Source organism: Phodopus roborovskii, unplaced genomic scaffold (genome assembly GCF_943737965.1).
Source record: "Phodopus roborovskii unplaced genomic scaffold, PHOROB, whole genome shotgun sequence".
In the NCBI taxonomy this organism is placed as follows: Eukaryota; Metazoa; Chordata; class Mammalia; order Rodentia; family Cricetidae; genus Phodopus; species Phodopus roborovskii.
Window position 1 is genome coordinate 1 of NW_026125680.1, and position 61,532 is coordinate 61,532.

The 61,532-nt window shown below is 39.6% G+C and overlaps 1 protein-coding gene across 1 annotated transcript; it reads left to right on the plus strand.

Moving 5' to 3' along the window:
• Positions 1-33: 33 nt before the first annotated feature.
• Cul4b (cullin 4B) lies at positions 34-23,626 on the plus strand (the record flags this gene model as incomplete). Its single annotated transcript, XM_051178447.1, has 17 exons — positions 34-105; positions 3,342-3,415; positions 4,145-4,307; positions 4,471-4,560; positions 4,868-4,950; positions 5,593-5,660; positions 6,889-7,007; positions 7,582-7,774; positions 8,865-8,969; positions 9,992-10,102; positions 10,885-10,970; positions 12,141-12,248; positions 13,218-13,331; positions 14,400-14,505; positions 15,986-16,158; positions 17,394-17,546; positions 21,855-23,626. Coding segments are annotated over 17 exons (1,914 nt in total), but the record flags the coding sequence as incomplete, so codon positions are not given.
• Between the last annotated feature and the right edge of the window lie 37,906 nt (positions 23,627-61,532).

The window sequence follows — 61,532 nt, forward strand, 5'->3', positions numbered from 1 at the left end:
GAAACATTTTAAAATATCCTTAACATCTGTCTCAGGGATTCTTTGGATAGTGTTCTTTTTCTTAAGAAGATTGATAAATGCTGGCAGAATCATTGTAGGCAAATGGTAAGTTGAAAATAGCAGTACACTTCAAACAAGTTAAAGTGCTAGAATGTTTGACAGCTTTGTTGGAGGAATTATAGTGTAGCTGAATGTTAAAGCACTAGCTTAGCCTGAATGATACTGTGGGTTACATCCTGAGCACTGTATAGTAATAATAACACAACTTTATAGTCAGATGTGGCAACACACAGTTGGAGTTCCAGCACTTGGGAGACTGAAACAGAAGCATTATATATTCTAAGCTAGCCTGGGCTACATAGCAATACCTTGTGGCAAAAGAAATAGGTGAATAAAATAAGAGCTTTGTAATATAGATGTATGAAAATGGTATAATGAAATAATGTAATCGATATACATATATGAAAGTGGTATTGAAACCCATTGCTTTGTATAATTAATACACAATAATTAAAGTAATAAACACTAATGTTAAAAGTATTGTAGTAGGGAGGCTCTCTCTATAATTGTTCTTTTTCTAAATTGGAAGCTAATTTTGGTTGAATTTTTCCTTTAAAACTGTAAGTTATAGGTAAACCAGCATTTCAGAATGATTTCCATACTAAGAGTCTTTGTTGTTGTTGAATGCAGTTTTTGTTTTGAAATTGGGTCGTATTCTGTATCTAGACTAGCTTGAGCTTACTATATAGTTCATGCCAGGCCCAGGTTATTCTAATTCCGCTGCCTCAACCTCTTGAGTGCTAGGTTTTATATAGTATCATCTATCGTACCCGACTTCCTTTTTTTCTGAGTTACTTACCCAAAATTATTTCTCATTAAAATTGCATCTTCCTCTATTAGTCTTGTTGGTAATATCCCCATATATTATTTGTTTGCATGTGAAAGTTGGTATTTTAGTTTATTTAGATGAAATATTTCTTCATCCTCCCTAGTCTGGTGTCAGTTTATTTTTTATATTAATGCAAATAGAAATCTGTAAATCCACTTTCCACACCCTGAATGCCATGGGTACAGTTTAAGATAGCTTTATCTCCCTACCACTGCTGATAAGGAAGAACTAAGTGTACTTTGGAGTCTATTGCAGTTTAATAAGGATCAGGATAAACAAATAGGCTGAATAGATGTTTATTCAGGGAGAAATAACTTAACAACCTAGACAGATGAACACCAGCAAGATCCACTGGATGCTCTCCTCTTCGTTCCCGCCACCAAGAGAGCTTTCCCTGGCTCCTCCTCAGACCTCCTTCCACAGATCGCTTCCGCCCATGGCTCCACCCCACAATGAGCATGGCCAGTGCTACAGGAGGAGACAAAGTGAATATCCCACTATAATTCCCCTTTTAGTCTAAAGAAAAGATTTAGGCTTGATACAAAACTATATACAAAACAGTGAATAACAAATGTGCTCTAATAAAAGGAAAATCGAGAACAAAACGACCTACATATCTAGTCCTAGGGTGAAGGCATATTGGAGTTTACAATAGAGGTGTCCTAAGCTGGAAAACGTAAGTCTAGTACCTAATATATCTAACTAGGAAGAGAGAATAATAGTTATGATAGTTTAATCTTCAACCTCATCAAAACCTGAGAAGGAAAATAGCGATACTAGGGTAGACAGGAAGTGCAGATGGGCAACTTCCAAAAGGTGCAGTGAGGACAAAAACAGCAAGTTACCTGGACAGTCACCCTAGGTCTCACAGCAATGTAGGTACACCCAGTTTGGCGAAGGCCAAGAGTACTTTACAGACCACAACAACAGCAGGGAGGTAGAAAGGCTGTCTTACCCTGACTTGGCAAGGTCCAGCAGTCTTCTATATTTGTCTCCTGAAGCACATAGGACTGCATGTCCAAATCAGTGGTCAAGGTGGGGGCAGTTCTTTGCCTAAGAGGCCATTAGCTGAGGCGAGAATGAACTCCAGCAGGAGCAACAACAATGTCCAACATATTATCGGGAAAGTACATGGTGCTGTCAGGAGCAACAGTGTCTCATGTCAATGGAGTACTAATATTAAAACATTTAAATATCATGTTCTGCATGTCTATGAAGTGATTGAAGATTAAACATCTATGTCTGACTAATCTCATAGGTAAAGGAAACATGAGTGAAGATAATCTGTAACACTCAGGAACTTAGCTAAAAAACTGATTGAAACTTCCCTGAGTAAAGCAGGAACAGATACCTAAAGAATATAACTATGTACATATACATACATATAAATCTCTAAAATAGAGGTAGAGTAGAAATGTCAAGACAAGAGGTAGAACTATAAAGGGCAGCATGATAAATATCCCAAATTGTATCAATATAAAAAATGTCTTGAATACAAGAAAAGTATACATACATAGAATATGGCAAGAATAAAGGTGCATAAATTGTATCATTATATGAAATGTCTTGAACATAAGTAAAAGTATACATACATAGAATATGGTAAGAATAATGTGCATAAAACATAAGTGGAAAGATTTCACACAATATAACAAAATATAAACTTAATTGTACATAGCTTACCACAAATAAGAATATATAACAATGTAAGCTGTAAAATAGTATTATCTCACTCTTACTCAATAATTAACAAGAAAATAGGCTAATCTACCTATATCCCATCTAAACCATACCTTTCCCAACCATACCCTATTCCTGTCTAAAAGATAAACCCGAGTGTAAGCATCACCTTCCATACCCGACCCTAAATAACTAAAATCAACCCAAAGAAGATAAGTATTATCCCCAAATTCCAAGGGTAGTGAAAGGGGGTGTCATTATCTTAAGGTTCCTTCCTGCTGAAATAGGATATGATAGCTCCATGGGATCCTGTAGGAAGAAAATTTTTAGCAACCAAATTTCTCAACAGAACTGGCTGGAGTTCCTCTATTTTTCTCTGAGATAGGATCTCACTGTGTAGCACAGGCTGGACTAGAACTCACTAAGTAGTCCATGCTAGCCTGAAACTCAAGATCCTCCTCTCTTACCCTCTTGAGTACTGGATTTGCAGGCATACTCCTTACCTACCTCCTATTTCCTTTTTCAGTTACCTCTTAAGTAGCAAAGACATCAGAGGACCATCTTATTTCCCAGTTTTCTAGAGATTACAAGAAGGATTAATAAAATAGGGCACTTTAAAGATAAATATATGGGACATATTCTCAGCTAGATGTATTGATTTGCATGTTGGATCCTAGTAGTCTGTTTAGTATAAAATCTTTCAAATTTTCATTAAGAGCTAATACTACAGTTTCAAAATTACAAAAATTGCTTGTTCTTTTTTTTTTGACAGATAATGATCAGGAGCATTTTTTTGTTTCTGGATAGAACTTATGTTCTTCAGAATTCAATGCTACCGTCCATTTGGTAAGGATACCAGAAAATTATTATGAAAATTTTTGTTATGTATCATAGTTGAAAGAGAACAAGATGTACTCAGAATTTCTCCTAAAAATTCACATTTGGATTCTAGCTTTTTTTGTGTTTGTGCCTGTTCTAATATAGTAGAAAGCTAACTTTACCACACAGTGTATGAAGACATTTCCATGTTAGGTACATATGTTAGGTACATGTTGTACAATTCCTTTGCCTGAAATTGGTGCTGATCATTAAGGTTTTGTTGTTGTTTCTTGTGACTATATACTGAAAAGTCTGTTAGTTGAGGAGAATAAAATAATGAATTGGTCTCTCTCTAAATGAATAGTATATATCTACAGTAATGATTGAAATTCACTGTAGTTCTGAAGGCAGCTAATAAATAACAGATAAATTTCTCAATGCCAGGATAGTGAAAATTATCTTATGTCTTTGAACTAATTTTATCTTTGATTTGACTAAGAAAAGATAGCCACCAGAGGAAATAAGACACTCAAACTAAGTTATGGAGAAAGCCAGGATTTCAGTTTTAGTTCTCTTTAAAGACAAAATGAGTTTCCTGTATACTTTAATAATGTTATTCAAAATTAAATGTTGATTTTATTCTTTTATAATAATTTCTTCAAATTCTGGGGCTCCAGTTAACATGTGATAAGTAAACTAAACCTCTTAAGATTAGATATTGCCAGTTTAGATGATACTTTTTGTTTTTAATTTTAGGGACATGGGATTAGAGTTATTTAGGGCTCATATTATAAGTGATCAAAAAGTCCAGACGAAAACAATTGATGGCATCCTTCTCTTGATTGAGAGAGAGCGAAATGGTGAAGCAATTGATAGAAGTTTACTTCGAAGCCTTTTAAGTATGCTGTCTGATTTGCAAGTAAGTTGTACTTAACATTCACTGTACTGCCTACAAATCTGATTACTGTTCTAGTTTGATATTTGAAATCCATAGAGTGCTGTTCTAATAGAGTTCAGACGGAAGACATTCAGTAAATATTTAATGAACAAACAAATGCTATTGTTTTTTCCCCTCCTCCTAGATTTACCAAGACTCTTTTGAACAACGATTTTTAGAAGAAACTAACCGGCTTTATGCAGCTGAAGGTCAAAAGTTAATGCAAGAAAGAGAGGTATTTAAAGAACATGATTGAGAAATCCACTATTTCTTATATATAGTAGACATTGCATTGTAGAACACAAACTTCCCTTTGTCTTTATATTCCCAACATTGTAATGCTCTTCTCTCACTTAGGTGCTCCTTTCTTTTCTTTCTTCTTAAAGGCCAAAGTTACGGATCATAAACTCTACCTCTAATTTTACGTATGATTCTACCCTGTCACATTTGACGGGGCTGCTCCCTGCATCTTTTGGACTTGACATTTTCTGAGTGATTTAAGGGGAGGAAAACAATAATATAAAAAAAAACTATCTTTGTAGGTTCCTGAGTATCTTCATCATGTTAATAAACGCCTAGAAGAAGAAGCAGACAGACTTATTACTTACTTAGATCAGACCACCCAGTAAGTATTATCACTTGTTTTCATAATGTGAACTTCAAGTTATTACTTTCCTAGTCAATTAGATTTAATCAAGGGTTTGGTTATTGGATGGGTGTGTTTAGTATATCATTTTAAAATAGTATTAGTGGCTGATCCTTAAATTTTTTTTTTTTTTTTGGTGTTTTTGATGCAGGATTTCAGTAAAACCCAGGCTGCTTTGGAACTCAGAGTCTTCCATGCCATCCTCCTAAGTTTTGGGATTATAGGCATGCACCACCATGCCCGGCTTTTAAAATGTTTAGACTGATTAAAACTCACTGAGTGGGTGTTAAGAAAGGAAGTTCTTATGTACTTTTAAAATCTTACTAACAAAGCTCGTTAAGCAGTGTAGATATAACTGTTTTACCTTCTTGCTAAAAAGCTAAGAAACTTGAAAAAAAGTGGACTCAAGACCTTGGAACACATTACTTTGAGCAACTTTTAAAATACACATTAGTTTTTCTTCCTCTAGATATAATGTAGAGTAAATCTTGAGTAGTATTAAATTGACACATGGGATAGAAATGGCAAAATTAATGTAAAGAGAAATATTTGACTTGTTTTCTATAGAAGCTTTACATTTCTCAAAGGGTTAAATTTCAATAATTCTGTTTTTCCTTATAGGAAGTCACTAATTGCTTCTGTTGAAAAACAACTTCTAGGTGAACACTTAACAGCAATTCTTCAGAAAGGTAATTGGAAATTTGTAAATAAAAGATTAGTATGGCTGGAGAGATGGTTCAGTGGATGAGGGCACTTGTTGCGCTTGCAGAGGAGTCGAACAATTCCCAGCACCCACATGACCCCTCATAGCCATTCAAAGTTCCAGTTTCAGGGGATCCAGTATTCTCTACTATTGTCTGTGGGTACTAGGCCTGCATACTGCACATATATATAGAAAAAACACTTGTACACATGAAAAGTAAAATATAAATGAAAAAAAAAAAAAACTAACTACATAATGTCACCATCAAGTCTGCTCAGGAAGTTCATAAGGTTTAAATGAATGTTGTCCCTAACATGTGCCACCCTAGTCTTTTGGGGTGGGGGTTCAAGACAGGGTTTCTCTGTGCAACAGCCTTGCCCTCAAACTCAATGAGATCCACCTGCCTCTGCTTCCCAAGTCTTAATCAGTGGTGGAAGAATGCTCTCAGAACTGTTTGTCTCAGCTGGCCATTTAAGATTAGTAAAAACAACTTATTGAGAGCTAAGCATCAGAAGGAAAGGGAGGTGTTTTGGGGATTGTTTTCTGTGTAGCAGTTTTAAGTTTTTAGTGCTTAAATTAAAATCATTTTATGAAAACAGCTTGACCAAAAATTTGTCAAAGAATTTTGAGACCCTTACAACAAAGTTTAATGAGGAAACCTAAAACTTGATAAGCATGTAGTTCCTTTTGGAAGATGGGCAAACCTTTCCTCTATTCATTGTCCTAAACTTTCTGTAGTTCTGTCATTGGCAGTTTGTTGACTGAAGTGAAACTCACAGGAGAGTTCTGCTAACTAACACCAGTCCAGAAATTGGACTGGATGGAATGGGTCAGCGGTAGATCAGTTTAATGTGTGAGTTGCCCTGAGTTCTGAGTTCATCCTCAGTATTACAAAGCAAAAGCAGGGGAATTTGGACATGTAAGAATATTTTATACTGGTCTGCGTGTTGGGGGACTCTGTGTGTGTGTGTGTGGGTGGGTGGGTGTGGGTGTGTGTGGGTGTTGTGTTGTTGTGTTGTTCTTAGCATGTAGAACCAAGAACTTCTAAAGCTTAATGTTCTTCTAGGATACACTGAATTTTACTCACATAAATTTTAGTTATACTTTAGACCAGTAGTCACAATAATAATTTCAACTTACATTTTATTAAAATAAATGGCAATTTTATTTGCTCTTTGATTTTTACATTTTAATCCCCAAATATTTCAAACCAGGTTTAAATAACCTCCTTGATGAAAACAGAATTCAAGATTTGTCTCTCCTGTATCAGCTCTTCAGTAGAGTTCGAGGTGGAGTTCAGGTTCTCTTGCAGCAATGGATTGAGTATATCAAGGTATTAACAGTTTACCCTTTGATGTTTTTCTTGATTGTTTTGTAATCTGCATACCAAGAATATCAGCATTTCTTATTAGATGCATTTTTTAAAGGAAGGAATTTAAAAAAATAAAAAAATGACATATCAGTCTGAGAACAGTAGCTGTGCAGCAGTCAGCAATAAAACTTGAGTGATGTTTGATGGGATTTCTAGCTCCAAGATTTAAGTCAGTGAATATGGGAAATTAAAGGATTGTTAGCACTCTGCAGCCATTTGGTTAAGATAAAGTCTAGGGTCTATTCTAAGTTTGAACCATAAATCCTTCCTTCCCTCCCTATCTTACCACATTCCTATTTTTTAAAGTACAGATCTGACTTCCCTAATAATAAGAAAAAGCTTCTAGAGTCTAATAATAACACCTCATTAGGATATCATACCCAATGGCTATTAAGTTTTGTATTTATGGATGATTATTTAAGTATTTTCTATCTCCCTTTGGAGACAGCTGCACTTTTTTTATGGTTGTTAAATACATGGACCAACTTAGAATATGATTTGTTGATTATTTTCATTATACCATTTTCATTTTTAGGCTTTTGGAAGTACTATTGTTATTAATCCTGAAAAAGACAAAACCATGGTTCAAGAACTGTTGGACTTCAAAGATAAAGTTGACCATATAATTGATACCTGCTTTCTGAAAAATGAAAAATTTATCAATGCTATGAAAGAAGCATTTGAAACATTCATCAATAAAAGACCAAATAAGCCAGCTGAACTGATAGGTATGTTTCACATTCATTCTTATTCTGGTTGTATAATTTTTTTTATTGATCAACTCTGAGTTAAAACCATATTATACCTATATCTTGTTTGTTTGATGTTGCTTAGCTAGTAATACCAAGTCTGAAAGAGTGTCTCTAAGGACATGTATGTAAGATGTAAATTCCTTCAAGCTAAACAGCTTCTTAAAGCCTTTGTGCCAAGCATGATATAAATTCTTTGTGAGCTAGAACATTGGACCCCATTTACTTTTAGTGGGTGAACTTGACTTTGTGATTTCTAAGCCTGTAAGTGATTTAGAAATAGGGTAGCGTACTATTTTCTAAAGGCCTCCAGTTACAGCTACAGGAAAAGCCCTGCATGAAATTTCCAATAACAAGGAATTAAAATGTCCAGGATGAAAATAAATCTAATGACGTAGACTCACTAAATATACAGGTGTGTTACAGTGTTCTCCACAGTTCCTTACACATGCACTAGTCCCCTAGGGAACTAGGTCCTCTGGCAGAAGGATGAAGTGAGGTTTGTTTGAAGTCAAATTTTGTTTGCATTTAAAACTTTTCATTAATTATGCCTTCTGCTCTGTTGTTTCTGGTTTATTCAAATAGAAAAGTAATGTTTAAGGTTGCTGACCATCTATGTAAAATAGAAACTTTAGAGTACACCCACGTTTTCTGGTAACTTTGTTTACCAACATACAGCCTCCACCATGAGCTTGTCTGTATTTGATTTTATGCCTCTCTTTCCTCTCTCTCAACTTTGAAGTACTAGGGTTTAAACCCAGAGCCCTGTACATGCTAGGCAAGTACTCTGCCACAGAGCTACACATGTAGCCCTTCTATACTCCATTTTGATATATCATTATACCAGGAAGTCTTGAGTCAGACTCAATGCTTGTAAGTTGCAATATTTATTAGTCGCATGACATAGACAAGTTAACTTGATCTCTCTTATAATGGAGACTTATAAAATGCATATACATATAGTAGAAATGCTGAAGAGTATTTAATAGTCCTGTTTGGGTATGTGTAGTGGTCAGTACCTTTTAGATACCCATGGTCACTGAACAACTATCTTTTTTCTTCATTTTAGCTAAGTATGTGGACTCAAAACTTCGTGCAGGCAACAAAGAAGCTACAGACGAAGAGCTTGAGAAAATGTTGGATAAAATAATGATTATATTTAGATTTATCTATGGTAAGTGTTGATTACTGCTTTCATGTTTTTCTTTTAAAACAAAGCACTCTGAGCCAGGCATAGTGGTAGAAACCCTGCAGTCTAGAATTAGGGAGGCTGAGGCAGCATTGCTGTGTAGATTACATAGTGAGTATCAGACCAACTAGGACAACATAGCAAGGCCTTGTCTCAAAACAAACAAGCAAAAAACAAAACAAATAAAGCACCTCTAGAGGAACTAGAAATGTTTATATAACATGGAGAGCCTGTTAGGGAACTAGAGGTTGCCTTTTATTCGTTGTATATTTTTATTTCCTTAAGAATAATTGAGGAAAAGGTTGGAGAGATGGCTCAATGGTTACAAGCACTGGCTGCTCTTCTAGAGGTCCTGAGTTCAATCCCCAGCAACCACATGGTGGCTCACAGTCATCTGTAATGAGATCTGGTGCCCTCTACTAGTGTTCGTGAAGACAGGTCACTCATACATAAAATAAAGATTTTAAAAAAGAATAGTTGGGGAAGCCAGGTGGTAGTGGTACAGCACTCAGAGACAGAGGCAGGCAGATCCCTGTGAGAGAAAGAGGCCAGCCTGGTCTACAGAGTGAGTTCTGGAACAGCCAGGGCTGTTATACAGAGAAACCTTGTTTCAAAAAGCCAAAGGGGAGAAAAAGGAATACTTGAGGAATGTAACTAAATTACGTTAAGCTTTGACCTTCACACTATTATGAACCTGGGATTTTGCTGCTTATTTTAATCTGTTGAGTTTTGGTGCTAACAATATCTGTGCACTAAAGTTGTTGCTTTGTTTGTTTGTTTTGTTTTCCCTGAAGAAAAGTTAATACAGTCTTAATTTTTTACAGTAAAGAACATTTAAAATGTCTGGCATAGACATAGACCTCTAGTGTTCTTGAGTTTAATAAACTTGGATAAAATGTATAAAGTAAAATAACTTGAGGTACTGTGATTAAGCTTTTTGAAGCCATTTTGTTACAACTTTACTTGGCATATCATGAGTTCTATTTTTGATTTTTTATTTAATACAGGCAAAGATGTTTTTGAGGCCTTCTATAAGAAAGATTTAGCCAAACGCCTATTAGTTGGCAAGAGTGCATCTGTAGATGCTGAAAAATCAATGCTGTCCAAACTGAAACATGGTATGTTTGCCATTTTCTTTCCTTTTTTTATTATTTCAATTTTGCTTCCTTTAATTGAGGGAAATGTTGGATTAACTGTACTATTTTCATCAATTGTTTTCTTTTGTCGATCATTTCATATGCACATGATGATTGATACAGGTGATGAAAACATAAATTGAGGGGATAGGGAGGATGGCTCAGTGGGTAAGAGAGCTCTTGCTGTACAAGCATGAGGACCAGGGTTTAAATCGCCAACATCCATGGGAAAAGGCTATGTGTATGTGTGTGACCACAGTGGTGCTAAGTGTTGGGTGGCGGTGGGAGACAGGCGAATCTCTGGGCTTCCTGGATGCTAGCTCTAGATTCAATGAGACGTCCTGTTTCAAAGGAATAAGGCAAAGTGTGGAAAAGTAGTGCAGCCAATGTCCTCTGGCTTCTATATCTATGCATGAATGGGTACCCGTATCTGTGCACACATGCCCTGAGCACCCCCCACACACCCATGCTTCTTGTTGGCTTTCCACAGCCATTGGCTTTTTTTTAAAGATAAAAGAATTATTTTGTTTATTTGTACAAAAAGTTCCCAAATATACCTGAAAGTGGATAAGGTTGCTATACAATTCAAGAGTTTGTCTCTAAATTAGTAGGGCACACACTGGGGGGGGGAAGATTTTTCTTCTCTTTCTTACCAATAGTTACAGTCATATTTTATGCTCAAGTAAGATTTGCCTTTTATTTTCTGATTTTTATACTGTTTGTACTACCTTAAAATGTTATAAATAACCAAACATCTTTAATAGAATGTGGAGCGGCATTCACCAGCAAGCTTGAAGGGATGTTTAAAGACATGGAGCTTTCTAAAGACATCATGATTCAGTTCAAACAGGTAAAAGTGAGTTAAACACTTACAAATTCCTTGAACTTATGGATATTTTAGTTATGCCTTTGTAGTAGTCCCTATTGAAGAAGATAAATAGAACATATATTTATTACAAATAACTTCATGGGCCCTTAAATGCTACAGTATAGGGAACAGATCATCAATGAAATTTAAGTACATTTGACCTACTTCAGGATTTAGTCTTAGTAAACACCTAGAATAAGACAGAATGTAAGTAAATGTATTAGCCTAAAGTTCATGTAACAAGAATTATAACTAGACAGTAAGATTAGGTTTTTTTGACATCTAATTGGTTGGAGGATTTGCATGTTAGAGTTTGTAATGGGGGAGAGGTGAAGTGATAAAAGATGGGGGTGGTATATTATATCACTGGGGGCATTTGGCGAGACTGGCTGGAGCTGTAATTTTGAAGACATGGATAGACAGTTGTTTTAAAATTTAAGAACATAACTAGATAGGTTTTTATAACTGTAGTCTTAGCTGCTTTGGATGCTAGACAACGGTAGCAACAAGTAGGCAATGGTGATGGCACATTATATTTTACGCTCTCCGGGTTTGAGTAATGACTTCTTGACCACTGTATTGAAGGTGGTAAATGGAACTGAAGGACTAGAGAAAGTTAGGAGTCAGTAGGATCATGGATCTTACATTAGTTCCAGGATAGGATTTATCTGCCTTGCCCTTTCCCCTTCTTCTTCCTTTCCCACTTCAGGTCACCACCTTCAAACAGGGAATGGAGCAGTTGAAAAACCTGAGACTTGGGCTGGCTGGTGGGGTGAGGAATGGGAGTTGCTGCAAGGTGTTCCAATCCATGTAGGGGTCTCCAAAGGTGGGGACTACAGGTAGCATTGGGGGAAAAGAATGGAGAAGAGATGCTATAACAGCCCAGGTATATGTGAGAAGTTGAGTTCATATTGCCTAGGATGTTTTTTTATAGGATTTTTGTATGCCTCTGTATCAGAATAACCACCTGTGTATTTTCTACTGCATTTTGTGTAACCTTCATTTCAAGTCTTGATAGTTAGTTGCCTTTATTTGCAGGATGGTTAGTATTCACATACATTTTTTAGAATAAGGAAATTCTTAATTGAGTCAGTATTATGGTGTGACATGTACACTTTTGTAATCCCAGTGTATGTGTTGATCTTTTTATAGTATATGCAGAACCAAAATGTTCCTGGCAATATTGAATTAACTGTGAATATCCTGACAATGGGTTACTGGCCAACATATGTGCCTATGGAAGTTCATTTGCCACCAGAGGTAAGATTAACTGTTTCAGACCTGAGGTATAGACATAGAAATCACACTTTTTTCAGCTCTTCATTTGAAAATAGATGGCTTTTAAAGGCTTATGTCAACAAACATACCAACAAAATATGAGTGTTTTATTCTTTTACTTTAAATTTCCAAGTACACTTGAGGACATTGTTGATGAAGGTAGATTTCTAAATTCAGTGCTATTTTCCCCAATTCTTCTTCTATTTCTTAGCTTATGGCCCTTTAATCTTCATAACTATCAAAAACTGTTACCCATATTTTACCTGAAGTCAGGATTGGTGAATATGATGGATCCATGATTGTCCCCTAATGCCTTGAAAACTGTCCTACTCAGGACCAAAGTCTGGAAGGTTTGAATAGAGAAAGATATTCAGCATCCTCTGTGGAAAGTATCACTGATGCCCCAGAGAGTAGATTTCCCCCAGTAAGGGAAGAATATGGTGAAGATGAGAAAGGGCAGAGCTCGAACTTTAGAAATGCTCACGTTTAGCAGATGGGAGAACAGCAGCCTACAAAAGAACATTGGACAGAAGCTGCAGTGAGAGAGAGGAGTCTGTAGAATGCAGAAGCCCAAGTCACCAGAGGTGAAGGAATGATTAAATAGGGCAGCAGAGCTCAAAGAGTATGTATAAAGATAGTCAAGCACTGTTACATTGGGTAGATTTTTACCTTACGTTAAAGTCATCGATACCTACTGGATACTCATGAAATTGAGGTTGCCCAGGGGTGAAGGCAACTGTCACCACAGTTTGACCTCTGAAGTTCAATCCCCAGGGCTTACAAAGTGGAAGGAGGGAACTGACTCCTGAAAGTTGTACTCTGACCTTCACAAGCATACTATGGCATACACACTCCGCCTCATACATATAATAAATAAGCAAAAAAAAAAAAAAGTGCTGAAGTTGGTATTGCGTGTGCAGCTTAAAGAAACACTTATTTTTTTTTTTTTAGATGGTAAAGCTCCAGGAAATTTTCAAGACATTTTACTTAGGCAAACACAGTGGCAGGAAACTCCAGTGGCAGTCTACCTTGGGACACTGTGTACTAAAAGCTGAATTTAAAGAGGTAAGTGGATATTTCCAAAACTTGACTTCTTAATGTCTACCTTCACCTTTGATACGGAGGCCATGTCCCTTGTTTTGAAGGTTCAAACTGTTGTTTTATAAGTGTGACCTTGAGAGGAGTGGGACCAGAGGAGGGATGGGGAACTGGGATTGGAATGTAAAAAAATAAATTAATAATAAAAAAATCAAAAGACCAAAAAACAAGGTGTGACCTTGACACCACAGGGCAACCGTATACTTTGTTATAGCTTTGTGTGTATTTTAAGATGGTCACCTTTTCAGCAATTGAGTTGGCCCTTCTCTAAAATTAAAACCAATATTCTTTCTCTGCCTGTGGATGCTGAGTTTACAGAGTCTTGTCAGAAGTCATGATACTGGAAGCTAGAGAACAGAGTGGGAGATTAAGGCAAACAATGCCTGTCTTTTTTTAATTTTTTTTTAAATAAATCCTATAGCTAGCTGTTCATTACTATTTTTTTTTGAGACAGGGTTTCTCTGTGTAGTTTTGGATCCTGTCCGGGAACTTGCTTTGCAGACCAAGTTTGCCTTGAACTCACAGATCTGCCTGCCTCTGCCTCTGCCTCTTGAATGCTGGGATCATTACTGATCTTAACAAAATCAAAATACATTTGAAACCAGGACATAGTGGCACAGGGCTGCAATCCTTTCGGAGTCCAAGGCATACTTGGCTATAAAGCAAGTAATTCTTACCTGGGCTGAATGAAACCCTGTCTAAACAAAATGCATTCAGGATTAATTTCTTGCTACTTATGTTGATTATTTATAATGATACCCAGGACTGAGTTATTTTCATTACTTTGTTCTGTTTTAATAAGGATTATTTAAAAACCTATTAAGAAGCTAACTAATCCTTCACCTTATTTTCTATGGAATCATACCTAAACCTCAAACTGCACATTTTATTGCCAACTGAAGGAGGGCTTTAAATAATCTTAATCTGTGCTTCTTAACTCACTAATTAAAAATGCTTTTCCTACAAGAAATGTTTTTGATTAACTTTTCAGTTGTTTTAAGAAATAGGCTAATGTTTGTTTTTTTTCTCTAACAGGGCAAAAAAGAACTTCAGGTCTCTCTTTTTCAAACCCTGGTGCTGCTAATGTTTAACGAAGGGGAGGAGTTCAGTTTAGAAGAGATCAAGCAAGCTACTGGGATAGGTTTGTATTGCATCTGTCAAGTAGCAAGTAAAAAAAAAAAAAAAGATTTATTCATTTAATTATGTGCGTGTTGTGAGCCTGTGTAAGTATATGTGGAGCACACATGTAAGAACCTGTTAAGGCCAGAAGGGGACATTGTATTCCCTGGAAGTTGAGTTAGGTGGTTGTGGGTCACCATGTAGGTGCTGGGAACTGACATCTACCTGGTCTTCTGAAAGACCAGAAAGTACTCCTCAGTGGTGAGATGTCTCTGCAACCCCCTTCTCTGTATTCTTTTGTTTGTTTTGTATTTCAAGGTAGGGTTTCATGTATAACAACAGCCTTGGCTGTGCTGGAACTCATTTTGTAGACCAGCATGGCCTTGAATTCACAGAGTGAATATCCGAGTGCTGCTTCTCCTCTATATCATCATCATCATCATTGTCATCATCATCATCATCATTATCATCATTATTATTATTATTATTATTATTATTATTATTATTATTATTATTATTGGTGTTTCGAGACAGGGTTTCTCTGTGTAGCCTTGGCTGTCCTGGAACTCGCTCTGTAGACCAGGCTGGCCTCAAACTCACAGATCTGCCTGCCTCTGCCTTCCAAGTGTTAGGGTTAAAAGCGTGAGTCTCCAACGCCCGGCACCTCTTCTGTAGTCTTAAAAATTTCAAAACCAGCAAATACCAGTATGTAGTGCTAACAAGAAGTGTGCTAAGAGAAGCAAGAGATTATTGTGGAAGTTAGGCCTTCAAATTTTGGTTGGAGAGAAGACATATGAATAAAGGAAATAATGTGAGAAAAGGCTTGGATAGTGTTTAAGTCAGAAGCATGTAAGGCTTGTAGCTTAGAATGGTGAGCTATAAAATTCAATGGGTAAGATGTATAAATATACTGATGAATATAGCTGAAATCTGTGCTACAGTGACTTCAAAGAAATAACCTATTTGAACAACTTAACCTGACATTAATAGGGCTAGCCACCTGGAACAGGTAAAGATTCTAGCCTAGAAACTGTAGATATAATTCTGACATAAAGTCCTAAGGGGCTTTTAGTGGAGTGATTCCAACAGCAATGGAATTACTAGAGCCATAGCGGAATGAAGGGGAAGAAAGACTTAAAAGATGAGTCTAGGGGTTTTCATTGGATTAGGTTAGTAGTATCATCGCTAGCAATGAAGCAGAGGGTTAATGGAGAATACAGCATACTGGAATGATAATGAAACAGCCAAAATGCTGCGTGCTTTTAGTGATTGACTTGAGTGAAGGGAAATGTTGCATCATAAATTTTAGTGGCTGTCTGCATGAGGTGACAATAAATGCTTTTAGAAAACTAGAAAAATATGTTATTGGATAGCACAAAGAGCAGGTGTTGATGGCTTTGGGAAAAAGTTTAATAGAGAATGTATAGAAATTAAATTGATTTTGAATGTAGTGTTCTACATGCTACTAACAAATAAATGACTAACCATTATTTCTTCTTCAGAGGATGGAGAATTAAGAAGAACACTGCAGTCACTTGCCTGTGGCAAAGCTAGAGTCCTGGCTAAAAATCCAAAGGGCAAAGATATTGAAGATGGTGACAAATTCATTTGTAATGACGATTTCAAACACAAACTATTCAGGATAAAGATCAATCAAATCCAAATGAAAGAAACGGTAAGCCTTTTGCTCTCTAGTCCTACTGTATTAGGTTTATATGTATTTATAATAGAAATTTACAGATTAAAAATTGTATTATGTTCTTGAATGTCTAATGTGGCTGTATCACATCAGGCCCAGGACCTATATGAAGAACAGGGCAGTGGATCAACTGGATCTGGAGTTAGATGGTTGAGAATGGTGCTGGGAATCTACCCAGGTCCTCTGAACTGCTGAACCATCCTTCTAGCCCTGAAATTGACAGCTTATTTTTTTCTAATGCTGTCATTACTATTAACATTTTCTGTGCTATGTCTAGCCCAATACATTTTGATATTTGATTTTATGTTTCTTTTTGTTGAGGAGTAAACATAATAGGGTTGACAGTCAACATAGTTATTTGGTTATTTTTTGTATTATCAGAGAGGTATCTGACCCTTGATGCCCAAGGTTGTCCTCTGACATCCCCAACCACACTTATGTAATGCATATACCTCACACATGTTTTAAAAATCAACAAAATGGCCTGGCAATGGTGGCACACACCTTTAGTCCCAGCACTCGGGAGGCAGAGGCAGGCGGATATCTGTGAGTTTGAGATGCATCCTGGTCTACAAGAGCTAGTTCAGGACAGCCTCCGAAGCCACAGAGAAACCCTGTCTCAAAAATAAAAAGCTAAATAGCTACATAATAAGTATTCTTGTACATGGTCATTAAAAATGTTCTAAAAAAGTTCTGTGTCTAAATCTTAATCTCTGATCTTTTCTTTAAGATGAATTTATGGAAGTAAATTTTTGGGTCAATGGGTATGAACATTTTAAATTTTAGGGAAGGCCAGAAGATGACCTCCAGTGTCATTCCTTAGGAGCTATCCTTGTTTCTTTTCATGCCTGGAACTCACCAACTAGACTAGACTGGCTAGGTATTGAATTCCAGGAATCTGTTTTTACATGAGTTCATGAAAATCTAAATTTAAAAATCAGATCCTCATGCTTTCAGGGCAGGCACTTGATCAACCGAGTTTATCTCCCCAGTCCTCAATGGTAGTATTTTTTTCTTAACCTATATAGACATTGATTTATTGTATTGGTTCAGAGCAGTATGATTAGAACAGAAAGGCCCTATATTTGTCAAGTTTTTTTTTTTCTCTTTCGTCTGTATTTATAAGGTCCCATTTAGGTAATACTGTTATGTCCCTAATGTACAGTTTGTGTTAATAATTAAGTTTGACTTCATTTGAAAACTCCTTTTAGGTTGAAGAACAAGCAAGCACTACAGAAAGAGTATTTCAAGATAGACAGTACCAAATTGATGCTGCGATTGTCCGAATTATGAAGATGAGGAAAACACTTAGCCACAATCTTCTTGTTTCAGAGGTGTACAATCAGCTAAAATTTCCAGTAAAGGTAGGTGTTTCTGTCTTTCCATACTGGACTTGTTATAAATGAAAAAAACTACATTTGATTTTTAGACATTAATCTTGCAAATATAGAAAAAAGCTTAAAGTCATTTGGAAGGACATGTATTTATTTCATATAGTCATAAATGTTATTCACAAAAGAGTATTGTTGGTATATTCATACAACTGTGATAAATTGGGGAAACAATTTACAAAAGCCCCTCCCTGTACCTGAAAGTTTAGTGAGTAAATGTGGCTTTGAAAAATTTGAAGTTAATTCACTATGTATCTTTTGAATCTTACATCTTTTCTGGAGATAACTTGGCATTTGACATATTTAGTTACCTTATAAATGCTTTATCAAATCTGTTACAGAGGCTGCTGGGTATATTTTAGTGATAAAATAGTTTTAGTGTCTTTTGGAAAATGTCTAATAATAGTTCTAGTAAACTGAAATTGGTCAGTGCATTGGCATGTCCCAATACAAATGTCCAGTAATAAAGGTATTTAGACAGTGAGGTGTTGTACTAGACTATTCTAAATTTTAAAAGATTTCTAAACTTTGGTAATAAACATTTGGTAGAAGTTGCATAGACTCCTGGCTGTTAGGATTCCTAGCAGCTTTGGATTTTGATAAGGCATTTAATCTTGCTGAGCTTGTTTTGAAATGAGTGCTCTATCTGTATGTACACCTTTACACCAGAAGAGGGCACCAGATCTCATTACAGATGTGGTTGTTGGGAATTGAACTCAGGACATCTGGAAGAGCAGCCAGTGCTCTTAACCCCTGAGACATCTCTCCAGCCCCCTCATACTGTTATTTTGAGGCTTAAATAAGATGGAAAGTACAAAACAGTATTAAGTTTAGTATATATGTAGGTATGTAGTAGCTATTACTTCTAATAAGGTAAGCTGCTTCTTCAAACCTCAAACTGCCTCCTCATTACCACACTTGCTCACCTGCTCACCAAATCATTTCATTTCCAGCAAGAACACTTACTAATGCTAGAAGGGAAGAGATCACTCACAATAACATTGATCATAACTGAACCAAAGCCATTTGATATTTAAATCTCAGGATTATTAGATGGAATTTTACTTCCTGATCTTTTTCTCCTTTGCTATTTTGTTTTGTTTTGGTTTTCAAGATATGGTTTCTTTGTGTAGCTTTGGAACCTGCCCTGGACTCTGTAGACAAGGCTGACCTCATGCTGGGACTAAAGGCATGCGCCACCACCACCTGGCTCTCCTTTGCTTTTTATTTTCTTCTGAGTTAGGGTCTTATATGTTCCAAAGTTTACTTTGAAATCAGCCCTTCATATCCATTGATACCATGTCTGTGACTTCAACAAACCAAAGGTTAAAATTATTCTTTAAGAAAGCATTACCTCTGGGCGTTGGTGGCTCACTCCTTTAATCCCAGCATTTGGGAGGTAGAGGCCAGCCTGATCTACAAAGCGAGTTCTAGGACAACCTCCAAAGCAATTCAGAGAAACCCTGTCTCAAAACAACAACAAAAAGAATGCATTAGCTAGGCCAGATGGTGGTGACACATGCTTTTAATCCCAGCACCCCGGAGGCAGAGGCAGGTGGATCTTGGTGAGTTTAAGACCAGCTGGTTCCAGGACAGCCAGGACTGTTATATAAAGGGACTCTATCTTTCAAAACCAAAACCAAAATAAACAAACAAAATGCATTAACTCACTGGGTATAGTGGTGAATGTTTTGATTCACAGCACTGGGAAGGCAAAGGTCAGTCTGGTCTAATAGGGAGTTCTAGTATAGCAAAGACTACAAAGAGAAACCCTGTCTCAGAAAAGAAAACCAAAAGCCAACAGATACAGTGCAGTGGCATGTACTCATAGCTACCAGCGGAGACAGCAATATTACTTGAACCTGGCAGTTTGGGATCAGCCTCAGTAATGCAATGAGATTCTCATCTTAACAAAAATTTGCATCTATATTAAATATTCATTTTTTTCCTTTTCAATATTTGAACTATAAATAGCAATATAAGAAAAGTCTATAACATTTACATGGAATCTGGGGTATTGTAAGTGATGTGAAGCTATTTATTTATATCAGGGTCTGACTGTGTAGCTCAGGCTGGCCTCAAAAGTCATGATCCTCTTACCTTTACTTCTCCAGTGCAGGGATTATAAGCATGTGTCAATATACCTGGCCGAGATGGTTTTGAATTGTACTGGAAGATAGCACTAAGTTATATGCAAATACTGAACATTGGCAGATTTGGGTGTGTTGGGCTTCTAGAACCAACTACCTGTTCATACCAAAGAATGCTCTCATTACTTTTGTGGGCCATATACAAAATATACTAGCTTTTTATAATTCAAGAAATGGGTGTAATTATCAATGCAAAGCTATAAATTTCTTTAAAATATTTATATTTAATTATGTGACTCTGTATGGGTGTTTACTTGTGTACAGAGCCGAACTTGGATCCTCTTCAAGAGCAGTACACACATATGCTCTGTGGCATCTCTCCAGCCTTAAAATTTTGTTGTTGTTTGTGACAGGATCTAATACATCCCAGGTTAATCTTGAGTTCCCTTTGTAGCTGAGTCTGGGAATATAGGCATGCTTCACCATGCCTAGCTCTAAATTGTCATAAATTTTGAACTTACTACAAGATTCAGAAATCCACATCACTTATGTACATAGTTAATATTCATAGTAAACCAGTAACATATAGGTGTGAGTTAATGTGATATTTTGTCAAATTTCATAGTGTGTGGATATGTGGTACTGGGGGGTATAATGTAGGACCCTTACATATGCACACTTTCCTCAACTCTTGCTGTAGACTGGGCTGGCCTCCAACTCACAGAGATCCACCCACCTCTGCCTCCAGAGTGGTGGGATTAAAGGTGTGTACCACCAACGCCCCCCCACATATACTAGGCAAGTGCTATACTACCAAGAAAAAAGCTAATCACCCCCATTCCCACTTGTTTTTGCCAACCTTCTTGAAGTCACAGTCTTCATTCCTCAGCTACCCCAAGTAGTAGCTGGGATTATCGGCCTGTGCTACTAGGTCTAGTATATTATATAGTTTATATAATAAATTCTCATACATTTAAAATGCATTAATTGTTTAGTTACTTAATTTCACGTGTTTTGCTATTTGCTGATACAGTGTCTTATTGTGCACCCCAATCAGGGTTTTGCCATGATACTCTGGCTGTCCAAGAACTCAATCTGTAGACCAGGCTGGTCTTAGGCTCACAGAGATCTGCCTACCTTTGCATCTTGAGTTGTAGGATTAAAATTGTGCACCACCACTCTTGGCTCAGCCATGTTTTAAACTGCAATTTATAAAAATAAAAACTAGAGAACTAGCTTTTGCTTTTATTTGTTAATAATGATATACTTGCCATTTCAAGGTATCTTCACTGAACTAAGTAACATTCTTTCTCTAAACTAGAATATGTTCTGTGTGAAATTATGGGTTAAATCTTTTGTATTTTTTTATAGATTATGGTTCTCAGAATACATTTTTAAAATAAAAGAGTAGGGTTGGAGAGATGATTCAGCAGTAATTGGTGGTGTACACCTTTAATCCCAGCACTTGGGAGGATCTCTGTGTGTTTGAGACCAGCCTGATCAAGTTCCAGGGCAGCCAGGTGTGTTACACAGAGAAACCCTGTCTCAATAAAGACAAAAACAGAAAAAAAAAAAAAACACTGACTGCACTTTCAGAGGACCAGGATTTGGTTCCTAATATCTGTGATGGCTAACACATCTTTATCTCCAGTTCCAGGGGATCTGACACCCTCTTCCATGGATGCTGCACACATGTGGTACACAGACAAACACACAAGCAGAACACCCATATACATAAAAATAAATCTCAGAAAAGTAGTAAAGATAAAGTAGAAAATATTATATATAGATACAATAGGGGTATGATAGTATTAATATGTATATATACATACATACTAGTGTGTACATCTTGGTTTGGGATTAAGACAGGATCTGGCTGACAAGTTCCAGACCACCCTCAAACTTGTCCTCCTACCTCATCTTCCTGAGCTAGGATTATAGGCAGACGCCACAACACCTGATTTGGTTCTCGCTCTCCCCTCATTTTTCTTTAAAGACAAGTGTTTCACTGTGTAGCTCTGGCTCCTCTGGAACTTTCTATGTAAGACAAGGCTGGCCTCAAAGTCAAAGAGATCTGCCTGCCTCTGTGCAGTGACTTCTGGCCTTATTCTCTTTTTTTGATGGGATGTTGCTAGATGGGCTTATGTTGATGATTATGAGCTTTAGTTTGAAAACATGTTTTCTCTTGCAGCCTGCCGATCTAAAGAAGAGAATAGAATCCCTAATTGACCGGGACTACATGGAAAGAGATAAAGAAAACCCAAATCAGTACAACTATATTGCATAGAATGTTGGCCTTGGAACATTTGTTGTCTTATGCCGTAGCCAATGGATAAAGTAACTTGTTGAATCTCATAATATTTGACTTCTTTTATACTTCCAATGACCAAATGAAGCAGTGTAATGGAAATAGTTGTGTGGACTTTTCTCAGTGGTTAACATGCCCATTTTAAAGAGTAATACTTAACCTTTAAGAAGAATGTTGTTGAACTCTTTGCATGTTATTTAGTATGATGTGCAGAAAACTCTTTAAGAAAGTACCCGATCTTCATGATTCCTTTTGGAACTGGGGAGGAGACCCCTATGGCCATTAAACAGGGGAGGGGAATTCTTATACATCATCAATGAAGCAAAAGGTTTATTTGCTTAAAAGTCATCTAAAGATACTTAAACTGCATGCAAACTTTATTTACTGTACAGAGTTCTGGATGTATTTATGAATAGAAAAACCACCCTAGACTTGGTTGTTCACCCATTTTGTGGTTTCCCTTGGAAAGAGAAATAAGTTGTCATTGCTGTTGGCATTCTGTTACACTGAAGGGACTGGTTAAGAAACCTTATTTGGAAACAGGTTTTTCAAGTAGGGTGACAGTTACTTCCATAATACCTTATATATTCACATCCTAAAGGTTTCCATTCATGAATATGGGATGTGTACATATGACTTAGCCCCAAATTTACTGTGCTGATTAACAGGTACTTATTAAAATAGATAAGATAGAAAAATCGCTGATCATTTTGTACTAGAAGGACATATTAAGAGGGAGAAATCAGTTCTTTTTATTAAAAATGAATACAGTATGAAAATTACAAGAGACAGAAACCAACCTGTTTTGTAAATTACAGGAGCAAAGATCACCAGCTACTTCTTGTTATGCTTCGGTCTTTACATGTTGTTTGGATTGTTTTGTCTTTAACTTGGGCCAATGGTCAATTGTTAGAGGCTTCCTAGGTTTTGCATTCCAGTTTTTTTCTACTGAAGGGTTTTTGTTTTGTTTTGTTTTTGAATTTTGGAAGCAGCTCTTACCTTTGTCGGTAAGCAAAGCTTTTGCTTTCATCCACCTCCTGACTTGGAGAACCTCTACATACAGTTCTCCGTTGTATTCTTTTTCTTTTTAATTGCTTGAATTTTAAGAGTTCTCATAGCCACTGGACACCTGCTTTTCAGGGAAATGTCCCCAAATTGTTCACACAGAATAACAAAAGTATTGTTCTTCAAATTCAAAATGTGAGTAAAAGACTTCTCTTCATCACAAGAGGGTTTTGCTTTGCTTCCTGGTTTCTTTTCCTGTGATAGGAATGGATTACCAGAGAGAAGCAGATAGTTGTTAGTGTTTGTAGAACTTCTTCAGTGCTTTGTCCACCAGCATATTTCCTTGTCGTTCTGGAGCCATTACGGGAACTGCTTAGACCTGAACATTCAGCTTAGGAGACTTGAGGCTTTTATGTCTACTATTGATGGTTTCTTGAATTCTCAAAGACCTGTGGCCAGCTATCTGTGTTTTTAAGTTGCCCCTTTTTCTCTAATGCACCAACTTGCACACTGTATGACTATATATAATATTTAGAATCAGTGTCCCAATTCTTTTTGAGCAGCTATTTCGTATATTTTTTTCCAGCTCCTTCCTGATTTCCTTACAGGAGTTCTTCTGACAAGGAAATAAATGTGGCTGTTATTATGTTTACCTGACCATCAACATCAGTGTTGTAATTCATCCCTGTTGGTCTCTGGGACATGGAGACTATTACACCACTCATAGTTACTCTTAAAACTTTTAGGTAGAGTTGTTCCTACTAGGAGGCTCTTGATACCATCTTCATTATCTTGAAAGCAGGTCCCTTTCCTGTGGTTCTTATTTCTTTGACAGTTTGATGCTGTTTCAGCTGAAAAACTAGGCAGACTGTTAAGGGAAGCTGTTTAAGGATCTGAAAAGTAATGGCAAACTACATTGGATAATTGAATTTCACTTGTTCTGTATCAGTTGAGTTTTTGTGCTTTTCCCCCCTGTGTATGTGGTGGTTCTATTTTTCTCCAATAAAACTTTTATTTAAAAAAAGTTTCTGGGAGAAAATCTTTCAAATCCAAATATTGTGAGAAAATTATAAAGCTAGAAAACGAAATCTTCCTAATGATTCCCCTAACTCACATTTGACAATTCACATTCAGTATTTTTATACTCTGTTGTTTTGTTGGTAGTTTTGAGATACTGTGGAAGAGGCTATAGTAAGATTTTCAGCATTCTCAAAGTAGAGAATTATTGTCACTTTAGAAAAATCAAGCACAAGTGTAAATAGTCTTTCAGTCAGACTGTAAAAGTTATCAGTTTCATCATGCAATATAGAAATAGTTTACATTGAAGTTGGAAGAAGAAAAAGCAAAGGTGCTTATTTTGTTACAGTGCTTGATAATCTGTTAATCGTTTCATTTCTGAACAACATACTGTCCCAGATGATACTATCTCAGTTCCTGCTGAGGCTGCTGAATGGTCTTAACCTTATATTTATCCATAGACTTGACATTTTTACTACATTTGTGTTTGTACAGGAGAGGGGATCAGTTTATTCCATGTAGTCCTGTATATCTAAAGGATGGGCAGGTTATTTTCTATCCTAGTATTTTTTCTCCTTTTGAGACATAGTCTTGCTGCATTTCCTAGGCTGGCCTTGAATTTATAACCTTCCTGTCTTGGGCTCTACGTGCTGGGATTTCAGCTGTGTACAACCATGTCTTCCACACATCATTAGTTGTACGATTTTTGTCTGTTTTAATGAGAACACTGTTTAATGTTGCACATGACAAAATGTTGCACATTTTATTCTCTCGTTCACATACAATTCACAAAACAGGCTGGGTGTGGGTGGCACATGTCTTTAATCCCAGAGCTCTGGAAGCAGAGGCAGGCAGATTTCTGTGAGTTGGAGGCCAGCCTGGTCTACAGCGCAAGTGCCAGGACAGGCTCCAAAACAATACAGAGAAACCCTGCCTCAAAGGGGAAAAAAAAAAAAACAAACAACAAAAAACAAAAAAAATTTCCCAAAACAGTTCATTAAGAAGGATCCAAGGTATGGGAGTTTGTGCAATTACACTTTATAAAACGTCCTTTTCTAAAGCTTCACTAAGGAATTTTTGCCAGTTGCCTGCAAAAACCTTGCTTTAGGTCAGGTGTAGGTGGCTCACATCATTCATCCCAGCATTTGGAAAGCAGAGGCAGGTGGATCTCTTTGTCAATTCCATGCCAGCCAGAGCTGTATAGTGAAACCCAGTCTGAAACAGGAAAAAAAAAACTCTATTTTGGAATATGTAGAACCAATATATGGTTCAAATCATATACTTTGTCCAATTTATTCTTTCTTCCTGCTATTAGTGTGTTTCTTCTTTCGAATGGACACTTATCTACTTAAAGTTAATATTTAGAAGTAGTGTCTAGCACAGTAAAAAATACCAATGTATTTTATAAAACATTTTTATTTGCTATAGAATATAAAAATGTATGCCATTAGACACGTTAGAACTTAATAGTTTTACAAAATACAAAACCATCTTTTCACCCTCTAATTCCTGTAATAGTATCTCTCCTAACTTTCTATTTTTAATTTTCTTATGTTTTTGGTTGCAAACCTAGCGCTTTATGTCTGAGCCATCTCTCCATCCCCTATTTTTGATTTTCTGTTGTGGTAAAATACACGTAAAATTTACCACACTAACCATTTTAGGATAATCCAATCAATGAGACATTTAGTGTGTTTGGTATTGTGCCGTTATCACCACTCCCATTAGTTTCAGAACATTTTCATCACCCCAGAAGGAAGCTCAGCACTCATTATTGAGCAGTTATTTTCCATTCCTCTCCATACTGTTTGTTGAAAGTAGTTGTTAAGTATCTGGGTTGTTTCCACTTTTAGAGCTTATGTGTGCACTTGTTTAATTCTTTGTTTCACAATCTTGAGAGTATACACAGACTGAAACTGTTGAGTTACATGGTGATTATGTTCTGAACTTAGTAAGAAATGTTTAAACTACACTGCTGCCAATAGCATCTGAGTTCCAGTTTCTCTGCAGCCTCACCAGTGTATGGTGTTTTCTCCTGTCTTATTATGGCCATCCTAGCTGATGTGACTTGGGTTCAAGACAGTTTGGGATTTTATTTCCTTAATACCTAATAATTTTGCATTATCTGTTTGCTGTTTGTAGCTTATTTTCTGTTAAATATCTCCACACTGGGCCATTTTCAAATATGGTGTCTCTTTTGTTACCAAATTATAAGACTTGTTCATGTATTCAGATACTAGATGATGATGATGATGAGGAGGAGGAGCTTGGTTTTTCAAGACAGGGTTTCTTGTTAGCCTGTCCTGGAACTCACTCTGCAGACCAAGCTGGCCTAGAACTCACAGAGAGCCACCTGCCTCTTCCTCCTGGGATTAAAGGTGAGTGCTACCACCACCTGGCTCAGATACTAGATTCTTATCAAATACACTAGTTTGCTAATATTTTATCCAGTTAAAAGTTGTCTTTCTTCTCTATCCTTTGCACAAAAGTATTTAATTTATTACGTGTGTGTGTGTGTGTGTGTGTGTGTGTGTGTGTGTGTGTGTGTGTGATGGCACATGATGGAAGTCAGGACACTTAAAAGGGTTCATTTTTGACAGGTGGTAGTGGTGCATGGCTGCACAACTTTAATCCCAGCACTCGGGAAGCAGGGACAGGTAAATCTCTATGAGTTCAAGACCAGCCTGGTTTACAGAGTGAGTTACAGAACAGTTAAGCTGTTACATAGTGAAACCCTGTCTCAGGAAAAAAGAAAAGAGTTTGTTCTTTCCTTCCACCTTGTAGATACTGGGGATTGAACTCAAATGGTTAGGTTTGGCTTTTAATGTTTCAGGTTTTGGTTTGGTTTGTTTGGCTTGGTTTTTGTTTGTTTAGGGTTGTTTTTTTTTACTTTTTTGAGTCTCACTATGTAACCCTGTTTGGCCTGCCTCTGCCTCACAATTGCTGGAATTAAAGGTATGCACCATTACACCCAGCTGAATGTTGAAGCATTATGGTAGTACTGCACTGTTTTGATTGCTGTAGCTCTGTAAAAGATTTAGTCAGGACGTGTGAGTTCCAGCTTTGCTTTTCCTGGGTTTTGTTTTGTTTTTTTGAGACAGGGTTTCTCTGTGGCTTTGGAAGCTGTCCTGGAACTTGCTCTGTAGACCAGGCTGGCCTCTAACTCACAGAGATCCACCTGCCTCTGCTGCCCGAATGCTGGCATGAGCCACCAAGGCTCAGCGATTTTCTTTTTTAAGGTGATTTTATCTACTTGGGTCACTTGCAATTCTGTGTGAACTCTAGCAGGATCGTTTCCATTTCTGGAAAGTCTTTTGGGGTTTTTGATAGGAATGTCTTGAAGAGTATTGTCATTTTAGTATTTTAAGTCTCCTAATGACTATAAGATGTATATTTTAAATCTTTTAAATTTTCAGTTAGTTGGTACTTCCCATGTAAAGTTTTGTGTTGCACCATAAACATACCTAAATATTTTACTCTAATACTATTATGAATGAAATTGTTTTCTGAACATACATCTGAACATATATGCAGTCTATCTAACCATCTAAAACTGATTTTTTTACATAATAGTTTTGTATCTTCCATTTTTGTTTGTTTACTTATAGCATCTTAATCATCTACAAAGAGTTTCTTTCTATTTTGGGTGTTTTTTGTTTCTCTTGCCTGGTGTGTAAACCTGGTCTGTAACTGGAGCTTCTAATACAACTTTGAATAGTGTCATGTAAAGTAGATAACTTTGTGGGAACTGTATAAATACTTACAAGAATAGGAAGTTTAATTTCAAACTCCAAACTTCTAGTTTTGGGTTTTGATTTTTTATAAATAATTTATTCATATTTATGTGTGTCAGTGTTGGCTGGCTTGTATGCATGCCCCACATGTAAATTCATGTTATCTGCAGAGACTAGAGGAGGACATGGAATCTCCTGGAATTGTAGTTACAGTTGTGAGCCACAATGTGGGTACTGGGAATTGAATTCAAGGTCCTCTTCAAGAGCAGCCAGTGTTTTCAGCCACCAAGTGATCTCTCCAACACCTGGAGTTTGATTTTTAATCATTAAACTATGTGAAGTTTTATTGTATAGCTTTCTTAATGGTTTAGATAATTGTGGTATTTTCTTTCATTGTGGTAATCTGCACTACATTGGGCTCCTTTTCATATGTGCAACAATTCTAGTCTTAGTAAAATGCCTCCTAAGGCATGTAATCATTTTTTGATCTTGTGGAACTGCTTATTAGTGTTGGAAATTTTTACATAAGTGTTCATAAGAAGTATTTGCCTATGGTATTCCTTTTAAGTCTTTTATGATATTTGGTGTTGGGATGTACATGCCAAGGTACTTAATGGACCTTAGATAACAACCTGCAGGAGTCCCTTGTCTTCATCCAATATGTGGGTCCCAGGATTTGAACTCCACCAGTTTGTACCGTTGTCTGCTGAGCCATCTTCCCAGCCCTGTAGTGTGCTTACTGCATCTTTGAACCAGGTTATACTGGCTTCGTAATAGGAACTACTATTTATTTTTCTAATATTTGGAAGGTAGAAAAGATGAAAACCCTCCTTTAAATATTAATAGAGTTCATTGAGAAGCAGTGTGATTCAGGCCTTTTGTTTTTTGATTAAAGCTTTTGGTTATTGCTTCAATTTCTTTTTTTTTTCTTCCTTTTCTTTCTTGGTGTAGGGTGGGGGAGAGTCATTTCTTTGGAGCGAGCCTGGAACTCACTCTGTAGCCCATAGTAATCTCAAACTCAAGGCTGTTCAGCCTCCACCTTCCTCCTGAGTGATGAGGCTACATAAGTGAGTCACTTATGGCTTTGCTTCAACTGCTTGCCAATCTGTCCCTACTAAAGAGCTTTTAAACACTTTTTTTATTCACTGTGTGTATATGTATACACATGTGTGTGCATGCAACATTGTGCATGTGGATGCCAGAGGACAATTTGTAGATTGTTGGTTCTCCGCCATGTGGATTCTGGGTATCATACTCGGGTCATCAGGTTTGGAGGCTAGAGCTTTTGCATTTTCTATTGTATTAATTTTTCCTTTATTATCTCTCTTATATCTTTGTCTTTGGGTTTAATTTGGTCCTTCTATTTTGTTCTTTTGGGGGTGTGTATGTGTATCATGTACATGTTCTTGTATGTGCCAGTGGCATAAGTTTGTGTGTGCTCATGTGCAGAATAGCAGTCCGTGTTGGTTATCCTCCTTCATTGGACTTCGTTTTTGAGACAGGGTGTCCCTGCACCTGGAGCTCACCAGTTCAGCAGTACTGGCTGGCCGTCAAGCTTCAGAGCTCCTCCTGGCTCTACCTGACCAGGACCGGGATTATGTGCATTCGCTGCTACAGCTAGCTTTTTACATGAGTTCCAGGGACTCAGACTCATGTCTTCACACTTGGGTAGTAAGCAATTTACTGACTGGATCATCTGTGTCACCCCCATTGTTTTGGTTCTTATATGAAACTAGCTTATTGATTTGAAATCTTATGTAGTTTAGGCATTTACAGTTAACGTCTCTCAACACGTTCACTGCATACCATCAGTTTGCTGTGTTGGCTTTTGTTTTCATTTATGTTAACATAATTTTTAGATTGGCTTATTGGTTGTTGAAAAAATAAGTTGTTTAATTGCCACATGGTGTGAATTTTCTAGTTCTCCAGTTAACTGATTTCTAATTTCAAATTCTTAAATTACAATTTTTTTTTTTTCCGAGAGAAGGCGTCTCTATGTAACCTTTGGTTGACCTGGAACTCATTATGTATACCATGCTAGCCTCCAAACCTCTCAGAGATTTGCCTGCCTCTGCCTCCCAATTCCTGTGATTGAAGGCATGTATACCACCTTGCATTACATTTTTATTAACTTATTTTCGATGTTATGTGTATATGTGTGAGCATGCACATGTCATGGCCCATGCGTGCAGGTCAGAGGACAACTTGCAAGAGTCAGTTCTCTCCACCAAATGGATCCTAAGGATCCAATTTAAGTTGTCAGTCTTAGTGACAGGCATTCACCTGAGCCCTCAATTCCTGCTTGCCTTGATTTCTAATTTCACCTTCTTGTGACAGAAGAAGTACTGTGTTTCATTTCATTCTTTGTAAACTTGAAACTTGTGTGGTCTAACACATGATGTAGCCTAGAGAATGTTCTGTGGAGACATGAGAGCATGTGTGCTGCTTGGGTGCAGTATTGTGTTGTATCTGATAAGGCAGATAGGTTTGAATCATTCACACGCGCTGTCTCCCTATTCATCTTCTATCTGCAGGGCATTGGGGTCTTTGGAAATCTCTAGCTGCACTTGCACGCCGTTCCTCCCTTCAGTTCTACCAGGTCTCGCTCCTAGCATTTTGGGATAGGTGAATATGTTTATAATTATTCCATCCATTTGATGGATTGACCGCTCAGCTCATAATGTCATTCCTTATGTAATATGTAGAGTTTTCACTCACACATATTGTATCTGTTACTAGAGATAACCTTAGCCCTCATTGAGTTACAGTTTATATGTTGTCTCTGCACTTTTCATGATGTTTGTGTCGGTAGTCAGTCTAGAGTTAGATAAGAGGACTTCCGCCATCTTTCCACTTTCTATAATGTCTTTTTTGTTAACTAATACCTTTAGTAGTGCCTTTCATGTATTTTGTTTGAGTGCTGAAGAAAGCTGAATTTCTACATTGTACATTTGGGTTGAGGATTGAATGTATAGTTAAATCTTAAACATTTAGAGGAAACAATATATAACTTCTTATATAAGCAGGTAAGAAAGTGGCTTATTCTGAACAAAATATAAATGACCATGGCCAAGGGATATGAATTTGCTATTCCCAGAGACTTCTTCCACTGTGGAAGAGGTTGTATGACCTTTTATATTCACTGAACAAAAGAAATGTTATAAATCCATCTACTTCCTGAGTCCACTGGTGAGTGCATCTAGTAGGTGGACTACAACTAGGCAGGAAATTCCCATTTTAATAGGTTTCAGATGCTACAGTATACTAGATTTTAGGGTTGAGAGAATGTGAGGTCACTCTGCTCAATGACACATTCCAAGAGTTTTGCATAGTAGTCACCAGGGTGTAAATTAGATGTGGAGGTTGGTAGTAAATGGCTATAGGCCCACAGGGCCAGGGAGACACCTCAGTATAAAGTGCTTGCCTTGCAGATGTGAGAATCCAGATTTGCTCCCTAATACCCCTTTTAGAAAGCTAGGTAGTGTGTTGCACTCCCAGCACTGGGAAGGTAAAATGGCGACCAGCTAGCCCAATCAAGTCCAGTGAGAGACTGTCTCATTAAGGTTCATAAGGTTCATGACTCCTGAGGAAAGACGCCCAAGGTGACCTGTCTTGCATATGCATATGTACATACATGCAATGCATTGTGTGTGCACCCACAAATAAAAGGGAACTGAAGGCAGTTCCAGATGTTATCTCTCAGTCTGCAGTGTTACACCTCTCCGTGGTCCTAGTGTTGTCTTCAGGTCTTCAGAATAAACAGTTTCTTCAGAGAACTTACATCCGTAAACCCAGGTAGAAGGAAAGTGTGGGATCTGTATCACTTTTGATGCTGACAACCCTGCAGCAAACTCAACACAGCCATTTACCAAGGCATGTCTGGTACACTTCCATTCGTTTCTTTGGCTAAATAAACCAAACCAATGGTATTCTTACTTAATGAGGATTGCCAATCATGTGAACTTGGAAAGAGTTTGGATTATTCTTTGAGGAAATAGTGTGTTTTGCTTTGAGACTATTGAGTAGGAATCGTTTACAAATTAATGTTGACAGTGCCAGTCAGAGGTAGAAAATACATACATACAACACACGGAGATCCAGATCTGACAGGTTTCATCTAAAGCTTCCAGGCAAGTGTCAGGTGCTCTAATACAAGCCACAGAAGTTTGGAAAAGAATAGCTGAATCTTCAATTGCTTCTAGAACATAGAAACTCATACGGTAAATGCTTTTTTAACCTATATTTGTGAGAAAGGAATTACTTGCTCAGCTTTCAAAAACAATTGTTTTGCCCTTTTGATTATTATCCCGTCCAAGGAGCTTGGGGTCCTGTCTGTGGACTACTAGTGGTAAGTCTTTGGAAAGATCTGGACTAAATTTCTTAGGAGGGACAAAGGAACTTGAACAGCTTTGTCTCCACACACTGTCAGGTGCATCGCGCATGCTGTCCATTTCTGATTTGTGTTTTCCTTGCAGCTTCAGTTGGTTTCAGGGCTGCCCAAGTCCTTTGTGTGCAAAGGAGCCTAAAGTTAAAGTGAAGTTTAGTGGGAAGTTGTAGTGGGGAGGAAAATATTTTGGGGTGAGTAGACAAAGGATGGAGGCGGTGGTGGAGCTTTGGAGGGGGAGTATATGGAAGGAGATCCAGATGAACAGAATTGAAGATTGAAAGTTGCAAAAAGAGGAGGAGCAGAATCAGGGTAAAGGAAAAGCTCTCCTGGGAGTTAATTTGGAGAGAGCTCAAATTTCCTGAAGGAGTTGATGTTTCACATCACATTATAGAAATGTGCCTACAAAATTGTGGCAATGTTGGCAGAAAAGACAGTGTATAGTGGTTCAAGAAGAGGTTGGGGGTTGGGGGGTGAGAAGAGTTTGCTGGTACTTAGGTAGCATGTATGAGCCCCTGAGTTTGATCCCCAGTATAGTGGGAGGCTTCAGTTAATTAACTTCTCTCTCAAACAGCATGAAGTTGCCAGGCAAGGTAGCTCACACCTGTAATCAGGAGTAAATGCCAACCCAAACTGAGTGAAACACTACCCTGTCTCAGCAACAACAAAAGAATTTCTAGCAGTAGTGAGCTTAAAAACTAGATACACCTGTCAACGGACTCAAACCAACATTTCAGAACGCAAGAGGAATCTCCACAGACGATACAAAAATATAGTTCTGCCAAACTTCTTGAGCTACTTCCAAAGAAGGAAAGAAACATCGAGACTATTGTTGATAGGATGCTTGCTGAAAATGGCTATGACTCATATTTCTTGCTGGCCTTTCAGTATTTACACAAACCTGCTAACCTGTGTGTCCTGACACAAAGCAAACTCTGAGGACACAAAATGGGGGGGGGGGGAGAACAGTGATCTCTTGTGTGTATGTGTGTGTGTGTGTTTGTGTTTTGAGGAGGGGGAGATTAATGGTTTCTCACAAACCAAGGAATGCTTTTCACCTGCTAATCTAAAGTTGGTACAGAAGAAGCAATATGTCCAGTTCAGTAGTCTTATCCTATCCATGCTTGAAAGGAGTGTTGGATTGAGGAAAGAAATAGACAAGAGAACTGGCTGGTGGTGGCACACAACTTTAGTCCCAACACTTGGGAGGCAGAGGCAGGTGGATCTCTGTGAGTTCGAGACCAGTCTGGTCTACAAGAGCTAGTTCCAGGACAGCATCCAAAGCCACAGAAAAACCCTGTCTTGAAAAACCAAAATAGACAAGAGATGTTAGGAGGGCTTCCAGTGAATACTGATTAGCCCCAAGTTTATTGGTCAAAGTTCTTAAATACCCCAATCAAAAGGAGGGAAGGCAAAAGGCTTTCTTACCAAGATACAAAGAACAGATGTAATTGCCTCTTTAACACTCAAAACACCAAGTAACCACACCCTAAACCAAATACCCTCTTGTTAAGACATCCATCAAGTACATCTTAGGCCAGATATCCTGTTGTCTAGACAAAATATAAAATGGCCACACCCTAGGCCAGGCATACTATGGTTAAAACCTTGAAGGAACAATGATAGGTCTGAAGTATCTGACCTTAAGTCAAGATGGAACAAAACCACATCTATGGGCCTCCACAGCAATGTTTTTGCTGCATTAAAAAGAACATGGTCTCACTGTGACTCTGGCTGGCCTGGACTTCACTATATAGATCAGGCTAGCCTCAAACTCACAGTGATTCACTTGTCTCTGTCTCGTGAGTGCTGGTAGCTCCTTTGGCCATCCATCCATCCATTCATCCATCCATCTATCATCTCTTCATTCATTTCATTCATTTTTTTTTTGGAGGCTTTGGAGCCAGTCAGTCCTGGAAGTTGCTCTGAAGTCCAGGCTGGCCTCGAACTCAAAGATCCACCTGCCTCTGCCTCCAGAGTGCTGGGACCAAATACATGTGCCACCACCACTTGGCTCATTCTCTCTTACATTACATCCCTTCCCTGCAATTTCCCCTCCATTCACTCTGGTTTCCCTTCAGAAAAGAGCAGGCCTCCCAGGGATATCAACCAAACATGGCATAACAAGTTATAATGGGACCTGGCACAGTCACATCAAGTCTAGACAACCCAGTAGGAGGAAAAGGGTCTAAGAGCAATAAAAGAGTCAGAGACAGCCCTGCCCCCTGTTAGGAGCCTCACAAGAACACCGAGAATAGCACTAGAACACATTCACAGAGGACCTAGGTTAGACTCATACACGCTCCCTGATTGTTGCTTCAGTCTCTGAACCCCTTCAACCCACCCACAGCACCTTCCACCTACAAATTTTCCTGTCTGCAAGATGTACTGAGGAAAGAGTGGAGTGGCACAGAACTTCTGGGAGTGGGCAACCAATGGCTGGTCCACCTTGAGGCCACTAGAGGGAGCCCACAGCTGACACTGCCTGGATGGCCAGAAACCAGAGCCTGGATAGCCCAGAGACCCAGGATAGAACTAAACATGGATGGCCCCACCCCCAAAGTGAGATTATTCCTGATGATAATCTGGTTTTGCCTTTTTAACCAAGCATAGTAAGCAGACCTAAGTGGGCAGTGTTTAATATTAACTTTGACTCCCTGACACCTGCCAGTATTTCCAGGACCCTGACAATCTCCAGAGTGAATGAATACCCCAGAGATGCCATTGTCATCACCCAAAAGTATAGAGGAATAAAAAGTGTTCCCTCTACTCTTCAAAGATTAGGACTTGCTATGCAGTCCTGGTTAGTCTGAAACTCACTATGTATACCAGGCTAGACAGAAATTGTGATCTTCCTCTGCCTGGGAATACAGGAATGCACCCTTATGCCTTGTTTACCCTTTATAGTTCATATTTGAATGGATTCTTGTAACAAACAGCTGATTTGCAAGGGAAAAACCTAAGTAATAGTATGTTTGCCTGTTGCATACCAGGCAGGTACCTAGGGAAAATGAGGAAATTTCTCCTCCTTTCTTGTTCACTTGCTTTGTTTCTAGAACACTAGATTGATTTATGTTCCTGTATATCTCCTAGTTACCTTTTTTTTTTTTTAAACAAGACTTAATTCACTTTATTTTTCTTGTATAAAAACCCCATTTGGTGTGGGTTTTCTCAAGATGGTCTGTAAATTCCTCCTTCTAGAGGTTGGGGGTCAAGTAGTTGTAGGTCTTGAAGATGGCATCAAAGGTCAGGGTTCTCTAGAGGAACATAACTGATAGAATGAATACATTCATTCTCTATATAAATATAGGAGATTTATTAATATGGATTAGATTACAGGCTGTGGTCTACCTAGTCCAACAATGGCTGTGTTAGTACACAGTCTTTTCAAAGTTTTTTTCACAAAATATATTTGTTAAAACTGTCTCAGAATGTCGTCCAGGCTAGCCTCCTGTGGTCACACCTGCATCTACCTTACAAGTGCTAGAATTATAGATGTGCACCACCAAGCCTAGCAGTCAGAAACTATATACATTATGTGCCTGTTAATAAAGAGAGACAGGCTCTCTGGAGCTTAGATTGGTCTTAATCTTGCGGCAGTCTTGCCTCAACCTCTTGACTAATAGGATTGCAGTTATGAGCCACCATAGAGTGAGTGAGTGAGTGTGTGTGTGTGTGTGTGTGTGTGTGTGTGTGTGTAATGGTGTTTTGCCTGCATGTACATCTGTATACCAAGTGCATGTCTGGTACTCATAGAGGCCAGAAGAGGGTTTTAAATTCCCAGGAACTGGAGTTATAGACACTTGTTAGTCATCATGTGGTGCTAGGAATCAAACTCAGGTCCTCTGGAAGAGCAATCAGTGCTTTTAACTGCTGAGCCAACTCTCCTACCACAAGAAGTTTCAAGTTTTCTTTTCTTCCTTTCTTTTTTTCCTGAGACAGGGTTTCTCTGTGTAGCCCTGGTTGGCCCTGGCCTTGAACTCACAGAAATCTGCCTGCCTCTACCTCTTGAGTGCTGGGATTAAAGGTATGCACCACTACCTGGCCACTTTCCTGTTTCTTAAACAATCAAAAACATAACAAAGCATTCTTAAGTTGGAAGTAATATAACTATCAAAGTGAGGTGATTTCAGGCATCCACCCTTTTTATTGATTAAACCCCTTCCTGTGTGTGTGTGTGTGTGTGTGTGTGTGTGTGTGTGTGTGTTTTCTTGTCCATTGTTATATATCAGAATTCTTGTTTTTAGACCAGGCATGAATAGCATGATAGCATACACCTGTAATCCCTACACTTGGGAGGTGGACAGGAATATGAGTTCATCCTCAGCTACAGTGCATGAGGCCAGTTTGGGCTCCATGAAACCCTGCCTCACAAAACAAAAGACTGGGACTGGTTTTGTAAACTCATGTAAAATAGGGTCAAGGGCTATGTGATGGAGGGATTCATTGAGTTTGTTGCTGTATTAAGGATACGGATCTTCAGCAGGGCATTGGGGAGCACTCCTTTAGTACTAGTACTCAGCAGGCAGAGGTAGGTATATCTCTGAGTTCGAGGACAGCCTGGTCTACATGAGCTAGTTCCAGGACAGGCTCCAAAGTTACATAGAGAAACCCTGTCTCAAAAAAAAAAAGACAGATCTTCAAAAATTATTTGTTCTGCCTCTCATATTCAGGGTATCACAGTAGCAGTCTTCAGAGATGCTGAACATTAGCATCATAAATAATTGCAGAGACTTTGGCACATGCTTTTTAATTCCAGCATCAGGGAGACAGAGGCAGGCAGAACTTGAGAACACAGAACAGTAGGTTTTTGTTTATTTGGTTGGTTGGTTGGTTTTGGTTTTTCAATACAGGGTTTATCTGTGTTACAGCCCTGACTGTCCTGTAACTCACTCTGCAGAGCAGGCTGGCCTCAAACTCACAGAGATCCACCTGCCTCTGCCTCCCATGCTGGGATTAAAGGTGTGCACCTCCACTGCCCATCCAGAACAGAGTTTGAAGCCAGCCTGGTGTACATAGAGAGCTCCAGGCTAGCCAAAGCTACATAGTGACACACTGTCTGAAGAGGGCAAAAGAAAAAATTGAGAAGAAACATATCTCAAAGTGGGTTGAGAGTATACCCCAGAGCTAGAACACAAGGTTGGGACAGGGAGAGATGGAGAAAGGATAGGACTGTTTTCCCAGTCACATTGCCAGGACCTGGGAGGACAGTGGGGGCAAGCCTGGGCTAGTCTTTGCTCCACTCCAACTCGCAGCTTAGAAGGCACAAATGAGAAGATGGGCAGTGTGGTACAGTGATGGCGAGCTATGGACATGTGAAGGAAGTCCACCCCACCCAGGCTTGGAGAGCAGAGACTTCCTGGAGGAAAGCCAGTCAAGCATGAACGGTCCTGGGCAAGGAAAACAGGCTGTTCACAGACCTGGAGAGGTGGGTGGGAACGGGGTGGGGTTGCTTTGTGAAGCTTGGGAAGAAGTAAACACTACTTCAGGGTGCCGGGGAGGGGGGTCTCCTCGCCTGTCTCCTACATGAAACTAGTAGGGACTCGAGCAAATCATGTGATTTTTAAGCCTTAGTTTACTAGTCAGATGAGGACAGTACTCTTAGAATGCCAATGTGATAGGTTTGTGTTAGATAGGGGACATAAAATACATAATGTGTGTGCTCAGAAACCAATAATTTCTACACTATTTCTCTTATATGAAGCTGACATTTTGACTGTTACAGACTTGGTCTCACATGTGATATGTATAAAATTATAATGTACCATTGTTTACATGTTATGTATAACCATGTGCCGATACTGATACCGTTGTGCTGACCTTTTAACTCATACATTTAAGACTTTTTTTTTTTAATCTTAATTTGTTGGCCAAGAAAGAGACATTTTATATATTGTTATAATCTCTTTTGGCAGCCTTTATTTTCACAATTTGTTATCCTTGTCTTTAATATATTAAACAGTACAATGCCACCACAGAGACATTTTCCACTCTTCTCCTGTCTCTTTGAAACTTGAAAATTCTTGTGCCTTTCTGCTCAGAATCTAAATTGTTACCACTTAGGGAATTGCACCCTCTGGTGGTTATTTCAAGTCATTACAGGCAAGACACCATGCTTCTGCTTTCTGTGGATCCTTTCTAAAGCTTTTAATATTAATATTATTATTATTATTATTATTATTATTATTATTATTATTATTATTTAATGTGTGGGTGTTCTGGCTACATGTACGCATGTTCCTGGTGCCTGTGGATGCCAGAAGACTGTATCGGATTCCTGGACCTGTGTTTATGGGTGGTTATGGTTTGCCATTTGGGTGCTAAACCTAAAGCTTAGCTGCTCTCTCTCTCTCTTTCTCTCCCTCCCTCCCTCTCTCCCTCCCTTCCTTCCTTTCTTTCAATTTTTCCAAACAGGGTTTCTCCGTGGCTTTGTTAGCTGTCCTGGAACTTGCTCTGTAATCAGGCTGGCTTCAAACTCACAGAGATCTGCCTACCTCTGCCTCCAGAGTGCCGGGATTAAAGGCATGCATCATCATATGGCTCAGCTGAAGAAAAGGTAGAAGATGTCAGGTGGTGGTTTTAAAAAATTATTTATTTGTCTTTATTTTATATGCATTGCTTTTATCTTTGGCTTTAAAACCAGCAACTCCAAAATTGAGATTGAGTCAAGTGTGGTGGTGCATGTCAGTAATCCCATCACTCAGGAGGCTGAGGCAGGAGGATTGGCAGCTGTGAGGACAAACTGAGCAGCATAGTGAGAGCCATTCTCAATGAGCTGAGTAAGTGAGACCTAAGCGGTAGAGCGCTTGCTTTGTGCATGCACAGTTCTGCATTTGATCTTCAGCAGCACACACAGTGAAATTGTTTACATTTTCCTTTGCCTTATATCTGCAAAACTTATTATTTAATGCATACATTCTACTATTTTAATTGACAATTAGTTACGTATTTATGGAGTACAACATAAAATTTCAAATCACGTATACAGCACACTTCAATGATCTGATGGAGTAATTGGAGTAACTTCTCTTCAGACTCCCACCCTGGCCCAGGCTAGCATAACCTCAGCGCGTCTCCATGACACCTACTTTAGCCTCTATATTAATGGGAGCATGCAATAGTTGTCTTTCTAGGCTTGACCTATTTAATTTGCTATAATGTCCTTTAGTACCATCCACGTTGCTGCAAATGGTAGTATTTTCTTGCTGGGTTCTATTCCATTATGCAGATGCACCACATTTTCTTTATCTGTTCATTAGTCTGTGGACTCCTGTCAATTGTATATGTGCTCTACTGAACACAGGAGTCATGGCTCACCATGCCTGGCTTTAATTTTTTTTCTGTTGGTGCTGAGGATTGAACCTAGGGCCCTATGCATAGAAGGCAAATACCACCAAAGCACATCTCCAGATCCCCACAGAATTTTATTTCAGAATGACAAGAAGTGATCAGGTACCCTAGAAGTCAAGTTCTAAAAAAAGTGAAGCTGCTACCAATTATGTTCTTAAATATTAAACTGTAAATATTGGATTTGAAATATTCTCTTTTTAAAACATTTGTTCTTCAAGATAAGATTTCTCTGTGTAACAGCCCTGGCTCTCCTGGGACTCACTAAGTAGACCAGGCTAGCCTCAAATCTGGAGATCCACCTGCCTCTGCCTCTCAAGTGGGATCCCAAATATTCTTGAAGGGACTTTCTATTTAAAGCATCAAACAAAATATAACAACAAGAATCACGTGTCCAAGCTGGATGTAGCAGCACATGCTACATCAGGAGAAAGGAGAAGGCAGATCTTTGTGAGTTCAAGGCCAGCCTGGTCTACACAGTCAGTTACGGGACAGCCATTGCTACACAGAGAATCCCTCTCTTTAAAACCCAACACTCCCCCCAAAAAAATCCACAAAGAATGTATTTTCTTTTTTGGGAAGGGTGGTAGCTCTGGCTGGTCTGGAATACCTCATGTTCTCATGTTGTGTACCCCTAAAACAAAATTATTTTCATTGCTATTTCATAACTGTAATTTTGCTACTGTTATCATGCAGGATATTGATATGGGACTCTGACAGGTTGAGAACCACTAGGATCTAAGCCAAGGAACCCCTAACCAGTACAACAAGCAGTAGGCTGCTGGATGGTGCCAAACACTTCCACCCTTCCTGAAGGCTTGAAGTGGTTAGCTGTTCTTAGCTGCTGTCACATTGCCTCGAATCAGTGATTTGTCTTCTTTCTTGATGAGGAAATCAATTACGTTCAATCCACAAAGGTTAGGAAAAAGAAATAGGTTATCTGACGCTGGAGATATGGTTCAGATATGGTCCTTGCAAAGGACCCAAATTCAGTTTCTAGCAGCCACATGGTGACTCATAACCATCCATAACTCCTCCAAAGCCACCAGTCACATACCTGGTGCAACCACATACTTGCAGGCAAAACACTCAATCAGCCAGACATGGTGGTGGGCTCCTGTAACCCCAGCACTTGGGAGGCAGAGACAGGCAGATCTCTGAGTTCCAGACCAGCTTAGACTACAAAGTGAGTTTCAAGATAGTCAGGGCTACACAGAGAAACCCTGTCTCAAAACAAGCAAAAACAACACCCCCCAAAAAAACCCTCAAACACAAAAAGTAAACAAGTCATTTAAAAAAAGAGAAATGAGGAGCCAGGAAGTTGGCTCAGTGGTTAAGAACATTTGTTGCTCTTGCAGAGGAGCCAGGTTGGGCTCCCAGCACCCACATGGTGGCTCACAGTGCTTCTAACTGTTGAAGGGCATCTGGCAACTTCTTCTGACAAACTTACACTCCTGAAGACAGCTGGTACACACACACACACACACACACACACACACACACACACACACACTCAGTCAAACACATATACATAAAATAAATCAATATTTTTTTTTAAATAAGAGATGAGTTATCTGTGTTTTCTCTCAGATTTCACTGCGGGGGAATTCTGTCAAAACTGGATGTTTAAACTATAGCGCTCTGAGCACATTACTATTATAACTGCTGTGGCTGCAGTTTTCAATCAAATAGTACTGTGTATGGGTAATTGAACTCAGGGCCTCATACGTATGATACAAGAGCTCTATCTAACACTGACCTATATCCTCAGCCTTTAAAAAAGGTTTAAGTTGCTGGGAGTTGGTGGCACAGCCTTTGATCCAAGCACTTGGGAGGCAGGGACAGGTGGATCTCTATTATGAGTTCAAGGCCATTCTGGTCTACAGAAAAGAAAATAAAGTTCCAGGACAGCCAGGGCTAAACAGAGAAACTCTGCCTTGAAAAACCAAAATATAAAATAGAATAAAAAATTTTAGAAGTGTAAAAATTATGTTACCCAGAGCTTTGCTAAGTGTCTTTAGGGCTGGGATTTGTAATACCCCTCCTTCAGCCTCCCAACCATCTGTGACTCCAGAAACGTGCCACCATGCCCAGCAAAGCAAGATGATTTTGATGCAACCTTTTTGGGGGACAAAACCCAGGTTTGTGCATGACAGTCAATTGCTTTATCCCTGAGCTATAGCCCCATTCCCAATGCAACTATTAAAAGTAATATTTAGTCCAAAACAAAAACCATGTAGGGTAAAATGCTAGAGTGGATGAGATGTGGGGCACCAAGTGTAAACTGAGACTGTTCAAGGTGAAGTGGCTGTGCCTCTCTAGACTATTGTCAATTATTCCACACAGTCCTCTCCAGTTTCCTAGAGTAACATGACGATGGTAATTTAACTACTGATTAACTACTGATCCAACGAATTCGACTAGCTTCCTTAAAATATTCTTGCTTCTGGGAGATTTTTGCCCCAACCTTGCTGTTCCTCCCCCTCTCCCTTCAGTGCTCCACCCAGAGCCTGCTTCTAGCATCAATCTCCACTCTTCTTATAAGATTGCATCTTGTTTTATGGGTTTAAGATCCATTTTTATTGGTGTTGGACAGATGGCTCATAAGTTAAATGCACTAGCTGCTCTTGCAGAAGACTTGAGACTTGATTCCCAGCATCCAAGCGGTGACTCAAATCTGACTGTAGCCATCAATCTCATTATCAGTGAAGGGCATTTAAGTTAGCCTCTCCACTGTTGCTCAGATTGTTAGTTGGGGTCATCCTTGTAGGCCTCTGGACATTTCTCTAGAGTCAGACACTGAGCCCAACTCATGGAATCCAGTTGCAAAGAAGGAGGAGTGATAAGAAAATGGGGACAAGACCAGGCTACAGAAACCCACAGAGACAGCTGACCTGTTCAATGAGGAGTTCATGGACCTCCAGACTGGTAGCTGGGAAACAAGTATTGGACTGGCTCAGACCCCCTGAACATGGGCTTCAGTTAGAAGGCCTGGGCAGTCTAAGGGACCTCTGACAGTGGAACCAGGATGTATTCCTGGTGCACAAAAGGACTTTGGGAGCACATTCCCCATGGAGGGATACTCCCTTAACCTAGAGACAGGAGGGAGGACCTAGTCCCTACTTCAAATGACTTGACAGATTTAGATGATCCCTCCTGGATCCCTCCCTGTGCAGTGGGGAGGGGATAGAACAGGAGGGGGTTGGGGGGCACGGGAGGGAGGGAGAGACGGAGAGAGAGGGAACTGGGACTGATAAGTAAAATAAGAAAAAATAATAAATAAATTTTTAAAAAACCCTGACTGTAACTCTAGTCCTGGGGATCTGATGCCCTCTTCTGGCCTTCCAGGGCACTATATACAAATGGTATACTTATATGCTGGCAAAACATTCATATACATGAAAAAGTTTTGTTTTTTGAAACAGGGTCGTTCTGTAGTCTTAGATGTCCTGGTACTCACTATATATGTTAAGAACGTTCACTAATATTATGCATATTGTATTTTTATTTATGTATATATATGTGTGCATGTGTGTATTGTGTGTGTGCGCACACATGCGCGCATGTATTTTTTATTAATTTATTTTATTTTATATAACAAAGTCCAATTAAATGAAAACAAACATTTATACACAATATTTGGGAATTTGGGCGTTGTTCTTTCCAAACTACTTCCTGCTGGTAAGGGGCGCTGTCATGGGGGATTCGAAGAAGATTCAGAAATCCTGGCTGTAGTCTGTAAGGCTGCTTTGTCCAGCTGTTTTGAATGTAGGATCACCTTGTACTCTGTTTCAGGCGGTCTGGCGTGATCAAACCACATTAGTCTGGAAGGAATCCACATCTTTTCATTTTCTGTGGAAACAAAAATAGAAATCCTTTTCCCCAGTAACTTGTCCTTGAACTTAAATTTTGGAGTCAAAGCATTTTTTTTTAATTTATTATTTTACATGTCGATCCCAGTTCCCTCTCCCTCTCTCCCTTCATCCCTCCCTCCCTCCTCCCTCCCTTTTACCCTCTCTGCCCTCTCACATGCACTCTAACCACACTCCCCTCCCATCCCCCCACCCCAATTCCATATGTAGGGGAATGCCATCCAGTTGGGGTCATGTAGATCTGATAGGTCCTGTGAAGTAGGGACTAGGGCTTCTCTCCTGTCTCTAGATTAAGGGCGCGCATGCATTTTTAAAGATTTATTTATTTATTATGTGTACAGTGTTCTGCCTGCTGTTGTCCTTGCAGGCCAGAAGATGGTACCAGTTCTCATCACAGGTGCTTGTGAGCCACCATGTATGTGGTTTCTGGGAAATGAACTCAGGACCTCTGGAAGAGCAGTCAGTGCTCTTAACTGTGAAGCCATCTCTCCAGCTCAACTATTTAGATTTTAATAAGAATGGCAAGCATGGTGGAACACACCTTTAAAATATTCAGGAGTCAGAGGCAGGTGATTCTCTGTGAGTTTAAGGGCAGCCTGGGCTCCATAGAGAGTTCCAGGACAGCCAGGGCTATATAGAGAGACCTAGTCTCAAAAAATATTTAATAAGAAACACATGATATAAAGGCAAGGCATGATGGCTCATGTCTATAATCCCAGCACTCAGAAGGGAGAAACAGGAGTTTTACAAAATTAAGACCAGATTGGTAAACTGCCTGAGTTACTTTTCTAAGTACCATGGCCAAAGATCATGATCAAGACAAGTCACAGAGGAAAGACTTTAATGGGCCTCACAGTTTCAGAGGGTGAGTCCATGAGCATCATGAGGCAGGGAGCATGGCACTAGAAGATTAGCGATAAGTTTACATCTCACAAACATGAGGCCGAGAGCTAACTGGGAACAGTGGGAGCCACACTTCATAATTCTTCCCAACTGGAGGCTAAGCACTTGAATACATAAGCCTATATATAGGGGCCATTCTCATTTAAACCACCACATCTACATAGCAATTTCTAGATCAGCCAGAGCTACCTAGATCAAACCCCCTTAAAAAATGTATGATATAAGAGTGCATTTGTTTCTCTATTAACATATTAAGTACCAAGATCTAAAGGAGAATTTAGAAGGTAATAAGCCAATGGTTGATAATGTAGATCAATGGTAGAGTGCTTGCCTAGCATGCATAAGGCTCTATAGGTTCAATTCCCAGCACAGAAAAAAGTATATATGTAAACAGGCATAAATGTTGATCAAGTTGAAAATTTTATAAAGGACACTAAGAGAGGGTAATACTGGGGGATGAAGAAGGAAGGAGGGTGAGCAAAAGAATACATGGGACATGCAAAAACAAAAGAGCAGGTTGGTGGACGTAGGGGGAAGAACACTGGTAGTAAGGGGGTAGGAGATGAGGTGTAGAAGAACCACATAGAGACACTTTATTGGAAAGTATCATGATGATATCTAGTAATCTTTATGACGATTTAAAAAATTAAAACATAAGAAAGTAATAGGCACGGGTGAGAGACATGGCTCAGAGATTTAGCGCACACTACTGCTTTTCCAGAGGTCCTGAGTTCAATTCCCAGCAACCACATGGTGGCTCACAATCATATGTAATGAGATCTGGTGCCCTCTTGTGGTGGCAGGCATACATGCAGACAGAACACTGTATACAGAATAAATAATTTTAAAAAAAATTATAGGCCTAAAGTATTGGCCAACACAAACAATATTTCAGGAGATCCACAATAATAGTAAGGCGATATAAAAACTGCAAAACAAAATTGAGTATGGCAGTGCCTGCCTTTAATCCCAACACTAGGGATGCTGAGGCAGGTGGATATATGGGAATTCAAGCACAGCCTGGTCTACATATCAAGCTCTAAGTCAGCCAAGGCTAGACAGTGTCTCAAAAGCAAGGCAACAAAATAATTTGGTAAAACATACCTATGGTTTTCACTTGTGACCACGTTACAGTTGTTCAACAAGTCTGCTGAGGTTAGTATCTATATTCATGTCTATATTTGTGTCTATACTCCTATATATGCAGGTCCCGAATTTTGGTTGATATTAGTTTAGATCAGTTCAGTTGTTCTCAACCTATGGGTTCTCAACATTGTGGGGGGGGGGCGTAAAAAGACCCTTTCACAGGGTTTGAATATTAGATATCCTGCATATCAGATATTTACATGAATCATAACAGTAGCTGGATTACAGTTATGAAGTAGCAACAAAAATAATTTTATGGTTAGGGATTATGTCAACTTGAGGAACTGCATGAAAGGGTCCCAGCACTAGGAAGGTTGAGAAGCACTGTTTTATTGTGCTATTTTTGCTATCATGATGTATGCATCTCCTGAATTCTATCTGAACCCTGAGAAAGGCCACATTATTTCTGTTACTCAAGGTTCCACTCAGTTTGCCCTTTCTTCATTGTGTCTCCTCAACACTCAATGGATGACTCATTGTAAGTGATGGTGACCCTTGCCCATGTCATTATTGCATGTGTCATTGGTTCCTTTTGTACTGAGATGCCATTTCTGTCACCCAACTCTTACAAGGGAGAGTGTTGACTGGAGCATTTCTTTCTCCAGTTTGCAACACTGAGGGTGCTACATCTTCTCCAGTGGAGGGTGATCTGTCCTTTGCTAATCCATCCTCTGTTGGGTTCTCAAGTGGACCTTGCAGAAGAAGCAGTGGTGATGTTCAGCGAGCATGCTCAAACCCCAGAGATGCTGGTGAGTATATGGAAGGGCATGGTGATTAACAAGCATTTTCAAACAAGCACCACCCAGGCATTGAGAGAGACAGTGTGTGAAGCCCCGCCTTTGTCAGCTCACTGGAGACACCTAGAAAGCAACACTCACCTACAGCATCCTGTAGGCTTTGTCCAGGCATTGTCGAGCTTGTGTTAAGCTGGCATTGAGCTTTTTCTTTTGCATCATCTGCCTTCCCACCCCTTCCTCTCGCAGTAACTAATCTCTAAATGCACACGTTTCACACCTCCATTTCCACCTCACTGTTTTTGCAAAGCCCAACTTGTGACAAGCCACATCCTGACCTTTTAGGGCTATCTTAGTTACTTTTCTAGTGCTGTGCCAAAACACCATGGCCATGGTAACTTATAAAAGAAAGTATTTAACTTGGGGCTCACAGTTCTAGGTTTGGTCCATGACTATGACGGTGGGCATGACAACAGGCAGACAGACACACAGGCCTCCTCCAACAAGGCCACACTTACTAATCCTTCACAAACTGTTCAACCAACTGGGAACCAAATATTCAAATATATGAGCCTATGGGGGCCATTCTCATTGAAACCACTACAAGGAACTAGACTTATATACTTCCCTATAATTCAATGACAGGGAGTCAGGTCTCCCACACCAACCTGTACTTGGTAGTGATGTTTCCCCCATGAGGCTCCAAAACAAGGAAGTCTACATTTGTTGAGCTGGGGAACATGAAGCAGGGAAAGCTTCATGGAGTGGGCTGGAGGGACCACTCAGAAGAGGGATGAGAACTAATACCAATTCAGCTTTATGTCTCAGGCTCTCTGCTAGGCACTTTACCTTCTTCATTTCATTTCTACTCTCTGTTCATAATGATACTATGACACAGATGGTTCTGCCACCAACAATAATGACAAAATAAAATAAAGTACCACTGATTTCATAGTACTATGTATCAGGTAGTGTTCGGATCTATCACTATTATCTTATTTGATCCTTAAAAGTCCTCAAAGGCCAGGTGGTGGTGGTGTATGCCTTTGGGAGGCAGAGGCCTCTCTGTGAGTTCAAGGCCAGCCTGGTCTTCAAGAGCTACATCCAGGACAGGCTCCAAAGCTACACAGAGAAACCCTGTCTCTAAAAACAAAACAAGCCGGGTAGTGGTGGTGCATGCCTTTAGTCCCAACACTTGGGAGGAAGATCTCTGAGAGTTCGAGACCAGCCTTGTCTACAAGAGCTGTTTCCTGGTCAGCCTCCAAAGCCACAAAGAAACCGTCTAAACCAAAAAACAAAGCAAAAAGAAACCAAAAATCAAACAAACAAACAGAAATCTATAAGGAAGCAGAGGCTTGGAGAGAATAAATGACTAATCTCGGCACTCAAGGTTGGCAACAGTTAAGTGGCATAGTTTGAATTCAGATCTCCGAAAGTCTGGGGACTTGGCCAGGGATTCTCATTTCTACGCTGTTACTGCCTACTTACCTGTAATAGGTTTTTGTTTTGTTTTGAGACAGGGTCTTAGGTAGTAGTCTAGTCTTGCCTTGAACTTGTTATTCAGCTGAGGGTGACTTTGAATTTCTGCCTCTACCTTCTGAGTGCTGAGATAGGTATGGACCTCCGTGCCAGGACTATGCAGTGCTGGATTGACTAGGGCTTCGTGCATGCTAGGCAAGTATTATCCCAACTGAGTTAACCTCATGTTGTCCAAAATAAAGATTTATTCATTTATTATGTATACAGTGTTCTATCTGTATTTGTCCCTGCAGGCCAGAAGAGGGAACCAGATCTCGTTGCAGATGGTTATGAGTTGCCATGTGGTTGCTGGGAATTGAACTCAGGACCTCTGGAAGAGCAGTCAGTGGTTTTAACCTCTGAGCTACCTCACCAACCCTCCATATAGCATCTTAACACACGATAACAACCTTGTGAAGGTATTATACTTGTAAAATCAAATAAAACAAAAAAAAATCAAGATAGTTTTCGAAGACAATGGTGGAAATAGGAAATACCAGCTAGGCAGACTATCAGTTCTCTCTGACTGCATTGTTCGTGTTGGGGTGGCTGGAAGCTAATGATCTACATGAATACTTCCCTAACGGTTTCACATGTTAAGTTGACATAGGTGGATGGCTATTAAGAGAACTCAAGACAATTTGGCACCGAGTTTGCAAAATTTCATCTCTCCACAATCACAATCTTATAATCCCTCAACCTTGTAACTGTTTAACACAGATGTACACACTATACACTGCAGTTTTCATAACAGTAGTGGATATAACATTAATGGAATATTTTAACTGTGCAAATAAAACCATGTTCCTATATTTATAGAAACTCAAGGTTTTAAAGTAAGCAAATTACTCAACGAAAAGAGAAATAGACATGATTTTTTAAAAAAGGGAGACATTATATCACATCTTGTTAGTTACTTAGAAGCTAGGATGATGGTGATTATCGAATTCTTGAAGTGTGATTTTTGAAGTTAGCTTTGTTGACATGTAAATTACACAGATTTCAAGTGTACAGTTTGTAAGTTTTGAAAGAAGCTAGGGGCAAAAAATGATGCTGATGTCTTTGTGGATCCACCCAAGCCTAACCAGAACCTGAGCTGGGCTTCTGGGCATGTTCACGCTTGCATACCGGATGCTGGCTGAGTAGGTACGCAGAAGAAAGACTTCAAAAGCATATTCTGCCAGTAAAGCCTGAAGCACCAACTTAGGACCTGAGGACAGCCCTTTTCTCGAAAAGGCCATAATTAACTGGTAGGGCTTCAATGCTGCTCTTGGCGCCCACGCCAAGAATAAAGCAACATCCCACTGTAAAAACAAACTGCATTTAAAGCCCAGGCCTGCAGGGGGAGAAAGCTCCTGGAAGACTGCCTAGAAGGCAGCAGAGCCCTGGGAGTCATTCACTCAAAGTACAATAGTCCTTTTTGCTGAACAAAGTTGCTTTGACCGTGGGTAGCACACACAGCCTCCCACAGCTGCGGCAAGGATCTGGACCACGGGAGACACAAAAAGCTAACGCCTCCTCTCGAGCTTCTGCACCCCGCCGCTTACAAACGCATCCCAAGTGCTCTAAGGCGCGCCACCTTCAGTCTAAGTTTCGCCCACGGGATAAAGCAAAGAACATTCTGAACCCTACACTTCCCAGTGCTTAACAGTGGCTAGAGGGGGTGGAGACGGCGAGACGCTGTGTTCATCTAAGTTTCGTTTTTTAATCAACTATTCACGTGATTGTCCGACTCCTGACTCAGCTATTTCTCTGAACCGCCGCCTTTAATTCTTTGGTTTGTCATCACCGCCTTCCCCTTTTTCTTTTACGGTCCTATCTACCACTTTTGAACATTTGAAAAGGAACGTTCTCATTCGACACAAACTACACATGGCTTGGAAGTTTAAAGAAGTAAAAGTCAAGACATGAAAGCTGGGAGTGGGTCTGCATGTTTAAGATCCCGAGTTGGAGGCCAGCCTAGGATGCACAGTGAGACCCTGTCTGAAAAAAAAGGAATCAGAACTATTTTAAAACCAAGCCAGTTAATTCTTTTAGCCCAACTTACTTCAAGCCTACAAAAAAAAAATGTTTTTAAATAACCATGTGGCTGATTTTCCAGGGAAGTAACAACTACACATTTTCTTACTTTTCTGTCTTAATTCTGGATTATTATAGATTGCTTTTGCTTTTTTCTCTTTTTGTTAATGAATAAAAATATCTTTTATTAATGGGTTACAATTGTTTATAATGTATACTATTTTGATATGTGGTTACTTGAATATTTATTTTTTATTATTTTAATTACATGTATAAGTGACTGTACAGGTGCCTGAGGGGGTCAGATCCCCCTGGAGTTGGAGTTACAGGTGGTTGTGGTGAGGGATACGGGTGCTGGGAAGCTAATGTGCGTCTTCTCAAGCCTCAATGGCTATTTTTTGAAATGGCAAAAATCAAGCTAATGAACACATGCATGATCTTTTTTTTGGGGAATTTTTGAGACAGGGTTTCTCTGTAGCTTTTGTATGCTGTCCTGAAACTCACTCAGTAGACCAGGCTGGCCTCAAACTCACAGAAAATCCACCTGCCCCTGCCTCCTGAGAGCTGGGATTAAAGGCATGCACCACAAATGCCAGGCTTTCATTTTATTTTCTGTGATAAGAACACAAAAATCTACTTTTAGCGATTGGGAGTCATAAAATATAATTATGAAATATTGTCACTATGATGTACAATATGTACAGACCTATTCTTAACCCAATTGAAGAATTACATAAAATTTGATAAGAACTAAAGCTTGATGTAGTTGTGGACACCTGTGATGCCTGGCGAGACAGCAGTATTAAGCACCCAGAGTTCAAAGCCAGTTTGTGTTTTAGAGCCAGATTGCAACAGCCCTAACCACAGACATTTTAAGAGATTTGATAAACAATTATCTTGAGGCTTTTTTTCTCCTTCTCCTTACACTTCTGTACAAATAGATTTCTTACAAATCAAACTTTGACTGTCACTTTTAAAAGTTCATTCTTAAATTATGTACATATGAATAGATATTTGTATATGAATGGAAGTGTCCATGGAGGCCAGAAAAAGGTGTCTGATGCCCTGAATCTGGAGTCATAGGCAGGTTTATTTGTTTGTAGGCAGATTTATTTGTTTGTTTTGAGGAAGATTTTTTTTTTTCTGTGTAGCCCTTGCTGTCCTGGAACTCACTATATAAATCAGGCTGCTCTCAAACTCAGAGATCCTCCTGCTTCTGCCTCTTGAGAGCTGGGATTAAAGGTATGCACCACTGTACCCATTTTACAGGCAGTTATGAGACATCTGACATGGATGTTGAGAACAGAATTTGGATCGTCTGCAAGAGCAGCAAGTGTTCTTAACTGCTCAGTCATCTCTCCAGCCCCTAAAAATTTGTTTTCATGGTTACACACTCATAATTTTTTTTAAAAAAAGGACAATTGAACAACTCAAAATACAAACTTTTAAGAAATAATTATCAGGGCTGGAGAGATGGCTCAACAGTTAAGGACACTGACTGCTCTTCCAGTTGACCTGTGTTCAATTCCCAGCACCCACATGGCAGTTCACAACTGTCTGTAACTCCAGTTTTGGGAGATCTGACACCCTTATATACACATACTTGACAGGCAAAACCACAATGAACATAAAATTTAAAAATGTATAAAATAAATAATTGTCACTAAACAATTTTGTTTCTAAAAATTTCTCTTTATCACAATGCCTGCATTTTCCATTTTAACTGAAAACTTACAATTTTTTTTTTTTTTTTTAGTGGTACTGAGAGGACTGAATCCAAGGTCTTTCTCACATGGTGTGCAAGTGTTCCACAATTGAAGTACAGCCTGTCCTCCAGCATGTAACTTAATAGCCAGTTCATAAACCAATTTATGAGTAGAATATGGATCACATAAGCCCAGTTTTTCCATTTTGGGGCCCGCATCGCATGTGCGTGCGTGCGTGCGTGCGCGCGCGTGTGTGTGTGTGTGTGTGTGTGTGTGTGTGTGTGTGTTTCATTTAAGCAAGCTGAGTAAAATAGCCCTGTAGTGGATTCTTTCTGTGATGTGAGGCGTCCTTTGAAATGCTAATAGCCACTCCCAAACCAGTCTTAGTTTACAAGTTCTCATTTATTGGAGTCAGTTTGCATCAACACCTGAGCCTTTTGAAGACTGAGACTTCTTTGAGCTTTTTCTTCAAAAGTAGGTTAAAACAAACAAACAAACAAACAAAAAAACAAACAAAAACCAATAAATAAATAAATAAAACACAACCAGCCTGGGCTACATAGTGAGTCCCCGCCCAGCCAGAGCTAAATAGAGAAACCCTATCTCAAAATCCAAATAACCCATAAAATTATTTTTGTAAATAATTTCTTTTATGTTTGTCCACAGGGTTTCAACAATGGATGTATATGCTTGTCTCCATAAGTACCCAGATTGTGTGTGAGAATAATTTACGCCTTTTGAATTGAATAGCAAAGATGAACTTGGAAAGAATAGGTGTCCATTAGAACAGCAATAAGGGTGGGGGGCATAAAGAGGAAGGGCTGGGCACCACAGAAGTTAAGTAAAAATTAAAGAGACGGTATACTTGCCTCCAAGTATAGCTCAGGTTAGCCCAAATGTAATAATATAAATATATATATATATAGTATTTGAACAGGCAGATTTTTAAACCACACATTGTCTTGTTTCTTCTATAGACCTTCCCCGGGATCTAGTCTAATACAGGCAGAGAAGAAAAATTGATTCATTCAAAAATATTTTCTGAGGATCATTTATTTAGCATGCATTATTCTTGGTTCTTTACATTAATAGTGGCAAAAACAAAAGACATAAATCCCTTCACTGCTATGAAAAATAGGATAGGAATGGGGAAATTGTGTGTGTGTGTGTGTGTGTGTGTGTGTGTGTGTGTGTGTGTGTGTGTCTTGGGCTCAGTGTTAAGTAGGGTAATCTTTTAAGAAAATGACAGTGGACTCTGAGAGATGGCTCAGCACTTAAGAACACTTGTTCTTGCAGGAGATCAGGGTTCAATTCCCAGCACCCACATGATGGTTCATAACCATCCATAACTCCACGTTCAGGGAATCTAATGTCCCCTTCTAACCCTCCTTGGCATGATGCACATTCACACATGCAGGAAAAAGTCATACACCTAGAATGAAATAGTTGAGGTTAGCTAGAGATAGACAAAGAAAGTCTGTCTTTAAATAAATAAGCACATGGATAAATAAATAGTAGGTCTGTGATTCCCAAGTAAGACTTTAGCTCCACCTCCACTGTCGACTGAACTTAAATATATTTGAGTAGCTGCTGAGACAGACAGAAGTTATTAGAGGGTGCTTCTAGGTTGGCTTCCTAGAGCTTGAGTCGCAGAAGGTACCAGATGCCTGCGAAGTCGCTGTCCTCCAGAAGGAAGAGAAACACAAGTCTTGAGACTATTGAGAAGACCAGAACGTGCCCACACCCTGTGATTGGTTTTTGTTTACCTCTTGTTCTGCATCCTCTCTACTTTCCCTGTCTCCCTACCTCTTCTCTCCACTCCCCGATTCCTCTAATTTTGATTCTATCCCTCCTCCATTCTAGCTACCATCCCTACCCAGTTCCCCTCATTTCCTCTTCTCTCTTCGGCATCCCTCTTTCACCATGCTCCACACCCATCCCATAGCTCCACACACCTTTTTACTTCTGTTCTCCCCTTCCTACCTCATCTAGTGACTTTTAGTTCTCCTCCACCGTCAACCTCCACTCCATCCTTTCCTCTCTCTTCCTTTGTCCTTTCATCACCTCTCCTCTCTACCATTCCCTCTTTACCTCTTCTGCACTTCTTCCTCATCCTCCCTCTACCTCCCTCCCCCCTCCTCTCCTCCCTTCCCCCTCTTGTCTCACCTTCCTGCCTCTATGACCCCACTCTCTTTTCCAATCCTCCTCTTTCCTTTGTACCCCACTTCCTTCCTGCCTCTCTTCTTTTCCTCTCCAGTCCTTGCATCTCCCCTCTTCCACACCCTTCCTTCTTCCTCCCCTCCCTGCCATCACTCCATACCTCCTCTCCTATCTTCTTCCCTTATTAAAGCCCACCCTGTCCTCCTTTAACCTGTATTTCCTCACCTCCTGCCCATTCCCTCTCCCTTCCTCTCCCCTCACTTCTGCTTCTCTATGCTATTTCCTTCCATTCCCCCATTTCTCCCCCTTTCCTCCATTCATCCATCTCCTTTGCCTTTCTCCTCTCTTTCCCTGCCATCCCTGGTCCTCTCAGTTCCTTCCCCCCAGTCTCCCTCTCTCCCCCTCTCCACATACTGACATTTTCTTCCATCTTACTCTCTTCTCCTCATCTTTGAACTCCCCCTCGTCTTCCACACACACCTTTCTTCTCCAGCATCCCCTCTGGATTTTTGTTAAGTGAAAGAAAAAAAAAAGAGAGTAGTCAAAAATAAAAAAAACACCTCTATCCTCATGCAACATATTCTAATGAAAAATTCCAAGGTAAAAGAATCAAAGACCCACTGTTTCCCCCCTACAAGGCACATGTTTGTTTTTCTTTTGTAAGTATTGGGTGTCTTCAAACAATACAAATGTATTCTGGAAGTCCAAGGACCTAAAAAGTTGTCAGCATGTTGGGGTTTCTTCTGTAGGTTCTTGGGGAAACCACCATTGCCCTTTCTAGCTCAGGTAGTCAGCCTAAGGCCCTTGGTTCACAGGACCCTCTTCCGTCTTCCAAGGGAACCACAGCTGGTGTGATCTTGTCATGGAGAAGTGTCCACTTTCCTCTGGTCCCCACCCCAACAGCAGTCTTTCTTCTTGTGCTTCGGAGAGAAAAATCTCCAGAAGTGCCAGTGAGTTGGAGGAGCAGAAAGCTATAGCGTAGCTTCTCTGCTGTCCTCTTCCCGTGCCTCCTCCCCCAGGGCAGTCACTTCTAGGAAAAAGGCACTTTCCTCCGAAACCCACTTTAACCACAATTCATTCTTACATGTGTGAAATGCAAGAATATGTACAGGGGTGATATCCCCTAAAGTTGGCAGGTCTACTGGAAAGAACAGCACTGTACGCATGCTGCCTTGGAATCTGTGAAGTTGCTTTAATCTGACCTCGTGAGACTGGACCACTATCTCACGTTGTCCCTTAGATCTGTTTTGGTGCCCTGCACTAACACATCTGGAGTCGACCGTCCTTAAGCTGTCCCACCCACTGTTTTTTATGCTCCTTCATTGAGGCCTATTGATCAGTCCCTCCTGTCATGTCAGTCCCTCTTGGAGCTACCCTCTTGTTAGCTTACTGTGACCCTTGCTTCTGTTGTCACATCTTTTCTTGACGATTCCTTCTTTCACTTCTGATGACCCTGCATCTACATTAGGCCCAGTGCAAAAAAGCCTATCATAATTTGCTCATTTTTAAAGTCAGGAAAATCCACCTGTAGTCTCAGCACTCGGGAGGTGGAGGCAAGGAGATCTTGAATTTGAAGTCAGCCTGAAATCCTGTCTTAATACAAGATAATAAAAGCACGATGATAGCAAACCCAGTTTCAGTAGAGAGATGTAAATTAATTTTTTTTAACTTTCCCCGATAAGATATCGGCATCTTTGTGGGAACACAGTTCTGCATGTCAGCCCCTACCAGAGTCTACTAGCATTATTCTAAATTTTTCATTATTTTTACTTTATGCTAATGATTTTTTCAAGATAGAGTTTCTCAAAGGCACATGCCTTTCATCCCAGCACTCCTGAGGCAGAGGCAGGCAGATCTCTGTGAGTTTGAGGCCAGCCTGGTCTACAGAGTGAGTTCCAGGACAGCCAGGAATGTTACACAGAGAAACCCTGTCTCGAAAAACAAAAACAAACAAACAAAAAAAAGGGAGTATTTTGGCCAGGCAGTGGTGGCAGTTCTCCATGAGACTGAGGCCAGCCTTGTTTACAAAATGAGTTCCAGCAATACTGGTAGACAGAGAAAACCTGTCCTGGAATAAAAAAAAAAAAAAAAAAAGAGTATTTTTTTTCTCTTGCAGAGGACCTGAGTTCTTTCTGAGCACACACACACACACACACACACACACACACACACACACACACACACACACACGAAGGCCCACAGTGTTGTAAAGCCAGTTCCTGGGAATCCAACGCTCTCATCTGGCCCCAGCAGGCACTAAATGTACATAGTATACATTTGTGCAAATAAATACCCATACATACAAAAATAAACATGAATCTTAAAAAATAGGTATATATGTATATATAATTTAATATATGTATAATTTTTAAATAATTCTAGTATTGAACACAGAGCTTTGTGCATATTAGGCAAGCTCTAACACTGAACTATAACCGCTGGCCCACCTCTGCTAATTTTGTAAACTGTAAAAAGGCAGTCTTTTTGAAGCATTTGTCTCTACATCAGTATCCAACACCAAGGCCCAAGAAACTTTCAAAAGCTATGGGGTCCAAGTTGGCAGAGTCCTTAGAAGTCACCTTACCTAACATTTCTTCTGATGGTAAAATCTTATCTTTCAGTTTCCTATCAAACAGACAGTCTTTTGGTTTCTCTGCAGGAACATGTGACTTACTCTTTTTTTTTTTGGTTAGTTTGTTTCCTTTTATTTTTTCCAGACAGAGATTCTCTGTTTAACAGCCCCGGTGTCCTAGAATTCACTCTGTAGACCAGGCTGGGCTTGAACTCAGATATCTGCCAGCCTGTGCCTCCTGAGTTCTGGGATTAAGGATGAGTGCCACTGTTCTGAGTTACTAATTTTTGAGGTCTTGTTTGAAATTTTGAAAGGAGCTAAAGTTCAATAAGTAGGAAGGAAAACTTTCTAACTATTCTTTCTACTCTCTTTGGAACTGCAGGACATAACTTCTCTTGCTGTCTCCCCTCTATGCTTCTGCGGCTGTTTATGCACTACTTACAAAGACATGTACTTTATTCTTGACTGTGTTGGGGGTTCAGTATGTGTGAAAGAATATGGGTGCTAGGAGAGGCCAGTTGCATTGGATCCTAGAAGTGAGAGATAAATGCCCTTGTGAGTTACCTGATGTGGGTGATGGGACCTGAACCCAGGTCCTTTGGGAGAGTGCTAACACTGTCATCACTGAGCCACTTCTGAAGCCCATCTGGAGGTATTTGGAGATGGCTATCTTACTGAGACCATCCATTCTCCAGCCTGACCCTGCTCTTATGAGAAGATTTCCCAGATCTCTCATTCCACTTTCCTTCCCCAAAGCGATTTGACTTTGTCAATGTCCTTCTGCAACCGAGCAACCCACATTAAAACGTAGAACTGTGTCCGAGTCCAGTGGGCCATTCCCTTCCTTCTCTTGAACTTTCCATCTAAGTGGCCTTAGCTTGTACTTTGCACTTTTAAAAAGAGACAGTGTTGATTCACAGTATGTCAATAATAAAATCCTGTAGCTCTATCACATGTTTATTTTTGGGGGGGGGAGGATTTGTTTTGCTTTTTAATAATTATAGTTCTTTTCTACTTTGTATTTGTAAGATAAATTTGTAAATATTTGCGTATGTTTTTTTTAATGTATGTGTACATATACCACAAACACTCATGTGCCTGTGTAGGTTAGGAGAAACATGAGATCTCCTAGAACTTGAGTTACAGATGGCTGTTTGCTGTCATGTGAGTGCTAGAAACCAAACCTGGGTCTTCTGCAAGAACAAGTGTTTTTAACCACTGAGCTCTCTCTAGCCCCTTTAATAGTGATTTTCTTTTTTGAGACAGCATATCACTTTGTAGTCCACACTGGCTTGGAACTCTTTCTGTAGATGAGGCTGGCCTCAAACTTACAAGAGAGATCTGCCTGCTCCTGCCTCCCGAGTACTGGGGCTAAAGGTGTGTACCACCACTCCCAGTCTCAAGAGATTATTATTATTTTTTTTTAAGATCAACCTAAAACCAAACTCCACCACTGAGAACACACCTTTAATCCTAGCACTTAGTGAGCGGAAGCAAGCAGATGTCAAGGCCTTCTGGGCTATTCAGAGCTGTATAGTGAGACTCTCTCTTAAAAAGGAAGCAAGCCAGGCATAGTGGCATACACTTTTAATCCCAGCACTCGGGAGGCAGATGTAAGTGAATCTGTGTGATTCAAGGCCAGCCTGGTCTACAGAGAGTTCCAGGACAGCTAGTGCTACATTTTCCACACTTTCCCTGTCTCAAAAAAAAAGAGGAAAAAAAAAAAGAGTTTGGCTAGATGGATTGTCTTTTTTAAAGCCTAGTGCAAGTCAAGAAATATTTCCATGAGCATGCACTGGGAAAACAAAACAACATCTGAAGAGCAAAGTTGCTAGGAAACGTGTGCATTTCAATTGGTAAGAGTGCTAAGGTCACCATCTAATAAATTCTGTAGCAGAAGTGCACAAGGCTTTCAGTGTTTCCTGAGCCTTTCTCATTTACATGAAACTTTAATGAAGGGAGCCTTTTAGAGCACAGAGTTAGAGCCAAATGAAAGCAGAAGAGTGAGCAAGAAGTTCGGAGGTAAGAGCTCCATTCTCAGCTCTGCTGCCAACTTGAGTAAGCAATTTGACCTTGGTGGGCGAAATGGCAGGGTTGACACAGATAAGGGCCCTTTCTGATTTCAAAATATCTGCTATTCCACAATCAAGAAACCTGCAACATGTGGCTGGCATCTTATGCCGAAGAGCTTGTTGTAGGTCTCTCAAGAGTTTTTGGTTAGGTGACTGTCATCAAATAGTGTTATATAGGGAAAGATAAAAACTTTTGAGTCTGATTTTCTCCTCTGAACTGCCACTAAGAAGGAAGAGAACAATACGGCATTATTTCTTACAGTGTGTAATTTCAAAATTGGGTTTATTATAATGTTTTAGGGTTTATCTCTCCCATAGTCTATTGAGTACAAAGAAAACTATTAAAGCCAGACATGGGGCACTGGAGAGATGGCCCAGTGGTGAAGAGCACTGGCTTCTTTTCCAGAGGACCTGGGGTTCAAAACCCAGCACCCACATGATAGTTCAAAATTGTCAGTAATTCTAGTTCCAGGGAACCAGACATACATGTACCAATGCACATGAAATAAAAATAAATTCCTTTAAAAAAAAGCCAGGCATGGCAGCTTTCAGCTGTAATTATAGCACTTGGGAGGCTGAGGCAGGAAGATAACTTCAGGTTCAAAGCTATCCTGAGCTGTGTAGTAAGACAAAAAATATGAAAATCACAGAGAAAGGCATGGTAGTACATGCTTGTAATACTAATATCAGGAAGGAGTGTTCAAGGCCAGCCTAGGCAGCATGGGACACTATCTCAAAATAAAAACATGAGAGGCTGGCAAAGGCTCAGTGCTTAAGGATGCTTATTAGTTTTCCAGGGGACCTGAGTTCAGTTCCTAGAACCCAGGTTAGACAGCTTGCAATCACCGGTAACTCCAGCTTTAAGGCATCTACATGCACGCATACATATTGGAGAGCACACACTTTTCAAAACAGAAAAAGAAGAAAATCACAGATAAGAGAGATGATGAAGGCTGTCTGCAAGTGTGTGTGTGTGTGCGTGTGTGTGTGTGTGTGTGTGTGTGTGTGTGCAAGGAGGGGAAAGACACAGAAATAGACAGAGAAACAAAGATTCAGAAAGGATGAAACAGTACCATAAAGTTGTGTGTGTGTGTGTGTGTGTGTGAGAGAGAGACAGAGAGAGAGAGAGAGAGAGGGGGGGGAGAGAGGGGGAGAGAGGGAGAGAGAGAGCTGTGCAGCATTCTTTTATCCGAAGTATCCCCAAGGCTGAGGTAGGGAGATAAACTCAAGGCCCGTAGGGTGTAGTGTCCCATGCCTTTAATCCCAGAACTCAGAAGGCTGAGACAGGTAGACCTCTACAAATATGAGGCCAGCCTAGTCTACAGAGCGGAGTTCCAGGCCAGCTAAGACTATAGAGTGAAACCGTATTGCAAAGCAAAGGAAAAGAAAACCAAAACACAACACAACAAAAAACCCCAAGTGCAGCCTAGGCTACATACAAAAACCCCAAATCAACAACAAAAAGACACATAGACAAGGAGAAAGGAGTAAGAAGTTTGTTAGTTACAGCTGGTTAGTCAACGGAAAAAAAAAAAAAAAACCCTGCCACTTTCCCTGACATGACACAGAAGGAAAAAAAACCAGGAAGTAGGCTGCGATAATTCCTCCAGCTCAGTGCTGGCCTTAGATGCTTTCTAATATTCCTACTATACCCTCTGTTTACTCATTAGTTCAAGAAACGTTTAATGAGCACGGACTATGAGAACAGATTGTTGAAAGCTACAGCCACATTTATACTGCAAGAGCGTCAGGGCTAGTGAAGACACACCTGTCTGAGGGAAGTCCGGGGTCGTCAAGTAACCTCAGGGTCGTCACCGTCACGTAGCCTCAGTCCCTTAGTACCTTCGCTGGCTCAGGAGGAAAACAGGTCACTTGAAGGCTGGGGTCATCCTGATGAGGCAGAGGTAGGAGGAAACACGTGCTGGGCAGAAGCTCTGGACTACAGTGTACTTCAGTTTTTGTGTTTACGTTTAGCAGGGGTTTTTATAATGTTCTCCATTTAACTCATATACAAGTTGTATAGAGTAATTGTAAAATACGAAAGTCAACTTGGATGCAATAATTTATATATGAAGAGGAAGAGATCCACAAAGGGAAAAGCTGCCATTCTCTGTATTGCATGATAATTACAAAAAATCATTTCCCCAAATTTAAGCTATTTTTAGTTTCTTTTTTGTCATTGTTATTTGCTTTTTGAGGAAAGTTTTACTGTGTAACCCTGGTTGGCCTGGAACTAGCATATAATAGGCCAGGATGACTTTGAACTCACAGAGATCCACCTGCCTCTGTCTTCTAAGAGCTCCCAAGCTCTTTCATCTGCTACTTTTAGTATATACTACAGCGTTTCTCAACCTTTAGGTCTTGATCTCCTTGGCAAAGCTCTATCTCCAAAAATTATTTACATTATGATTTATAACAGTAGCAAACTTACAGTTATGAAGTAGCAACAAAAATTATTTTATAGTTGGTGGTTACCACAACATGAGGAACTGTACTAAAGGGTTGCAGCATTAGGAAGGTTGAGAACCACTGATAAACTACTTTGCAGCCATGGCCTGGTGGGACAAGCATAAAATCCCAGTCATTTGGGATGCTGTAGAAGAAATTCTAAATTTCAGGCCTGCCAGAGCTACAAAGGGAATTCAAGTACACCCTGAATGACCTAGTAAGACTCAGTTTTTTCAAAGTAAAAATACAAAAACAAAAAGGGCTGCAGCTATTGCCAGCAATGAAGTGTTTGCTCAGCATGCTCAGTACCCCACGGCCAACCCCACTGCAAAACAAATGGTCCCATGTATACACATACAGGTGTATCCTTAAACTGTCCATTCTTTTCCATGGATCAGACTGCCCTTGGAGACATACTATTCTGAGGATTTTTTAAATGAAAGAACATGTTCATTTTTAATCTTTTAATGTGTCAGTAAGGCTAATTAATCAACCTAAAAGTAGCCTGGTTGTTACTGTGTCGGCAGTGCTCAAATGCTATTAAAGTTCGCTCCTCTGTTGACTTTAAGGAATTGGAGTTATGCCAGATAAACTGTGCTCATAATGCAACTAGTTCAAAGGTATTTAGAGTAGAACTGCAGCTCCCTGAAGAAGAAAGGCAGTGGGTGGACCGGATCCAATTCATTGAAGGTTTTGAGATCAGAAGATTGTGTGGTAATCTGATGGCAGAATAGGTTTCAGAAGTCTAGTTTACCACAGCAACTGCCAGAACCTGATTTTCTCTCATCTCATCAACAGTACTTATCCTGTGACACATGTCCAAATGTCCCAAACAGTAAACCAAGTCTCAGTTGTTGATTAAAATTCCCTGTAAAATAAAATGATGATGAGGCAGACATGATGCTTGGAGTACCAGCTCTTCAG